Source organism: Nycticebus coucang, chromosome 16 (assembly GCF_027406575.1).
Source record: "Nycticebus coucang isolate mNycCou1 chromosome 16, mNycCou1.pri, whole genome shotgun sequence".
Classification (NCBI taxonomy): Eukaryota; Metazoa; Chordata; class Mammalia; order Primates; family Lorisidae; genus Nycticebus; species Nycticebus coucang.
In genome coordinates, this window is record NC_069795.1 from 43,417,030 (window position 1) to 43,489,118 (window position 72,089).

At 35.9% G+C, this 72,089-nt stretch overlaps 1 pseudogene; it reads left to right on the forward strand.

The window, feature by feature from the left end:
• The first annotated feature begins 24,162 nt into the window (after positions 1 to 24,162).
• On the forward strand, positions 24,163 to 25,071 carry LOC128567410 (60S acidic ribosomal protein P0-like; annotated as a pseudogene).
• Positions 25,072 to 72,089: the final 47,018 nt, after the last annotated feature.

The following is a 72,089-nucleotide window of genomic DNA, read 5'->3' on the forward strand; positions in this document are numbered from 1 at the left end:
GGCAATATGACCCCCACCAAGAATGCTTGAAATGGGGGGACTAGTGTGCCTAGTTCTTCCCAACTGATTTTATTCCCCAGTGCCAGTTTTGGAGATCTTGGTACCCTACTGCTCTCATCTGTTTACTCTTCCTTGATCTCAGCTGTTCTCATCTTGTATGGCTTTTTACTATAACTAACTGGCATTTGGAGTAGCTGTTCTGCATTTAGTAGGCTCAGAAGCCTCTGTGATAACAGAAAAGTGAAAAGTAATAGTGATTTACACAGGACAGGTTACTCTGGGAGAATGACTGCTCAATGTCGCCTTCAAGAACCCAGACTGCTGGGCAGCACCTGTGGCTCAAAGGAGTGGGACACTGACCCCATCCACTGGAAGTGGCGGGTTCAAACCCAGCCCCGGCCAAATAAAAAACAAATAAAAAACAAACCCAGACTGCTTCCAGTGGATTGCTTTGTCAGCTCTGGGAGGTGGCCCTTGTCCAAGGTGGCTTCTACAGCCTAGGTAGCAGGAGGAAGGAACATAGCAGGAAGGGAGTGATCATGTGACAGCGGCCTCTTAAGGGAGGTATCCAGAAAGCTGCCACACAGCAAGCTTCTCACAGCACACGGGCCAGGGCTTAGTCACATGCCCACACCTGGCTTCAAAGGTGAAATGTCATCTTTTTTCCTAATATAGTTCTTATCTATACATGATTTTTATATTGTTATAATTACTAGTCAGACACAATTGTTTCTTTTTCACTTAGTGTTATACATTGTTTTCTATGTTATTATGTAATCCTCACAATTTTAAGGGTTTCAGTATGTTATAATGTATATTTCCACATAAGTTAACTTTTCCTTGTTTACGATAGTTTACTTAATCTATACTCCAAAACTGGAATAATTGCATTAAAGGTATGATCATTATATATGTCTTGAAACATAATGAAAAATAATTTTTCCAGAATGAATCTTTCATTAATCTTTTACATGTATTAGGACGTATGCCTAATTATCACCTTTGTTTATATTATAGATTTTAAAAGATAATGTTAAAACTAGTAGAGTTGAATACATAGTTTTACCTCACTAACTTAATTTCAATTAGTTATCTGCTATTCTAAAATTTTAGTATTATTTTAATATAGTTTTCCTAAGCTTTCCCTATAATATAGATATGGTCTATATTATAGATTTTGCTGCAAATATTTGTCTGGAGCTATTTTCTTACTATTATAAAATCACCATTATTATTATCATCCTGCCAATCATTCTGCCCTTAAATTCTCTGTCAAAATGAATTCTTTTTTTTTTTTTAGATCAGATAATTTGAATATATTTTTTAAAGATTCTACATGTAAAATCACACACAGACACACAAAGTCAAGATTGTATATGAAGTAGATGAAGAGCATATTACAAATTAATTCCATTAATTTTTGCCACCCTTGGCTCAATTTAGAAATAAAATATTACAAATCTGAGAGCGAATTAGCAATTCCGAACACGTACTATTCCTAGTTGGAAAAGCAGGAAAAGCAGTCAATTTAATGCTTCACAGATTGATCACACCATTTTAGGATGATGTAAACATGTCCAAGATTTTCTTTTTTTTTTTTTTTTTATTGTTGGGGATTCATTGAGGGTACAATAAGCCAGGTTACACTGATTGCAATTGTTAGGTAAAGTCCCTCTTGCAATCATGTCTTGCCCCCATAAAGAGTGACACACACCAAGGCCCCGCCCACCTCCCTCCTTCCCTCTTTCTGTTTCCCCCCCCATAACCATAATTGTCATTAATTGTCCTCATATCAAAATTGAGTACATAGGATTCATGCTTCTCCATTCTTGTGATGCTTTACTAAGAATAATGTCTTCCACGTCCATCCAGGTTAATACGAAGGATGTAAAGTCTCCATTTTTTTTAATGGCTGAATAGTATTCCATGGTATACATATACCACAGCTTGTTAATCCATTCCTGGGTTGGTGGGCATTTAGGCTGTTTCCACATTTTGGCGATTGTAAATTGAGCTGCAATAAACAGTCTAGTACAAGTGTCCTTATGATAAAAGGATTTTTTTCCTTCTGGGTAGATGCCCAGTAATGGAATTGTAGGATCAAATGGGAGGTCTAGCTTGAGTGCTTTGAGGTTTCTCCATACTTCCTTCCAGAAAGGTTTGTACTAGTTTGCAGTCCCACCAGCAGTGTAAAAGTGTTCCCTTCTCTCCACATCCACGCCAGCATCTGCAGTTTTGAGATTTTGTGATGTGGGCCATTCTCACTGGGGTTAGATGATATCTCAGGGTTGTTTTGATTTGCATTTCTCTAATATATAGAGATGATGAACATTTTTTCATGTGTTTGTTAGCCATTCATCTGTCATCTTTAGAGAAAGTTCTATTCATGTCTCTTGCCCATTGATAAATGGGATTGTTGGCTTTTTTCATGTGGATTAATTTGAGTTCTCTATAGATCCTAGTTATCAAGCTTTCGTCTGATTGAAAATATGCAAATATCCTTTCCCATTGTGTAGGTTGTCTCTTTGCTTTGGTTATTGTCTCCTTAGCTGTACAGAAGTTTTTCAGTTTAATGAAGTCCCATTTGTTTATTTTTGTTGTTGTTGCAATTGCCATGGCAGTCTTCTTCAGGAAGTCTTTCCCCAGGCCAATATCTTCCAGTGTTTTTCCTATGCTTTCTTTGAGGATTTTTATTGTTTCATGCCTTAAATTTAAGTCCTTTATCCATCTTGAATCCATTTTTGTGAGTGGGGAAAGGTGTGTGTCCAGTTTCAGTCTTTTACATGTAGACATCCAGTTCTCCCAACACCATTTATTGAATGGGGACTCTTTCCCCCAAGGTATATTCTTGCTTGGTTTATCGAAGATTAGGTGGTTGTAAAATGTTAGTTTCATTTCTTGGTTTTCAATTTGATTCCAAGTGTCTATGTCTCTGTTTTTGTGCCAGTACCATGCTGTCTTGAGCACTATGGCTTTGTAGTACAGACTAAAATCTGGTATGCTGATGCCCCCAGCTTTATTTTTGTTACAGAGAACTGCCTTAGCTATACGGGTTTTTTTCCGGTTCCATACAAAACGTAGAATCATTTTTTCCAAATCTTGAAAGTACGATGTTGGTATTTTGATAGGAATGGCATTGAATAGGTAGATTGCTTTGGGATGTATAGACATTTTAACACTGTTGATTCTTCCCGTCCATGAGCATGGTATGTTCTTCCATTTGTTAATATCCTCTGCTATTTCCTTTCTGAGGATTTCATAGTTTTCTTTATAGAGGTCCTTCACCTCCTTCGTTAGGTATATTCCTAGGCATTTCATTTTCTTTGAAACTATGGTGAAGGGAGTTGTGTCCTTAATTAGCCTCTCATCTTGACTGTTATTGGTGTACACAAAGGCTACTGACTTGTGGACATTGATTTTATATCCTGAAACATTACTGTATTTTTTGATGACTTCTAGGAGTCTTGTGGTTGAGTCTTTGGGGTTCTCTAAGTATAAGATCATGTCATCAGCAAAGAGGGAGAGTTTGACCTCCTCTGCTCCCATTTGGATTCCCTTTATTTCCTTGTCTTGCCTAATTGTATTGGCTAGAACTTCCAGCACTACGTTGAATAGTAAAGGTGACAGAGGACAACCTTGTCTGGTTCCAGTTCTAAGAGGAAAAGCTTTCAGTTTTACTCCATTCAGTAAAATATTAGGTGTGGGTTTGTCATAGATAGCTTCAATCAGTTTTAGAAATGTGCCACCTATGCCTATACTCTTCAGTGTTCTAATTAGAAAAGGATGCTGGATTTTATCAAATGCTTTTTCTGCATCTATTGAGAGGATCATGTGATCTTTACTTTTGCCTCTGTTAATATGGTGGATAACATTTATGGACTTGCGTATGTTAAACCAGCCTTGCATCCCTGGGATGAAGCCTACTTGATCATGATGAATGACTTATTTGATGATAAGCTGTAATCTATTGGCTAGGATTTTGTTGAAAATTTTCGCATCTATATTCATGAGTGAGATTGGTCTGAAATTCTCCTTTTTGTTTGGGTCTTTTCCTGGTTTTGGTATCAGGGTGATGTTTGCTTCATAGAATGTGTTGGGGAAGATTCCTTCTTCCTCAATTTTTTGGAATAATTTCTGCAGTACAGCAATAAGCTCTTCCTTAAAGGTTTGATAGAATTCTGGAGTGAAGCCATCTGGATCAGGGCATTTTTTGGTTGGAAGATTTTTTATTGTTTCTTTGATCTCAGTGCTTGAAATTGGTCTGTTCAGGAGCTCTATTTCTTCCTGGGTGAGTCTAGGGAGAGGGTGTGATTCCAAATATTGATCCATTTCTTTCACATTGTCAAATTTCTGGGCATAGAGTTTCTTGTAGTATTTAGAGATGATCTCTTGTATCTCTGTGGGATCAGTTGTTATTTCCCCTTTATCATTTCTGATTGAGGTTACTAGAGATTTTACTTTTCTATTCCTCGTTAGTCTGGCCAATGGTTTATCTATTTTATTTATTTTTTCAAAAAACCAACTCCTTGTTTCATTAATTTTCTGAATGATTCTTTTGTTTTCAATTTCATTGATCTCTGATTAGATTTTGGATATTTCTTTTCTTCTACTGAGTTTAGGCTTAGATTGTTCTTCTTTTTCCAATTCCATAAGATCTCTTGTGAGATTGTTGATGTGCTCTCTTTCTGTTTTTTGAATGTAGGCATCTGAAGCGATGACTTTTCCTCTCAAAACTGCTTTTGCAGTATCCCACAGGTTTTGGTAGCTTGTGTCTTCATTGTTGTTATGCTCAAGGAAGTTAATGATTTCCTGTTTTATTTCTTCCTGCACCCATCTGTTATTCAACAGAAGATTGTTTAATTTCCATGCCTTTTGGTGGGGTCGAGCATTTTTGTTAGAGTTGAGTTCCACCTTTAGTGCCTTATGGTCTGAGAAGATACAAGGTAAAATTTCAATTCTTTTGATTCTGTTGATATTTGTTTTGTGTCCCAGGATATGATCAATTTTGGAGAATGTTCCATGGGGTGATGAGAAGAATGTATTTTCTTTATCTTTGGGATGGAGTGTTCTATATGCGTCTATCAAGCACAGTTGTTCTAGGGTCTCATTTAAATCTCTTATATCCTTATTTAATTTCTGTTTAGAGGATCTGTCCAGCTCTGTAAGAGGAGTGTTAAGGTCCCCTGTTATTATGGTATTATCAGATATCATATTGCTCAGACTGAGTAAGGTCTGTTTCAAGAATCTGGGAGCATTTAAATTGGGTGCATAAATATTTAGAATTGAAATGTGTTCTTGTTGTATTTTTCCCTTGACCAATATAAAGTGACCATCTTTGTCTTTTTTGACTTTAGTTGCTTTAAATCCACATGTATCTGAAAATAAGATTGCAACTCCTCTTTTCTTCTGAATTCCATTTGCCTGAAAAATTGTCTTCCAACCCTTGACTCGGAGCTTTAATTTGTTTTTTGAAGCCAGGTGTGTTTCTTGCAGACAGGAAATGGATGGCTTGTGTTTTTTAATCCAGTCAGCCAATCTATGTCTCTTCAGTGGGGAATTCAAGCCATTAACATTTATTGAGATAATTGATAAGTGTGGTAGTATTCTATTCGTCTTATTTGGTGAGAGTCCATTGCTCAGTTTTATCTTTTGCATCAGTGTGGAGGTTAGGTTCTGTCCTTTAATTTCTGAGTTCTTACTTTGCTGTTGATCCATTGTGGTGGTCAGTGTGCAGAACAGGTTGAAGTATTTCCTGTAGAGCTGGTCTTGTTGTGGTGAATTTCCTCAATGTTTGTATATCCATAAATGATTTGATTTCTCCGTCAATTTTGAAGCTTAGCTTAGCAGGGTACAGAATTCTGGGCTGGAAATTGTTCTGTTTAAGTAGATTAAAGGTAGATGACCATTGTCTTCTTGCTTGGAAAGTTTCATTAGAGAAGTCTGAGGTCACTCTGATGGATTTGCCCCTGTAGGTCAACTGGCGCTTACTCCTGGCAGCTTGCAGAATCTTTTCTTTTGTCTTGACTTTGGACAGGTTCATCACAATGTGTCTTGGAGAAGCTCGGTTAGAGTTGAGGTGACCTGGGGTCCGATAGCCCTCTGAAAGCAGTGTGTCAGAATCTTTGGTGATATTTGGGAAATTTTCTTTTATAATATTCTCTAGTATGGCTTCCATTCCTCTGGGGCATTCTTCTTCCCCTTCTGGAATTCCTATAACTCGTATGTTGGAACGCTTCATAAAGTCCCATAATTTTGACAGTGAACGTTCTGCTTTCTCTCTCTTCTTTTCTGCCTCTTTTACTTTCTGAGTTACCTCAAAAACTTTGTCTTCTACCTCTGAAATTCTTTCTTCTGCATGGTCTAACCTGTTGCTGATACTTTTCATTGCATCTTTAAGTTCCCTAATTGACCGTTTCGGTTCCTTCACCTCTGCTATATCCTTTTTATATTCTTCATATCGTTCATCTCTTACTTGATTCTGTTTTTGAATTTCCTTTTGGTTATTTTCCACTTTATTAGCAGTTTCCTTCATTGTTTCCATCATTTCTTTAATTGTTTTCAACATGTGTATTCTAAATTCCCTTTCTGTCATTCTTAACATTTCTTTATAGGTGGAATCCTCTGCAGTAGCTACCTCATGGTCCCTTGGTGGGGTTGTTCTGGACTGGTTCTTCATGTTGCCTGGAGTTTTCTGCTGATTCTTCCTCATGAGTGATTTCTTTTATCTGTTTCCTTGCCCTAATTTTCCTTTCACTTCCTCTTGCTCTTTAAGTTCTGTGCCTGAAAAGCACTTGTCAGGGAAGCTGCAGAGAGGATGGCTGCTTTGGGTGACCTCTAATATCTCTTCCAACTCCTCCTCTCTCTCTTCCAGCGTGGGACCCTCCGCAGGCTCCGTACTCTGGCTTTCTTGCGCTTCTTTCAATATGTTGCAGCTGCAAAGTTGTGCTGGTAAAATTTTCCACTCCAGTCACGCCGCCGCCCCTGATGGTGAAGGGTCCACGGGAGCCGGGAACGCAGCGATGGGCTGCGCTTGGCTTGGGCACCAGCCCCGCGCTGAGACTGAGACCCGGGCAGCGGTTCTTCTGCGCGCGGGGCCGCCGATGCGTGCAGCCCGGCAGGCCCGAGACTGGCTTCCGCAGTCGGCCACTCGGTCCGCTGCAGCTCGCTCTGCCTGTCTCTCTGGACCGCAGACGCGGAGTCGGCGGCGACACTGTCCCCGTCGACCCCGCCCCTCTTCTCTCAAAATGAATTCTTAAGGAAAATAAAAATTTAAAAGCATAGTCAAAATACAATTGTCAAGTGTCAATGAAGAGCAATATTATAGCAGACATGGTTTACCTGAGGAAACATTGCTTTTAGTAAATTCCCCTCTCCAATTAGTTTTCTCTTGGACTCCATAAAAATAAATATGATAACACACATATCAATCTTCAGGGTTTTCTAACTATTTGCTGTGATTGTGTGATTCAGTTCATAATGAAACTAGCAGAATATAGCGCTGCCCACACTCCACGGGGTGAATGTCAATTTCACAGTTTAGTTCCCAGCACCGCTTTGCAGGGCTGCTATGGTCACATGTTCCTGGCTCTGGACATGCAGATAGGAACTCTTTTTTTTTTTAAATTAAATCATAGCTGTGTACATTAATGTGATCACCGGGCACCATACACTGGTTTTATAGACCATTTGACATATTTTCATCACACTGGTTAACATAGCCTTCCTGGTATTTTCTTAGTTATTGTATTAAGACATTTATATTCTACATTTACTAAGTTTCACCTGTACCTTTGTAAGATGCACCATAGGTGTGATCCCACCGTTCCCCCCTCCCCTCCCTCTCCCCCTTCCCCATATTCTTAGGTTATAACTGGGTTATAGCTTTCATATGAAAGCCATAAATCAGTTTCATAGTAGGGCTGAGTACATTGGATACTTTTTCTTCCATTCTTGAGATACTTTACTAAGAAGAATATGTTCCAGCTCCATCCATGTAAACATGAAAGAGGTAAAGTCTCCATCTCCCTTTAAAGCTGCATAATAATCTATGATGTTGATGTACCACAATTTATTAATCCATTTGTGGATAGATGGGCACTTTGGCTTTTTCCAGGACTTAGCAATTATGAATTGGGCTGCAATAAACATTCTGGTACAAATATCTTTGTTATAATGTGATTTTTGGTCTTCTGGGTATATACTTAGTAGAGGAATTATAGGATTGAATGGCAGGTCTATTTTTAGATCTCTTAAGTGTTCTCCAAACATCCTTCCAAAAGGAATGTATTAATTTGCATTCCCACCAGCAGTGTAGAAGTGTTCCCTTTTCTCCACATCCACGCCAGCATCTCTGGTCTTGGAATTTTGTGATATGGGCTAATCTTACTGGAGTTAGATGATCTCTCAAAGTAGTTTTGATTTGCATTTTTCTGATGATTAAGGATGATGAGCATTTTTTCATATGTCTGTAGGCTGTGTGCCTGTCTTCTTCAGAGAAGTTTCTCTTCAAGTCCCTTGCCCAGCCTGGGATCCCAGATGGGATCACTTGTTCCTTTCTTGCTTATACGTTTGAGTTCTCTATGGATTCTGGTTATTAAACCTTTGTGGGAGACATAACCTGCAAATATCTTCTCCCATTCTGAGGGCTGTCTGCTTGTTTTACTTACTGTGTTCCTGCCTGTGCAGAAGCTTTTTAGTTTGATCAGGTCCCAGTGGTGTATTTTTGAAGCTGTTTCAATTCTCCAGGGGGTCCTTCTCAAAAAATATTCGCCCCGGCTAATTCCTTCAAGAGTTTTGCCTGTGCTTTCTTCTTGTTCTTTATAGTTTCATGTCTTAAGTTTAAATCTTTAATCCAGTGAGAGTCTATCTTAGTTAATGGTGAAAGGTGTGAGTCTAGTTTCAGTCTTCTACAGGTCGCCAGCCAATTCACCCAGCACCATTTGTTAAATATGGAATCTTTTCCCCATTGAAAGTTTTTATTGGCTTGTCAAAAAGCAAATAACGTAAGTAGCTGGGTTCATCTCTTGGTTCTCTATTCTGTTCCATACATCTACCTCTCTGTTTTTGTGCCAGTACCATGCTGTTTTGATCACTATTGATTTATAGTATAGTTGGAGGTCTGGTAGCGTGATTCCTCCTGCTTTTTTTTTTTTTTTTATTTCTGAGTAATGTCTTGGCTATTCGAGGTTTTTTCTGATTCCATGTAAAACAAAGTATTATTTTTTCAAGATCTTTAAAGTATGACAGTGGAGTTTTAATAGAGATTGCATTAAAATTGTATATTGCTTTGGGTAATACGGACATTTTAACAATGTTGATTCTTCCCAGCCATGAGCATGGTATGTTTTTCCATTTGTTAATATTTTCAGCTATTTCTTTTCTTAGAGTTTCATAGTTCTCTTTATAAAGATCTTTCACGTCCTTCATTAGATAAACTCCCAAATATTTTATCTTCTTTGGCACTACTGTGAATGGAATAGAGTCCTTGACTGTTTTTTCAGCTTGACTATTGTTGGTATATGTAAAGTCTACTGATTTATGGATGTTGATTTTGTAACCTGAGACACTGCTGTATTCCTTGATCACTTCTAAGAGCTTTGTAGTAGAATCCCTGGTGTTTTTCAGATATACAATCATATAATTTGCGAAGAGTGAAAGTTTGAGCTCTTCTGACCCTATATGGATACCCTTGATTGCCTTTTCTTCCTAATTACAATGGCTAAAACTTCTATTACAATGTTAAAGAGAAGTGGAGACAATGGGCAACCTTGCCTGGTTCCTGATTTGAGTGGAAAGGATTTCAATTTAACTCCATTCAATATGATATTGGCTGTGGGTTTGCTGTAGATGGCCTCTATCAGTTTAAGAAATGTCCCTTCTGTACCAATTTTCTTAAGTGTTCTGATCATGAAGGGATGCTGGATATTATCAAAAGCTTTTTCTGCATCAATTGAGAGAAACATATGGTCTTTTTTTTATTTTTTGGTTTTATATTTTAAAATATAAAATATTTATGTGTTTATATTTTAAACACATATTTTCATTAATCATTGACTTATAAAAACAACCGGAATAAAGACATTACAATATGTTGTAGACTACAATTATTTTCTTTTATGATAATAACACAATATATTATAGATTATGTTAGTTGGTTTTCTTTTCTTTTCTTTTTTTTTAAACCATAGCTGTGTACAATAGTGCAATCATGAGGTACAATGTGCTGATTCCATATACAGTCTGAAATATTTTCACCAAACTGGTTAACATAGCCTTCATGGCATTTTCTTAATTATTGTGTTCAAACCCTTATACTTATATTTAGTAAACTTCACCTGCACCCTTCCAAAATGCACCCTAGGTGTGGACCCACCAATCACCCTCCCTCCACTCTTCCTCCCTCTCCCCCCTTCCCCTTCTCGCCCCCTTCCCCATATTCTTGTACTGAGATTGGGTTATAGCCTTCCTATGAAAGCTATAAATTAGTTTAATATTAGGGCTGAGTACATTGGGTACTTTTTCTTCCATTCTTTGTATACCTTGTTAAGAAGAATATTTTCTAGCTCCATCCATGTAAACATGAAGGAGGTATAGTCTTCATCTTTCTTTGTGGCTGCATAATATTCCATGGTGTACAAACAAAGACCACAATTTATTAATCCATTCATGAGTCAATGGGCACTTGGGTTTTTTCCATGACTTAGCAATTATGAATTGGGCTGCAATAAACATTCTGGCACAAATATCTTTGTTATAGTGTGATTTTTTTGGTCTTCTGGATATATACCTAGTAGAGGAATTATAGAATCGAATAGCAGATCTATTTTTAGATCTCTAAGTATTCTCCAAACATCTTTCCAAAAGGACCATATTAGTTTGCATTCCCACCAGCAGTGCAGAAGTGTTCCCTTTTATCCAAATACACGCCAACATCTCTGGTTTTGGGATTTTGTGATGCGGGCTAATCTTACTGGAGTTAGATGATATCTCAAAGTAGTTTTGCTTTGCATTTTTCTGATGGTTAAGGATGATGAGCATTTTTTCATATATCTGTGGGCCGTGTGCCTGTCTTCTTCAGAGAAGTTTCTCTTCAAGTCCCTTGCCCAGCCTGAGATAGGATCACTTGTTCTTTTCTTGCTAACACATTTGAGTTCACTGTGGATTCTGGTTATTAAACCTTTGTCAGAGACATATCCGGTAAATATCTTCTTCCATTCTGAGGGCTGTCTGCTTGCTCTACTTACTATGTTCTTGGCTGTGCAGAAACTTTTGAGTTTCACCAGGTCTGAGTAGTGTATTTCTGATGCAGTTTAATTGCCAGGGGGGGGTCCTCCTCAAAAAATATTTGCCCAGGCCAATTCCTTCAACAGTTTTGCCTGTGCTTTCTTCTTGTATTTTTATAGTTTCATGTCTTAAGTTTAAATCTTTAATCCAGTGAGAGTCTATCTTAGTTAAGGTGAAAAGTGTGGGTCTAGTTTCAGTCTTCTACAGGTTGCCAGCCAGTTCACCCAGCACCATTTGTTAAATAGGGAATCTTTTCCCATTGAGTGTTTTTAATTGGCTTGTCAAATATCAAATAAGTAAGTAGCTGGGTTTATTTCTTGGTTCTCTATTCTGTTCCATATATCTACCTCTCTGTTTTTGTGCCAGTACCATGCTGTTTGGATCACTATTGATTTATAGTATAGTCAGAGGTCTGGTAGCATAATTCCGCCTGCTTTGTTTTTATTTCTGAGTAATGTCTTGGCTATTCAAGGTTTTTTCTGATTCCATATAAAACGATGTATTATTTTTTTCAAAATCTTTAAAGTATGACAGTGGAGCTTTAATAGGGATTGCATTAAAATTGTATACTGCTTTGGATAGTATGGACATTTTGACAATGTTGATTTTTCCCAACCATGAGCATGGTATGTTTTTCCATTTGTTAACATCTTTAGCTATTTCTTTTCTTAGAGTTTCATAGTTTCTTTATAGAGATCTTTCACATTCTTTGTCAGATAAACTCCCAAATATTTCATTTTCTTTGGCACTACTGTAAATGGAATAGAGTCCTTGAATGTTTTTTTTCATCTTGGCTATTGTTGGTATATATAAAGGCTGCTGATTTATGGGTGTTGATTTTGTATCCTGAGACTTGCTGTATTTCTTGATCACTTCTAAGAGTTTTGTAGTAGAATCCCTGATGTTTTCCAGATATACAATCATGTAATTTGCGAAGAGTGAAATTTTGAGCCCTTGTGACCCTATATGGATTCCCTTGATTGCCTTTTCTTCCCTAATTGCGATGGTTAAAACTTTCATTACAATGTTAAAGAGCAGTGGAGTTAATGGGCAACCTTATCTGATTCGTGAACTGAGTAGAAGCTAAAACATAGGAAGCAACCTGGGAGACTAAGCCATTGTGCTTTACTTATTTGGTACATTATTTAGCTAGTGTCTTTTTTCCTTTTCTTTTTTTCAAATAGAAGAAATAATCAACTCCAGGAATTTAATCAGCACTGGAATTTCAGATGGAAAAATTTTTTAAAGTAATTTTTTAATCTGTTACTAAGAAAGACTATAGAAATAAACCAGTTTAAAAGACATAATCTCATCATGTACAGGACATTAGGGCATATTTTATTTATGTTTTGTGACAGTTTTTTAAAAAACAAGGTCACTGAGCAACCAGAAATGTCTAATGTTTTTTTATCAAGTGCTACTCAAGTTCTCTGGAGACATAGGACATCAGACTTTGCTGCCATTGCTTCCTACAGGAAACAATGTGATATATGAGAAAATGCACTGGCTTTGAAGTCATCTAAATGTGGAAAAACATTGCAGCTTCTTCGCTTTCTTCTTCCATGTTCCTTGGTAAGTTTATTAGCCTTTCTGTCTGTCTCTATTAAACGATTTTTTTTTTAAAGGATACGAATATCTACCTTGCAAAGTCATTGTGAAGATCTGTGGTAATGTACATAGAGTATCCACCACAACGGTTACAACAAAATGGGAATTCAGTAACTGATCATTATTATTATTCTCCCTTGTCTATTCTTTCTTCCTGCCCTCTCCCCCCAACTCAGTCATGGGTGGCAAATATTTCTTAGTTCTACTTGTGTTTATGTCCCCATTCTCTTTCCACACTCACAGAAGACGCTGTTAATTATGGCACTGTATTCTACTGTGTTTGGACAGTCTTTGAATCTAATTACCTTATAAATTTGCTAAGGAAAATGTTATGTTATGTACCTTTTTTCTTTTTTTTGGAAGGTGTTATGGTTTCCAGTGCACATTGCATGAAAAGCAAAACACATTGAGTGATTTCTCCATTTTAGCATTTGAATTTTACTACAGTTTAATTTTGTATAATATTAGAAGAATAAAATAAGTGGAAATTAATTTGCACCATCTATGTTTTGAATTTTCTTTTGAGTGCAATTACTGTATAGGATAAAGTTCTATTATGAAGGGATTTAGAACTCTAACCAATGAAGTTAACTCTCATTTGTTTAGTCCCCACTAGTCTGGGAAAGAGATCCAGGACCCAAAGGCAATCAGTCCCCAGTATTTTGTTGGCCCTTGCCTGTGATAGTGTGGAGTGCTCTGAGAAAGTCCAGAACAAAGTGTGCTTAGAAAAACTATACAAATTAGGGAGTGAGGAGGGAGCTGCCTTACACATAAGCCCTATGCTGCTCAAATGTGGGATAGCAATTGGTGTCAGCCAAAAGCAAAAGTTCTCAAGGGAGTTGCAACAGGGAGCACTATTATTTGAATGTACCCCTCCAAAAGCATGTGGCAGAAGATTAATCCTCAATACAACAGTGTTGAGATGGGGTCTTATGGGGGATGTTTAGGTCATGGGGTTCCACTCTCATGAATAAATTAATGCTGATTATAAAAGGGCTTGAGGCTGAACTCTCTCTTGACCTTTGCCTTCTGCCATGGAATTATGCAGCAAGATGGTCCTCATCAGATGAAGCTGCTTGATTTTAAAGTTCCCCATCTCTATTAGGGTATCCAACCTGTGGCCACCAGTTGCATGTGGATTATATGAGGACTGTTCAGCTTATCTGTGGTGTTGGATATTGCAAAAAGTACACACAGACTGTTTTTTTGTTTAGCTTCCATTACTATTTATGTATTTAATGTGTGGCCCAAGGCAACTCTTCTTCTTCCAACATGCAGCAGAAAAGAAAAAATATTGAACACCCTTGTATGACAAGCTAAATAAATTTCTTATCTTTATAAATTACTCAGTCTCCGGTATTCTGTTACAGCAACACAAAATAGACTAAGACAGAGGTACCAGATATAACAATTGCCTTCATTTTCCTGTTATTATTTGAGATGAGAATCCACATATCAAGTGAATAGTGAACAAATCTCCCTTGGGGAATGAAAAAAATTTAAATTCAGGGAAATATCCTTCTTGGTATAGTAGGCAGAATTCTGAAATGGCGCTTAATAGTCCCTAACAGCTAGAGACATAACCTGTATCATTCCCTCCCCTTGGATGTGAATAGAATGGATGGCACTTCTGTGATTAGGTTGCATTATATGACAAAGGTGAAGGAATCTTGCTGGTGGAATTAAGGTGGAAATCAGGTGGCTTTGATTAATGGACAGTTATCCTGGGTAGGGTTGGTCTAATCAGGGGAGCCGCTGAAAGAGACCCAGCACTTCCTGATGTAGGAGAGATCTGAAGCAGCAAATGACCTTGAGGAAGCAAATTGTCATTGTGTGGAAGGGGAAAAATAGAAAATAGCAGTTGGCAGATGGCTTCTGGAAGCTAGAACACCCTGGCTGATAGCCAGCGATAATGCAGGGGCTTCAGTTTCACAGCTGCAAGGAACTGAATTCTGCCAACAACCAGTGAGCTTGAAAGAGGCTCCTGTGCCACAGATGAGAACATGTAGCCCCAGCAGTGCCTTGATTTCACTCAGTCAGTCCCCTGGAACATAAATAACTGGTATCCAGACTCATGAAAATTATGAGATATTACATTTTTTAGTTGTTATTCTTTAAATTTGTAGTGAATTGTTATGCACCAGTAGAAAACAAATGATAATATATTTGACTAATCACAAATTTGGATCCCTCATTTTCTTCTTACCATGAAGAGAAAGAAATACTTCTGCTTCAAGTCAGTGTCCCTTTATATTTTGTACGTAATATCCTCAAAGCCCATCACTCTTTCCAATGCAGTCACTCTGTTTGTTTCTCTGTATTGAACTTGGAGTAATCTTTATAATGCACACATCTGACTCACTTTCCTTCTTACAAATTCATTGATTAAAACAATTCAGTGACTTCGTTTATTCTGGGTAAAATTAGACATTATATGGCAGGGCCCTCAGACCTTTCATCACCTGGCATTTCTCCAACATCCTCTCTCCTTACCTTCTCAGCCCATCCTTCCCCACTCTCCATGGCTCTTTCTGCACTACAGGTACAGTTAACCACAACACTTGCCTCCATGTCTTCTTACTTGTTGCCCTCTCTACTCGGGAAATACTTTCATTTCTGACTCATTTATTTTAGTTGCTAAAGTTATTCCTAACTGTTAGGTTAAAGACACCTTCTCTGATGAATGAAAACTGGCTCAGATACTCTTCTTTCCTCCATCACACCACTGTGTCCTGAGTTCTCACACTGTTGTAGTTGAATGGTATTCCTACTTTTTTTAGACAACATCTTCCTTTAAGGGGTGCCTGCTTTCTTTTCACTGTTGACAACTCTAATCCTAGTGCTGTAGACTCTGCATAAATATTTCAGGAAAAAAATTATTGACCACCCAAAGTATGGGTAACTTTTGTCATATCATTAAAATGTATGAGTAATTGTACAATTTTACTTATCTAGATGTATTGCTTGTTTTGATGACAAGGGTCTCATATGTAAAGATATATTATAGATTTTTTTTACATTTCTAGTAATTCCTAAGAAGTAAAATTATATAACCAAATTTAGTTTGAAAGATTTGGGGGTTAAATATTTATTTTTTACACTTTCTTCTTGTATGTCAACTCAGTTAGTAAGGTTTTTGTCTTATATGTTAAAGTAAGGGTGATGAAGCAAATCCAATATCATGCATATTTCTTTATTTTATTTGCATATCTATCATATAAAGTACAGATCAATGATTTTAATAGATTTTAATCCATTAGTTAGAAACAGGTTTTGCCTTAATATTGCTTTATTTTCAGTTCATGTATTTGCTTCACACTGTGATGCACCCATATTATATTATCTTATGAAGACTATGTGTATGCTAGCTTAAGAAAGTGGATGATTAAAACAATTATTTAGATAATTAAAGCAAAGCAAGTGGTTATCTGAGGCAAAAGCTTTGTTTTTTGCAGTTTTTGGCTGGCACTGGATTTGAACTCACCACCTCCGGTATATGGGCCGGTGCCCTACTTCTTGGAGCCACTGGCACCACCCAAGGCAAAAGCTTTTTTTTTTTTTTTTTTTTCGTAGAGACAGAGTCTCACTGTACTGCCCACTGGTAGAGTGCCGTGGCGTCACACGGCTCACAGCAACCTCTACTCTTGTGCTTATGCGATTCTCTTGCCTCAGCCTCCCGACCAGCTGGGACTACAGGTGCCCGCCACAACGCCCGGCTGGCAAAAGCTTTTTAATAGAATTTAAATATAAGAAAATTTTATTTGTGCATTTTGCTTTTCTATTTTACATTTATTTTTAGAAAAAAATTTTACTGTCTTAGTCAATTAAATTTGAAACCCTAGAGCCAGTTTTGAGTTCTTTCTCCTACATCTCCTTCTTTCCCCCCTATTAAACTTTTCATCTAATCCATTACCAAGTTCTGTAGTTGCTGTCTGCTCAGTATCTATCCAGGGAATTCCTCTCTGGCGTTCTCTTCTTCTTTTCAGACAGTCCTTCACAGCAACAGCCTACCAAGTCTTCTCTTCATTCAAATCCTTCATATGTAAACATAAATTATGCTATTTACTCTAATACATTGAAAGATTTTTTCATTATTGAATCAGGAGAAAGGCCCTCTGCTTGCTGGGTGCCTCCACAATATGGCTCCCTTCTACACCATTAGTGACATCTGACTATTTATATGAACCCAAAAGGAAGCTGAACCCACAGTACAGCCAAACACATCCTGTTTTCCAGCCTTTGTGTTTTTGTTGTAGTATACGCTAGATCTTCTTAATTTTCTAAGTCATCATTCCAAAATCTTATACAAGCGTCAGGGTCCTATCCATAAGGCATCTACTTCAGAAAGAAGACCTTGAGTTTCTCAATTTGATGAAGTTGCTCCTTGGAACCACATTAACACTCTCTACATTTTTATATCACTTACATCCTTTTTAGTAATATAAAAAGTTTTAGAATCATCTTAACGATGCTCTCCCACTCTCCAGGCACCAGTTGAGAAGCATCTCAAGAGTACATTTTTTACTCATAATTTCATCCTCCACATTGCCTGATTTTGCATTTTACAGTTGCATTCACTGTTGTTTTTAGTATATGTGGAAGTAGAACTGGATTTTTATTTATTGTCATATAATAAAAGAAAGCGTTCCAATTTATACAATGAAGTAGAGAGTTGAAATAAGTGGTAGAAATTAAAGATGTTTTTAATTAGGATCAAATATATTAAGAAAATTTGCTATTCAACTTTTTAATTTACTGGAGTTCTATTTTACATTTATTTTTCTCTTTTAAACGTTTTCTACCTTTTTCTCCTCTCATTTTTACCATTTAAGTCTTTGTAATGAAATACCAATGACTATTTCTCTTCTCTGATGTCAAAGAATTTTTCCCTATTTGATTTTCCTCAGGGTTAGGCAGAATGATTTAAAATACACTAGATTTAACTTGAATCTTTACTCACTTTTACAAATGTAAAAATTTAAATTGCACACCTCTATACAGAGTTTATGAAATCTTAACTTACTCTCAGATTCTGCTTTGAGCAACAAAACACACCATGCTTAAAACTGAGCTCATCTGAAGTACACAAAGTGTAGACTGAAAGAAATATTCAGAATATCACTTCCTTAGAAACATCTCAATATATTCAACATACCTATCTGCAAAGCAGTGAACATTTAAGCCAACCACATGAATGATGTTGATATTAATCGGTGACTTACCTTTGGGAAGAAGGGTAGCGGTGTGAATGGAGAGGAGATGTTGTATGAGGTCTACCTGTATGTATTTGTGGAGCATTTTCAGCAGCTTCTCTTTTAGCAAGTCATTTCATTTATGACTTTATTTTTTGGAGAGTTTTTTTCATGAGATAACCTGGATCATTTAATCTTAACATTTTCAGGAGAAAGCTACTCAATTTGGAATATGTTCCCTTCTGTTGGAATGTTGCTGTTGAAAGCTACATGTAGATCTTTTGAGAGGCCACATGCTTGAGACTCTATTTTTAAATTTTCATGACAGCTTTTACACTTTCCTGAGCATGCTGGATCTAAGTTTCCACTGAAGTATGTAATTACTGGCAACGACTTAGTACCCACCATGTGGTGCCAAGTAATGGCAAATGGAAGCAATGTCAAAAAGGGAAGATTGGCAAGCTGGAGAGAGTCAAATGAGATAATTCAGAGATTCACATGCTCTGGGAAACAGTCTCACTATTGCTAATAGCGCAAGAGAATTTTATTTACAAGAGATGCTTATGCAACTTCCAAGGTGCCTTACATCAGAGAAAATTCAAGGGCTACTGTTTCTTTGGCATGAAGACATTGACTTCATTGATGTTTTGAATGTCCTCCTTTTCTAAAATTTTTTTCTCACCTCACTTGTCATTTTATTGGCTACCTCCACTATTTGGATGCTACTTGGATTAGGGTATTATCTACATAAGGCAACTCTCAAAACACATAGCTATGAGAAGCAAGACCTATGAAGGCGGTTGAACATGACCCTGTAACTTAGCCGTTGGCATGTATAGGAACCACTTATAGAGATTATTAAAATTGCAGGTCCCTGAGCTCACCCTTCAGAGATTCAGATTTAGTAGGTCTGGAACTAAGCCCAGCAATCTTCATTATTCTGAAGCACTCTGTCCTTGGACTTGAACTAGACTGAAAAGATAATGCTGTAACTTGCAAAAGGTATCTTTAGCATCTTATTACTTCTTGACCCATCCCACTTACTGAGTCAAAATCTGTATTTTGACAAGATCACCAGGCAATTCATAAACACATTAGAGTGTGAGAAGCATGGCTTTAACAAACACATAGCATTTCATTACAGCTGTGTGGGTAATTAGATTAGCTATCACCCTGAAGATAGTAGGGAAGATGCTGGTGGAAAGCTTGAGGCAGTTTGATGGAGACAAGATAGGGACAGAACTGACAATTAGGGCAAAAGACCAGATTTCACACCAATTCCAGGAGCCCTTCAGCCCAATATTAAAAGGTACATCTCCTTCATTTGAAAGTATTCTACTTAAAGTTCTAGTATTCCATAGTACAGTAGGAAGACTATAGTTAACAATAATTTATTTGATAGTTCAAAGTAACTAGAAGAGAAAAATTAGAACGTTTCCAACACAAAGGAAAGATAAATGTTTGAGGTTGATGGATCTTCCAATTACTCTTATTTAATCATGACATATTGTATACAGGTCTTAAATAATCATATTTATCCTCCCAAATATGTATAACTATTATATATCAACTAAAAAGCCTATAAAATATTCTATTTATTTAATTAATTTAGACTTTGAATTTGGTATGAAACAGTTTTGATAAATTATCATTGTGGTCTTTTCACCGTGTTTTAATGTTTTACCATTACAACAGATAGACACTTTCTGAGCCTTCCTTGTTTTAAAAATGTTTACAGAACAACACAGTCATAGTTGTTGAATAATTCAAGGAGGAAATATCTGATATTCCTCAGGCAGACATGATCTTTAAGGCTGGCTATAGATGCAGTTTGCCTGAGCCAAATGATCTCAATTAAGATTAAAGTTTCAAGCAAAACACAGGACCTATAGTTTCTAAATGAATTCTAAATCTGCTGAAATAAGTTCAACTATTTTGAGTCTCTACTAAGCAGAATAAATAATAATTTAAATCACATAACCTAATGAATATATTTATTGTCAGTTAGATAACAATTTTGACCTAAATACTAAAAGCTGTGTATTTAATTGATAAAAGTACATTTATTTCACTAGAATTACAAAGTTACCCGGTAATGTGACTATTACATGGAGTTTTGTCTCATTAATTCCAACTTTCTGTACAAGTTTTATGGTAATTTTGAAAAATTAAAATTCTTAGTGTTTTAATTTGGATTTTATAATCTTTTTTTTCAAATAGTTATTTAACTTCACAAGTGCTAGCTTTGTAACAATTAAATTGGTATTCAATTATCTTGTAACCAATAAGATTATAATCTCTCTATAAAGTTTTATTTCATTTAAAATAATTGCTCATTTTAATTAAAATTTTTTAGGGTAGTATCAGTGGGAGGTTTTACATGGGATAGTGAACTTGGTCATTCTTTCTAACTGAGCGAGCAGGTAATCACCTTAAGACTTACGTGGAAGTCTTATTTTTTAAAAGAACATAAATCCAAGTCACTACTTTATTTCCTCAGCACTCTAAAAATAATAATTATTTGATTTATGACATTACAATTAATGAGAAAAAGATAGAAATAATTAAAAACTTAGAGTTGTCAGTCTGGTTTCAATGCAGTGATTTAGGCAGCATTCTTGTTCCTAAGAATGTAGAGAGTAGAGTTTGCTTCATATCAAATTCAAAGTCTAAATGAATTAAATAAATAGAATATTTTATGGGCTTTTTAGTTGATATATAATAGTTATACATATTCGGGGGATACATTTTATTATTTAAGACCTGTATACAATATGTCATGGTGAAATAAGAGTAATTGGAAGATCCATAAACCTCAAACATTTATCTTTCCTTTGTGTTGGAAACATTCTAATTTTTCCCTTTTAGTTATTTTGAACTATCAAATAAATTATTGTTAACTATACTCTCCCTACTTTCCAAGAAAAGTAGAAAGAATCATGCATATTTATTTATGTAAAGAGTATCACTCTTTACTAAATTTTCATTAAGAAAAATCAGATGGGCAGTGTCCATAGTCCACTGGTAGGGCACTGCCAACCCTACACCCAGGGCTGGCAGTTTCGAATCCAGCCCTGGCCAGTTAAAACAACAAAGACAACTGCAACAACAACAAAAATAGCTGGGTGTTGTGGTGGGCACCTATAGTCCCAGCTATTTGGGAGGCTGAGGCAAGAGAATCGCTTAAGTCCAAGAATTTGAGGTTGCTATGAGCTGGGACTCTACTCTACTGAGGGTGACATAGTGAAACTCTGTCTCAAAATAAATAAATAAAAATAAATAAATCACATGTTAGAAAGACTATTTCTTAGGCTGTCTCTAGAAATGCTGATTTATTGGGATTAGAGAGAGACTTGGCATATATATATACACACACACACATAAGTAATATTTAATAATATTACTTATAATTTTTTTGGTATTTATATCAAGAGCCTAAATAATTTAAATTATTAGGCAAAGCTAAGAAACACTGTTCTTATATTAAGATCCAGAAAAGGGAAATTCAGAGTCACTTGTACCCAAATAAGAGTATATACTTCAGTGCTCTAGATCTTGATTGTACATTAGACATCTTCTTTCGGGCCAGATACCTCAATGGCCAAGGCATGCCCAGACCAATTAAATCATAATCTCTAAGATGGGATCCAAGTATCAAAATAAGTAACTGGGAAACTACCTCAGAGAAGGGTGTAATAGCCAAACAGGTGGTTTCAGAGAAATTTGAACAGATTTTAAGGTGAAAGACCAGGAAGATAAATATAAGAGAAAAAAAAATACAGAATATTCAAGATGATAAAATTACTGTAGGCAGAGCTGTTACTTTTTCACTGAGAGAACATAGTCAAGAAACTTACTGAATTAGGAATCTAAGGCAGTGGAGTTAAAACTTGAGCATGGATCAGAATTACATGGAGGGCTGGTGAAAACAGATTGGTTCATCCCACCCCCAGAGTTTTAGATCAGTAGGTTCCAGGTGGAGCTGATGCTGCTGGCTCAAAGGACACACCTTGAGAATGAAAATTCAAAGCAGAGCTATGCAGGAAGTACAGTACAGATGAGATATGTGGAATGGGATCTTGATGGGACCACATTGGATTGAGCCAAGAAATTGGCAAAACATTCGTCTGATTGAACACTTCCTGTCTGGGATTACAAGAAATGTAGCTAACCCCTACAGAGTGCTTACCACATGCCAGGTCTCATTCCAAGCTTTTATATTAAGTCATTTGGTCCTTCCAATAATCCTCCATGACAGACATGCTATTGTTTCTACTTTATAGGTACAGAAATTGTGGCACAGGGAGTCTTAAGTACCTTACTGGAGTGACGCTGTTAGTAAATTGTAGAGATGAAGTTGGAATCCAGGTGGTCTGCCTCCAGGGTTCACACACTTAACCACTTACTTGCTCAAACAATAAATGTTTGTAGCATACACAGAACATACTTTCTTTATTTCTTTCACAATCTTCACAAGGGAAATCTAGAGATACGTGTTAAGGAATTAAATAAATCTGGACCAGAAGATTCAGGAACAATCCATATATATTAGAGGAAGAAGAGGACCAATTAAGGAGTCTAAAATGTTGTAGTTTAGCCATGCCTTGTTGAAAGAGTGTGGAAATAGCACAGGTACATAAACCACTAGAGACATATCCCATAACTGTAGAAAAAGGTGTAGTGTAATGTTCTCATCATGAATGGGAGCTAAAATAGTTGCTCCCATGAAGGTAGAGAGTAGGATGATGTTTACCAAGGAGTGCAAGAATAAGAGGGAGAGGAGGATAGGAGAGGTTGGCTAATGGCTGCAAAAATACAGTTAGAGAGGAATAAGTTTTATTTTTTGATAGAGTAGGGTGACAAGAGTTAACTATAATTTATTGTGTATTTCAAAATGTCTGAAACAGAAGATATGAAATGTTCCCACCACAAAGGTGAATATCATAATTACCATGATTGATACATTAAATACTGCATGCATGCTTCACAATATCACATGTACCTTATAAATGAGTACAATCATTATGTATCAATACAAAATTTAAAAAAAATTAGTAAAAAGAAATGCTATTCAAGGGCTGAAACATGCATGCATTGAAAAAAAAAAACAACCCACATTTGAAGAGGTATTGGCTATTAGTAGGCCGGTGGAAGCATAGGTTTGGCAACATTTACTGAAGTTTCAATTCATCACACTGTAGTGGTGACTTTTTGTTAGAAAAAATTCTCACGTGTATTATTTTCTGTATTTGACTATCAAATATTTGTCTACTCATGTGAGACATTAGGCACTCAAAATTTGACAGTGAACACACAGAAGACTTTTTTGTTGGGATGGTGAGGGGAATGATGGTAAACAAAATAAATGTAATAAGTTGGATATTGATAAAATATTTTAGAGGAAAGAAAATAAGGCAGATGATGGGGATAGAGCATAATGAGAATGGCAGTGATATGTGAAAAGGCGGATGCAAATAACATTTGCTCATATAAAATAGGGAAGACTTTTCTGATAAACGGATAATTTTACAAAAATTTTAAGGAAATGAAATGTAAGGAAAAAGAATAATATGGTGATTTACAGTCCTAGAACAAGGCACCTGTTTGCATAAATGAAACATAGGTGACCATGTCATATATGGATGGGTCCAATGACAATATAGTCCCCTTGCACCTGAAGAGTCCAGTGTAAATGTAGAGAAATCACCCGGACATGGTTGCATGCAGAATTTACTGAGGACAAGATCCCCTTTCCTATATGTGGTAAATAGACTACAAGGATTTCTTGTCAATGTAGTTCCTATGGGCCATGAATGGGAGTTAACTGGCATTGGTATATATGTATTTTATTCCAGGGTTTGCTTATCTTATAAGAGAAGAAACTATAGAGCATAAAATTAAAAATTTTGAGCACAAAATGTTTATCAATTTGACCCACCAAGATATATTTCTTTGAATCAACAAGCACATTTTATGCTAGTTATGTTTAAGAAAAAAGCAAGAAATATAACATTATGTGTTATGTATCATATGTATAACGACTCTCTGAGCTGTGTATCAATCCTGATGCACTGCCGTGATGCCCAGGGAAGACAGGGAGACCTGGAAGTCCAACTCCTTCCTTAAGATTATCCAACTTTTTGATGATTATTCAAAATGCTTTTTGTGGGAACAGACAGGGTGGGCTCCAACCAGGTGCAGCAGATCTGAATGTCCCTTGGAGGGAAGACTGTGGTGCTGATGGGCAAGAGCACCATGATGCACAAGGCCATCCAAGGGCATCTGGAAAACAATCCAGCTCTGCAGAGACCATGCCCAGGGAGACTGTGGGCTTTGTGTTCACCAGAGAGGACCTCACCGAGATCAGGGACATGCTGCTGGCCACTAGGGTGCCAGCTGCCACCTGTTCCATTGCCCCAGGTGAAGTCACTGTGCCAGCTCAGAACTCTGGTCTGAGGGCAGGGGAGACCTCCTTCTTCCAGACTTAGGCATCACCACTAACATCTCCAGTGGCACCATTGAAATCCTGAGTGATGTGCAGCTGATTAAGACTAGAGACAAAGTGGGAGCCAGCGAAGCCACACTGGTGAACATGCTGAACATCTCCCACTTCTCCTTTGACAGCAGGTGTTTGACAATGGTAGCATCTACAGCCCTGAAGTGCTTGATGTTACAGAGGGAACTGCATTCTGGCTTCCTGGATGGGGTCTGCAGTGTTGCCAGTGTTCGTCTGCAGATTGGTTACCCAACTGTTGCTTCAGTACCCCATTCTATCATAAGTGGATACAAAAGAGTCCTGGATTTTTCTGTGGAGACTGATTACACCTTCCCACTTGCTGAAAAGGTCAAGGCCTTCTTGCCCAATCCACCTGGCTTTGTGGCTGCCTCCCTTGTGGATGACACCACCACAGCTACTCCTGGTGCCACTGCAGCCCCAGCCAAGGTTAAAGCCAAAGAAGAGTCAGAGGAGTCAGATGGGGATATGTAGTTTGTCTCTTTGACTAATCACCAAAAAAGAGCCAAACTCAGCTAGCTTATTTTCAGAACAAGGAAATAAAGGCTTACTTTACCGCTCTTAAAAAAAATAAAAAGAAAAGAAAAGAAAATTGGGATGGGAAATTACAATATTTCTTATGAAAATAGGTATGGAGAGAAAAGTTTAGAAAGACTGTTTTAGTCAATTAAGTATACTGAATATGAGAGTAAGTGAGGAATATACTTACTTTCTTTTGTTTTGTCTGATCTGTTTGTCCTGGGTCAGGATCAAATTTGCACGTGCCAGTAGAGGAAGCACATGCCAGTCCTTAACTTACATGTTTCTAAAGCTACTCTAGGGCTAAGTGTAAATGCAGCCCCTTGAGTAAACGGTAAAGATAGTCTGTGATCCTTTACCTGAAAAATTCTATGATACCTTCCTGGAAATGGAGAATAGGAGGACATTGGCAAGTCTGCTGTCGTTGTTTGTATTATGGATAATTACAAAATTCAAGCCAAAGAAACATGGAATGGATGGCTGAAAACAAGTACTCAATGGAAAGGAGAAGACGCTTCTCCATTAGCAGGTGGGAAAGGCACCCAGGAAGGGATGTAATTATACCAATCCCCCTGAGAGATTCAAATACTCTTAATTCCTCTCAGATCTCATGATGACTAATGGCTGAGGTTTGGAAAAGCTGCTTGTACTGTTTTATGCAGTGTAGGAAAACAGATGCTTGCTGAGTTAAGAGCTCTTCTTAAAAACTCTACATTATCATTTGCATAAAAAAAGATACAATTCTCTCTGTTGAATCAACTGCAAGAAGCTAGCTGGAGCTATGGTTTGGCCCATATTTTGTAGCCTTTATTTACCATTTTGCTTTTTATTTTTATGTTTCTAGAGAGAAATACTACAAGGAATTGTAAAAGGAGAAAGCTACTCAAGTCAAAATGTATTTCCAATGGATAAAATCATACAGATTAAATTCTCTGACCAGAATAGAATTAAGGTACAGTTGAATAAAAATAAAATAGCTAGGAATCCCCCAAATACTTGGAGATTGCCCAACATCAACAACATGTGTGATGGATTAATCACCATTGGCACCCAAGTGACAGGAGTTTTAAGGGATTTTAGGAGCATTTGGTAACTAGGACAGGCTGGAATATGAAGGCCCATCATTTTAATTAAAACAACCTGCTAACTTCTATTTCTGGCTGCGTTTGAATAACTGTACCACAATTGCCTCCCACCATAAACAACTAGAAAACCAGACAAAATATGTAAAATAGGTGTTTTCAGACATTGGACAGAAGGCAGCACAGTACAGTTATCTAAAAATAGAAGGAAAGTAAGCAAGATGTACTCAATGATCTCCCTGTCTTACTGCCTGAAGCACTTTCTGGAAACTTCCCACTGTGTGTGTGTGTGTGTGACCCCAGCAGAATATATTGTGCTTGGTGAGTAGAGAGGACAGAGAGAGTTCAGATGCCTGAGCTGACTTTTGTGAGGCTGAGCAGGGAGAGGAAGGGGCTATGTGGAGAAGATATTCCTCTAATCTGTGGTAGAATGATAATCTGGACATGCCTAAGGGAAGCTCTGTGAGGCCAAGTACAAACTATTGGGAACTTACCACTGAGTAATTCCCCAAGTTTACACAGGACTGATAGCTGTTCTAGTTCTGATCAGCCAGGTTGAAGATGCTTAAGTGAACATCTGCAGTCTTCAGCAAAGACCCTAGAAAGGGCAAAGCCTCGTTGGTAGGGACAAAACCTGAAAGAAAAGATTCATTTTACTTGTTTTGACAGAGCTTAGAAAAAAGCCTCAGAAGGATAAAGGTGAACCAACCACGATTTACTTGATTGTCTATCTACAAAGTTCCCCACTTTCAAAATCAAAATAGCAACATCCATAATAAAAATAAGAATTACCACCTTCTCATCCGAGGCAGTGTTTGCCAGAAAGCAGGAGAATAACATTTGAAAAGTCCTGGGGGGTGGAGGAAAGTAGAACAACAAAACACTATCATTCTGGAAACTATATCCAGTGAAAACATCCTTAATCAATGAAAGCAAAATAAAAATATTTCCAGAAAAGTGAACGGTTAGAGATTTTCTTGCCAGAAGACCTGCACATCAAGAAATGTTAAAGGAGATTTCTCAGGGGGAAGCAAAATAATGCCAGATGGACACTCAGATCTGTACACAAAACTAAAAAGGGCTAAAAATTTTTATATGTAAACATATAAAATATATTTTTCTACTTTGAAATAATGCTTTAAAATATAGCCCACTATTTAATAAAATAATAGCATTAGCAGTGACTAAAGACAAGTTATAGTTGGAGAAAAAAACTTGCTATATATATATATCTAATAAAAGAAATTCTGGGAATTTTTTAAAGAAGTTTTTAATTTTTTTTTGACACTACACTTTGAACTATAATTTCAAATTATCATAAATAATAGGTATAATAGAGAGGGGTTTGTAATCGTTGTGGGGATCTCTATGTTACTGGTATTTTTATTACTTGCCTATAGGTATTTGTTCAACCAGGATTAAACTGCCCATGGTTTGGTGATTTTTTTTGTTGTTTTTATAATGGGCCAGATGGTAGCAGTATTTTAGGCTTTGAGAACCACACATTCTTGTTTATGCCTACTGAAATCTGTCATTTTAATGAAGTTATATATGATATGTAAATAAATGGGGCTGTAGTTTGCCAATCCCTGAATCTAATTACGTATATAGTGATGAATTTTATTAGGCAACAGAGTTGGGCTTAATGGTGCTGAGAAATTAAAGAGGGGATTTAATTTCTTTAAAGATTTCGTAGGTTGTTAATTTATATTCTACATCTTACAATAATGATTTCTGAAGTCACTAGAGGAATCAAAAGCTGTTTTTTATTGTTTTATCTTACTTTTATTCATAGTGGCTTCTTTCCTTAGGTATTTGGTAAGTTCTGATTTTGAGCTCTACTGAATATGAGATATTTGGAGTCTAGATTGAAGGTACATTTCCAATGAGGATTTGCATTTGTTTCTGCTGGCCACTAGATTGTATAAACAATCTGGGACTATTTAATTGTTTCAGGTTGAGTTTTTCTCAACTGTAGTATTGGTGAACCCCAGGATGAGAATAAGTTTATGACCAACACACAGAGGATATTTTACCATTAGCATTTTTACTGTTCTCATCTTCATCATCATTATCATTATAGATCTTTTCCATCTAGACCTCTAGAAAACATTGATATGTTATTGATACAGTTTGAATACATGCCCCCTTCAAACATCATGTTGAAATTTAATCCCCAATGTTGAGGTGGGAGGGGTTTGGGTCATGGGGATGGGGCCCTCACAAATGCCTTGGTGCTGTCCCATTGTAATGAGTAGTTCTGTGTTGATTCACGTGAGAGCTGTTGGAGGGTGTTTGGCACCTTTCTTCCTCTGCCTTGCTCCTCTGTCACCATATGATGCACCTGCTCCCCCTTTACCTTCTGCTTTGCCTGGGAGCTCCCTGCAGCCCTCAGCAGATGCTGGTGCATGATTCTTGGACAGCCTACAGCAGTGTGCACCAAATAAACCTCTTTTCTTTACAAATCATGCAGCCTCAGGTATTCCTTTATGGCAGTGCAAAATCAACTGACGTAATTATCTATCTCTTCTCTTTACTGCAGAAGAATTTTCTCCCATCTACTTTTTCACTAAGTCAAATCAAGTTCTAGGACTCACGTTTTTTTACAGTCTCATAGTCTGGTCTTCTGATCCTGGTGTCACTCCTAATCTCTGCATTCTCCACACAACCTTGTCCATCATAATTTGGAAGTATCTGTTTACCCCTCTTGTCTGTCTCTCAGTTGCTTCTGAACATAGCAGTAGAATATTGATGGGTTTTATTAGGTTTCCTAAAACTGCAATACTACTAAGATGATGAAACTTCTCACAAATAGTATTCATATGTCTTATACATACAGTTGCATGTCTTATACATACAGTTGCATAAAATCACAGATAAAGATTTTCTGAAGACAATGTCTAGTCTCCTTAGAATTGTATTTGAGTACATAGTCATATGTTAAGTGTTTATTTTAATTATTAAGAGAATTCAAAGTTCAAGTGAGCAGTTTTGCTTAAAATAAGATTGAAAATTAAATTTCAGTACAATAATTATAATTTCTGAGTATTGTTGCATTCAAGGCTATATTAGTTTGTTAAAGTATAAATGGAATTTTGTGGCTATGTTAGGATGGGAGAAATATGAATAGTAATTAAAGATTTTTCCACTTACAATTGGAAGGATCATAACTACCAATAAACAAAATATATATATTTTGCTCTGCTAATTATGTGGTGTTATTTCCTGTTCTAGAAAAGATGGTTCAAAAGAACAGCGATCAAGGGAAAGTTTATGCAATGTGCTCCCTTTCCTTTATCCATTTTTCATCTATTGATGTCTTTGTGCATTTTTGCTTTAATATTGAGTACTAGGGATTATATAGAATTGAACGGTTAACAGAAGCATTCTAAGTCCAAAGGGAAATATTTCAACTGAATCAAAATAGATCCAATAAAATATTTAGAATTGTGTATCATATGCCTGGATCGAATTTCTGATCTTGTACCTGGTCTTTGTTATTCATTCTAAATCTTCCCAAACAAATTTATGTGTGGCAGATACTGGGACCCAAGTGCTCATCACGTAAAACCCACAATTCCTAGAAATGCTATTGTTTAAAACCTACAGGTCAGTATGAGCAACATGTTTTCCTTCATGGATTGAACTGACTAGTGAAAACTGAAGTTTAAAATGCTAATTACCCCTGTCAATACCATATTTTCTTCAGTAACAAGGTATCATTTATTATCTGTGCAGGAACATATAATAAGGCTTAATAAAACTCAATAATTAAAATTAAATGAGATTAAATATTTAAATAAGCATTTCAAAAATCTTTGAAAAAACTGTAACTCTCATGCCATTATGTAGCCACTTGGTGGAAAAGGAAGGCTCTGTTGGCTGCTTATAGAGAATATATGTTAATACTCTAGAACCATCAAAAATGTATTGTTTATAGAAAATTGTTACTAAATTATTCTGACTAGTGTTTTAAATCAATTTCATTTAACTAAAAGTCCCACTCCACTGACTGCAATCATATCAATGATCATTGAAGGAAGCGTGGTAAACTAGATCATCAGCATCAATGCCAGGAAGGCCAAGAGCCCAACCTTGGATTAATAGGAAGAGGCCTTCATAACTTAAGAGACTCAAGAAAACACGCAAGTAGCCTGACGGTCCTAACTGTGATGAAAATCATCTACTGAGGTGGGTATTATTGTAAATCTTTGTGTGCATGACAGATTTACATCTTTTTACTTCCATAAAATTCACCGTTAATGGCACAACACCTATTAAGCTGAGATATTTCTAGGTGTAATACGTCATGGTATTTTCCTGTACAGTTTACATTATTCTTGGCATTTCCCTGCCTGTCTCATGAGATGGCCAAGAAGGAAAATATAGTAACTTGCACTCACTTCTCAAGGACAAAATGCCACATCTCACCAGAGGAAACATTCAGAATGTGAAAAGAAAATATTGAGAATCATAACATTGAAAAATGTGGCGTATGAAAAATCTGGAGGCTTAAGGGAAAAACATTTTGTTTCCTGGAATACAATTTTAATGCATTACCAACTTCTCAGTTTTCAGGGTTTCTCAAAAAGGGACAAATAAACATTTACAAAATGAGAACTGGATGTGTACAGGAGAGACAATGTGATCTTTGACACAACCCCAACCTTAAAGCTTGAGCTTCCACTGGTGTTTGCACAGGGAAACCCTGGGGCCTCAAGAACGTTTAGGTAGCACTCTCTGAAAACAAAAGCTGAGCAGGCTTTGTGTAACAAAGGCAATTAAAATGTCCAGGCAATCCCTGGAGATATGTCAGCACGCTGAGAACCTGGAATACTGAATAACTTCATTCTTATTCATAAAAAGCCAGAGAGAAAAATAATTTCAGCTCTTCCCAAACACTTTATTTTCTCTCTTAAGAGAAAAAAGTCAACAATTGTAAACATGTATTAAACTCTCAGACTCATTGTTATGTAGTTTTTGGCCACTTTGTAGGGCAGAAAATTCTACAAGCTCATGCTACTGCATTTTATGCAGGTGAAAAATGCATTTTAAAAACTAGATTGTGACATTACATGACATGCTTATCACTCAAAGTTCTGATTTTATTATATATAAGAGAGAACTGCCAAATGACTAACCCAAATTCATATTTTTAGCTAATGGTAGAACCAGGACTAAGGAAACAGATGTTCCTTTTGTGTTCCGAGAACCTTCCCCTGAGCCCAGGCAAGGTACAATCATGTTTTCTTCTGGCGGAGCTGGCTTCAGGTATTGTTATGTAGCACAAAACATTGCCCCTTAGCCTTTGCTCTTTTTCACTTTGCCAAAGGAGAGGCAGAAAACATGAATTATTGAAGTTGTGGGCGAATTTTTAGAGAAAAGTTATGCTTCTTTTGTGTGTAAGGTATATTGCTGTTTGATCCATTTTTTACTTAGAGCAACATCCCTTTCATTTTATATTAGCAATAAAGGGCTCTGTGGGAAAGCCTCAAGTGCAAAAATAGGGTCATTACCCAACGCCTGTATGTATGGTGTTTACTGGTGCTGCAAACTATTAGAAATAGCCATATAGGTCTTGTGGAAGAGCCCTCTTAGAATGGCTTGTAATGGTTTCACATAACAGAGGCTCAGGAAATATTTGCTATTTGATTTGCTACTTATGTAGGTAGTTTTTGTAAAACTTACATCTAGGATAATCCAGTCAGGAACATGAATGGTCTGAAAAAATTAATAAGCTGAAATGCTCAGCACACATCATTTGTTTATAGATCTTTAAAAGGGTTTTCTTAAGGCAGTGCTGCATTTTACCATCACTACAGTGCATAAAAGAAATGTTCCACCCAGAGATTTTACTCCTCTTCACCATATAAGGACATGGAAGGTAAACGTATATAAACCAGAGAAGCCCCTCCACCAGAAACTTCTGGACCTTGATCTTGGATTTCCCAGTCTTCAGAACTGTGAAAAAATAAATTTATGTCGGGGCGGTGCCTGTGGCTCAGTGGATAGGGAGCTGGCCCCATATACCGAGGGTGGTGGGTTCAAAACCCGGCCCCGGCTGAACTGCAACCAAAAAAAAAAAGAAAATAGCCAGGCGTTGTGGCGGGCGCCTGTAGTCCCAGCTACTCGGGAGGCTGAGGCAAGAGAATCGCTGAAGCCCAGGAGTTGGAGGTTGCTGTGAGCTGTGTGATGCCACGGCACTCTGCCGAGGGCTAGAAAGTGAGACTCAGTCTCTACAAAAAAAAAAAAATAAATAAAATAAATAAATAAATTTATGTCATTTGAGGCAAACAAGAAGTATCTACAGTATTTTATTATGGCATCCAGCGCTAATACAATTACCATTTAAAACAAAGGCATGGTTGATCAATGAACTAATAACTTTTGACAAAAATTATATGCTTAAAACTTAAAAAAAGTACTGTCAATTTTTCTTTTTTCCCTCAATCTCTTATTAAAATGTCTTAACTTATCCATTTCCTAAATCATTAATAGATGAAAATATTCTTGAGATGTTAAAAAAATACACAGAACCATAAAAATAAATATATGGTGATCTTTCCACCAGCCCCATTCTTCTGTAGGCCAACTGGGAAAGAAATCTGAAGTGTAAACAGAGTTCAGTTATTTTAGGATCTACCGTGTCACGTACATCCTCTATTATCCTAACTCAGATTTGTTTTAGTTTTGCCCTTTGGACCAAGCATATCATTGCAAAAGGCTTCACACACAGCTGCCATATCAGCCATTCAGAGTCAGAAATGTTAAGTTTCTCCAAGATGTGAAATTATGTTTTCATAGCAGAAAACACTAATTTAAGTTGGAAATATGTTGGAAAATGTCATTTCCTTTGCAAACCAAACAAATTAAGGGGAAGGGAAATATCTCTTAGTAGAATTCAGAGCTTGTTGTGAAATTTTGAGAATTCTCAAAATTTGGCAAAACCTAAAGTATTGCTTGGCATTTATACCCTGAGATGAATATTTTAAGAGTCCAAATTAAACTTGTTGATAGATATATACTGAGAATGTGTTAACATGGTGATGTTTCTGTTACTTGCTATAAATACAGTGCTGTGAACTAAGGATTTGTCTCACGTATAACCTATTCAAGTTACTGTACCATGCAGATGAATGATTTATATTTAACACATATTTTAAAATCATCACTAGATGCCCATGGGATGGAGCATCCTCAAGTGTATATAAAACTAAATGCAGAAAACAAAAATTTACTTGTGTGACAAATTTCGAGGTTACCACTATCTTGTCTAGCATGTATTAATTAAAGAGAAATGACAGGTATCATGGAAATTAAAGTGCAAGGAGGCTGGTAAAAAGCTCTTCTTTTTCATTCTGTGGATGATATGGGTGTTTCGATGTTGTATGTTGTTGCCTGGAGCTACTATTATATTTAGTTATACATTTCTATTTTATACAACTTGGCCCATCGTGTTGTGCTAGTATCTCAATTGTTACATGATGTTGGACAAATCAAGTTACAGCTCAGGCAAGATGGAATACAAAGATGTGTGACAAGGTTGGGTAGAAATGTTTTGAAGGTAAAAATTATTATTGTTCAGATGCTCTATGCCTATTCTTTGAAGCTGAAGTTTTAATTTTAAAACTTTTTTTATTAATGACATTTTGAATTCTAAGCCTTTTGGAATAATTTTAAACCTGAAGATGTTTTCCCTCATACTCTTGCTAACTAAAATAGTGTATGGATAACATCTAGTCCTTGTAAAACATGTCATTTTCTTTGCTGTCTCCTTAACAGAGAACTGGGAGCTGGGGAAGGCAACCCCTCCACCCTCTCTGGCTGCAGTGTGGAGATCACCCAGCTCTCAAATTTGGCGCTCATCAAGATGGGAAACACTGGAAAGAAGGTAGGCTGGTTCTAGTGCCTCAGATGTAAGAGCAACTGCATCTGATTTCAGAATCTTCTGAAGAAAAACTCTGTAATCTCTACTTAATTTTTAAATTAAAAAAACAGAGCAGTTTAACTATTCTATCAGATATCAGATACTCTAAAGTCATATCTGATAAAGATGCTCACCCTTATTGTATCAAGAGTATCAAAACTAGTATTTAAGGATGAATTAAAAAGTTGATATTGTTTGATATAATTTTTTCCTTTTCTTTTCTTTCTTTCTTCTTTCCTTTCTTTTTTTTTTTTTTTTTTTTTTTTTTGTTGTTGCAGTTTTTGGGCAGGGCCAGGTTTGAACTCGCCAACTCTGGTATATGGGGCTGGCAAACTCCTTGAACCACAGGTGCCACCCAATAATATAATTTTTTGGATACATTGAGAAGAAATGGCAATGTTGGTGCATATCTGATTGAACTTTAGTATTTTCTTCTAAATATGCTTTGTTGGATTTTAATTTTACCTATGAATCTTGCAGACAAAGTAGCAGGCATGTAGTTGTTACCTATGGGATAAAAAAGAAGTTTCTCTTTCTTCAACATTATAATATATTTAAATGCTTTTCTTTCTTGTTTTGCTCCTTCCTCTTTTCCTTTTTCCCTTACTCTTACCTTGCTGATCACCATTTTTCCCCATTGCTCACATAACTTCCCATTAAGAATCTAAAGTGCATATATTTCCCTGGATTCTTGCCAAATCATTTGCTTTCAAAGAGTTCCCCTTTGTCTCTTTTTCTTGCATGCACGTACAAAGGAATACGTAGAAACAGCTAGGAAGCATTAGTAATTATGTTTATGCCATTTCAAGCAAATTTTAAATAATGGAACATTGCCATTTAGCACTCAGTAACATGTGATTTGATTTTCTTCTCTCTTTGTGAGTGGGGATACGATGTTAGCTGAATGTGAAGTTTTACAGCTCCCGGATATGCATAAATCTTCTCATTTGTACTTAGTATAACTTCTTCCTCACTCCCACCTATTGATTAATCACTGAGCTATGGTCCTTTTTGCAAGACTGTCTGAATTATAGTTTTAGAAATAGAAAAGGGCATTACTTGGATATGTAAATATTTGAGACCAGAGACAAGTTTCTGTCACTTCCCTTCTCCTTTCATTGTTAGTTTAGTGGTTTCTCAGGAGGTTAAATGAAAACATACTAGCAGGTGGTTTTAGAAGAGATACTGCACTTTACTATTTTATTTTATTATTGCATTTTTACTGTGCTTAGGCTACTCTGGAAGTAGTGGTTGGTTTGAACCATGATATTATTTTTACCTCTGTGAACTTTGTTCTGTGATTTTAGTTCTAGTGATAAGAGGACGGTGGGTAAAGCTTCAGAGGTCGTAGAAAATTAAAATTTGTGGAGCATGTGACGTGGCAGCATCCAGAATAAATGACTATAGTCTGATTTCCTGTAACTGCTCTGCTATTTCTGCTTGGTGATGCTTGAAGGTACGATATAGTCCCATCAGAATTAAAGAACATGGAAAATTCGAAAAACTGACTTCAATACTGTTCTGTTAGCATTCTGTGGAAAGCCATACCCATCAGATGGTGTAATCATCAAGATTCTTTGCTTATGAAGGAAATAACTCTAATTTAAGGAAAGAAAAGATTGGTTGGAAGAAAACCAATGTAACTCATGCAACAAGGGAAAGGCTACTTCGAAGCTCTCAGACTCTCAGAACTGGAGACTCAATGTTGGAAGATTCTTTCTTTTAGACTCTTGTATCTACCTTTCTCTGTGAAGGTTCCAGTTTTTCAGATTCTTCCATATGTAAACATTTCTTCAGATCAGAGATCACTGAGGAGAGGGGGATTTTCACCCGAATCTCCATTTAGTAATATACTGAGGAAAGTCTCTTTGTGGACTAGTTCAGCCATGTGCCCGTCCCTGGAATAATCTCTGGGCCAGAAGAATGAGGTACGGTGATCAGCCATATGTAGACAATGTGTTCACATGTGTGAATGAGAAGGTAGGCCACTGGAGTCGGGAGTTCCAACAGAAACACAAAGTTCCGGTTAATAAGGGTGGGCAGAAGAAGATAAGGTCATAGGTAGCAAAAATGGTGAATGTCCACAAGGGTCCAGTCTGCAGATGTGTAGTTACCTCCATTTCTTTGCCCACACATATAATTTTAGTTTTTGTGCAGTTCCACAGAAACTTTATTTCCTTTATTTTTATTAATACTATTTTGATATTTTATTAATATTATTTTATCTAAAAATTGTAATTTTTACATATGAGGTACAAATGTGATGTTTTGATACACATATATGCAATGTGGAATGATTAAATCAAGCTATTATATCCAACACCTTGCTTACCTATCATTTTTTTTTTATGGTGAGACATTTGAAATTTACATTTTGTTATTTTGAAATATTCCACCTGTCTATCTGAAACCTTATACACTTTAATCAGCAACTCTCCATTCTCTCTCCCTGCCCAGCTCTTCAGCCTCTGGTATAATCATTTTACTCTATTACTTCCAGGAGTTCAAACTTTTTGGATTTACATGCGATTTTATGGTATTCGTCTTTCTGTGACTGGTTTATTTTACTTAGCATAATGTTCCCCATATTCATTGTTTTCTCTGGGCTGCTGAATTTCAGAGGAGTGACATGTTCACTCTCTCAAGGCCACTAGCACCTAGTGTCATCTGAAACTTAACTGCCCACACCTGGTGACTGTTGAATGGCTACCTGTTTATTCAAAGCCCAAGGACTCTATAGTCAGCAGGTGATGAATCTTGCCAGGACTGGGTCTTCCAAGATGATGTGTCTCCTTCTGGGCTGTGTAGGGTACAGAAATGCTGTTTAGGAACCAAAGCCTAGACTCAGGGTCTCCAGGAGTCTGTTTGGTACCTTATTTTACTATGCCTGTGGCACGCAAGTTGCAAAACAAAGTCCTGGGAGCACCCTTTCCTTTCTCCAAGTAGAAGACTGTCCCTGAGGTACTACCTATAGTTGGAGGAGGGGGAACATGGGCACTGGCTTGGCTATAACTGCTGGTGTCTCACTGAGTCATGTCCACTCCAAGTTCATGCATTCTGAACGAGCTTAGCTGCAGAAATTGCCAAGAACTATATAGCCTTTGTGACCTGATTGCCTTATGAAATTAGTTCAAGACACAGGTTGCTTTTTGACAGCTGGTAGTGAGGACAACCAGAACTTATTTCAGGAAGGAGGACTTCCCTCTGGCTGGGTGGGTCTAAATGCTCCCTCTCTTGGCACCAGCAGTATTCTACCTGTGCTGTACTGCTGGTACAGCTGTGCTGTGTTCTACCTGTGCTGTGTTCCCTGTGCCAGGACATCCCCAAGTTTCAGGGAAAAGCCATAGAATCACTTCATTCCACCTCTCCAGGGCACACGAAATTTCTCTTCACTTAGCCTGCTGGTACTGCATTGCCAGGGATGGGGATGGAATGGTCTTTTCTTTCCTCTCCAGAGCTTTGTTTTTCCATATGATGTTAAACCCAGGTGGTATGATTCATCATCTGATTTTTGGTTCTTCTGAAGGTACTTTTTTGCATGCATAGTTGTTGAATTTGGTGTTTCTGTGGATGGACAATCACTGGAGGTTTGTATTTGCCCATCTTACTCCATCTCCTTCTTAAATTTGCTAATTGTTTTGTGGCCTAATGAGGGAACTGTGCTGGAGAATGTTCTACATGTACTTGCGAAGAATATGAACATTGCTACTGTTGGATGGAATATTATGTGTATGACTGTTAGGTTCATTTTTTCTAAAGTGTAATTCAAGTTGAATGCTTCTTATTTATTTTCTGTCTAGTTGAAGATTTGTTCATTGTTAAAGTGGAGTATTGAGGTGCCCTCCTATTATACATAGTGTTGCAGTCTCTCTCTCCTTAAGAATATTTAACAATTCATAAATTTATTTGTTTCAATGTTGAGTCCATGTGTATTTACAATTGCTATGTCTTCCTGGTGAATTAACCCCTTTATCAATATATAATAACTTTCTTTGTCTCTTTTTACAATTTTTGACTTAAAGTCTACTTTTTCTGATACAAGTATAGCCTTCTCTACTATCTTTTCATTTCCATTTTTTGTGTATTATTTTTTTCTATCCCTTCACATTTAGTCTATGTGTATCTTTATTGTAAGGAGAGTCTCTTGTAGACAGCATATAGCAGGATCTGTTTTTTTTTTCTATCCATTCATCCACATGGGTGACTTTTTATTGGAGATTTTAATCCATTACATTCAAGGTAGTTATTGGTAGGTAAGGACTTGCTACTGCAATTTTAAAATTTGTTTCTGATTATTTTGTATGTCTTCCCCCCTGCCTTCCTGTCTTTCTTTGTGGTTTGATGGTTTTCTGTAATAGTGTGCTTTTAATCCTTTCTTTCTATGTTTTGTGTCATTACTATAGGGTTTTTTCTTTGTGGTAATTATGTTTGCATAAATCATCTTATTTTTATAACATGCTACTTTAAGGTGATTAGAATTTAATTCAAATTATATACAAAAACTATACATTATCACTCCCTTTTCCCCAATTTAATGATTTTGACATCAAAATTAACATTTCTTTTATAATTTGTATCCCTTAGAAACTTACTGTAACTATTTATTTTTAGATTGTTTTGTCACTTAAACCTTATGGTAGGGATAAAAATTGCTTTACATACCCCTTTTACATTGTTAGAGAATTCTGAGCATGACTATATATTACTTATGAGTATACAATTGAGTTTCATTTTTACATTCATACTTTTTTTCTGCTATTAATTGGCAGCCTTTTGTTTTGGCTTAAAGACCTCTCTTCAGAAATTCCTGTGTAACAAACCTAGTGGTGATGAAATTCTGTAGCTTTTGTCTGTCTGGAAAAGTTTTTATTCTTTCTCATTTTTGAAGGTCAGCTTGTTAGGTAAAATATTCTTTTTTGGCAGTTATTTTCCTTCTGCACTTTGAATTTATTATTCTATTTTCTTCTGGCCTGTAGGCTTTCTGCTGAGAAATCCACTAACAGCTGTATTGGAGCACCTTTGAATGTGAATGTTTCTCATCTCTTGCTGCTTCCAGTATTCTTTCATTGTCTTTGATTTTTGATAATTTGATTATGATGTGTCTTAGTGAACAACTCTTTCGGTTGAATTTGATCGATGTTATCTCAGCTTTTTGTCTTTCCCTAGATTTGAAAAATTTCCATCTATTATTTCTTTAAATATGCTTTTTAGACCTTTTATTCTCTCTTCTATTATGTGAAGGCTAATTCACTTGATGGTGTCTCATAATTCCTGTAAACTTTCTTCATTCTTTTTTCTTTCTTCTTTTTGTACTTCTGATCACATAATTTAAAATGGCCTTATATTCAAACTCACTGAATCAAGCCTTAATCAAATCTGCTGTTAAAGTTTCTGCTCAAATTTTGATTTCATATATTATATTCCTTATTTTTAGGATGTATGTTTTTAGTATTATTTATATTTGTTTGTCAAACTTGTAATTTTGTTTACAAACTGTTTTCCAAGTTTCACTTAATTTTCTGTCTGCATTTTCTTTAAGAGAATTATTCTGAAATTATTCTTTGCTAGGATTTTCATAGATCTCCATGTCTCTGGGTCCATATTGGATCTTTATTAGTCTCTTTTGATGATGTCATATTTCTCTGATTTTTCATAATCTTTTTGTATTTATATTGATAACTTGTGAACTTAAGGATATGACCACCTCCTTTGATCATTGTAGGTGCCCTTTGGTAGGATGGAGACTTACTATTTAGCCTGGGATTCTAATAAGTCAGCTGGACAGGCGGAACTTGGTGTCTGGTTCTCTAGTTGGGTTGGGCCTCTTGTGTTCTGAGGTTGAATGGTATTGCTGGCTGTGTTCCATTGTCTGGTGACAGCACTCTGCCATTAGATAGAACTCTGATTATCTGGTCAAAGAGGGTCAAAAGTTGTTTTTCCTCCTAGGTGTTCAAGTTGTTTGGAATCTGTAGTTGGGCAGGGCCATGTGTTGGGCTGAGAGGCTGGATGAGGTCTCTGGAGATGCTGCTTAACCACACCAAAGGCTATTCTCCACAGATGTGTGGATTTGGGCTTGCCTCTCAGCCTATGGTAGGCTCAATCTGACCACCAAGGTGTGCTGGAGATGCTGCTCAGTGTCTGAGATTGGGTGGGCCAGATGCTCCCTCTGTGGGTAATCTCTGACCTGCAGTTGCTTCTTGACCTGTGGAAGACTCAGAACAGCTCCAATACGTAGTTGGATCACCTCTTTGCTATAGGAGTTGGGCAGAGCTCACTCACAGGGAAGCTGCACACCTGCTTCCAATGCACATTTCTCACTGTAGAAACTGTGAGTTCAGAGGAGTTCTCAGTGTGCAGCACTCTGTTAGATAGAAGTAAGGGAAACACTCCTTTTACCCTTCAAATGTATGGCTTTTCTAAATTCTGCAGTTCAGGTAGTGTCTTAACCCCAATTCCAAATTCTAGAATTATTCATGAAGGCATTCTTGGCTGTGATTAATTGCTAGTTATTTTTTCTGTGGGCGGGGGAAGTGGAGCTAGAGAACTCCATCTTGCTGATATCCCTTTCCACATACATAATTTTAAAAGGACTTCTGTGTTATATCCAATTGTTTCATGTAAAGTCACAAACTTTCCTACCCTTTCACATATGGGTAATAAGCAAAACTACTGAACCAAGCTCCAAATCTAGTCTCCAGGCAATATGATATCTTCTCGTTCAGTCCAGATAGTTAGCTATGTGTGGACTTGTGTAACAGGGTATGTGAAGATACAAAACGGTTTCCATCCAGGCAAGGCAGGACTTCTCACAGTGACCTTTTGGATTGGATAATTCCCTTCTGTTCAGGATTTCCCTGTGTATTGTAGGATGTTTTGTTGCATCCCTGGCTACTACCTACTAGATTTCAGTACCAACATCCCACCTTGTAACAATGAAAAATATCTACAAATTTTGCCAAAGTGTCTTCTGAGAGGAAAAATCTCCCACAGTTAAGAACCACTGCAATAGGAGGAACGTGGGAAGCCATGTAGAGCTGTCAGGGCTCCAAAGCCACTACATACTCATTAAAGTCATTACAGTTGCTGGCCCTGGAGTCAAATTCTTTGGGGGTTTACATCTTTACCATATCACTTGTAAGATTTCTAACTATGGGCAATGTATGAACCTGCCTGTTTTCTTTTCTGGAAAGCAATGTAGTGATAGAAACTATGTTATGATGTTATGAGGATTAAATGAGTCCTTAGTACAGTACCTGCACATACAAAGTAAATTTTCCATTTGTGTTGGTAGTTGTCATTTCCGCATTAGGCTGAAACGTTAAGTAGCATTCACATGTTGACTCACCTTCCTGGCAGTGGTGTTAGTTCCTTGTTTAAACATTTTGGTGTTCTGGTTCTGCTCAAGTGAAATTAGAGAAAAAATTTATTTCTAAGATTTTTAACTGCAGGGGTGTTAATGAGGCTTCCCAACTTCAAGATATTCTACGTCTGGAGTAAAATTCTATCATGACCTTGCAGATCACCACTGGAATTATGATTGTGCACTATTGTTTATCTTGTTCACCAAGCCTGGCGTTTCTCTTTTAAGAAATGTTTCCTTCCTTCCTTTCTCCTCTCCTTTCTTCTCTCCCCCTTCCTTCCTTTCTCCCTCCCTTCTTCCTCCTCCTCCTCCTCCTCCTCTCTCTCTCTCTCTCTAAATATATATATATATATATATATATATGTGCCTTTAAATTTCACTCGATGTGAATCTTTTAGGATTAACTAATTAGAAATTGTGAGGTGAGGATCTTTGTATGTGGACCTCTCCTTTGTAGTTTCTATTTCTTAGCAATGGTTCTGACACTTCCTCAATCTGTCAGGCCTCAGTTTAATGCCTTTGGTTTAAGCTACCACCCAAATCAGGTTAAAACACTAGGCTGGAATGGTAAGGTGGAGCTTCCCCAGGGCTGGGAGCCTACAGTCTGCATTTCCTTTGATGATTTAGGGAAAAGTTAATACCTTTCTTGGGTGGGAAGTTTGGAACAAAAAATATTTTAAAGCAGCCAGATAAAATCAGCCTCCCCATTGTACTGGTTTTTTTTTTCTGGGTTCCAGTCTTAGCTGCTACATTGTTTCTTTCTTCCTAATCTTTGCAAATATAAACTTTGATGTAAGGCAGAGAATTCAACTTTTGCTATTCTATGGTGTGCATTATAATATGTGAGTTTTAGAAGTCCCAGCTTAATGGCCATTTGTAGAAAATGTATCTCTTTTAAAAACCATTATGCTTGCAGTGGCCTTTCTTTTTTCAGATGGAGAAGCTTGGATTAAAGCCTTTGTCTCTCACATATGACCTTACTGAATCCTGGGAGAGGAAGCCAGCATTCCAATACTCTAATTTCTGCCATTGAAGATTAAGTTTAGCCAGACATACTACTTATGTTTAGAGACAAAAAATTGCTTAATAAGTTTCTTCCCTGGCTTTGAATAACTATCTTTCCCAACACTGGATGGAGGTCTCTTAACCATCCCCTTGTCCAATTTGAACTAGCTACTTTTACAATTTTGGGCTTATTACTTTTCACTATCCTCCTTTGATCTATTTTTTATATTTATTAAAATGATTTCTTTGCAAGTGACAAAAGCCTTATTCAAACTAGCTTTGGCAAAAATAGATTTAGATTTTTTTCAGGGATGACTGCTGAGGTAGTTACAGGAAGCAGGGAAATGTCGGCTCTTAGAAACTGCAATCAGAGACTTGATTCATGCATTTAAAACAACTTATATTGAAAATTTATTATAGTCTGTACAAAACTCTGAGATCAAAATGGAGCCAAAAAGGCCCTTTGTGATTTCCTATAACTTCAATAAGATTATCTGTTTTAAAATTTTGCTACAACCTATTTATTGAATCTTGGATTAATTTTCTCATATTTCTTCATATGGAAGCAGACACATTCCTAGTATTTGTTGGGTTACATCTTTTCAATTTACCAACTTGAAAAAAGGGTAGTGTTTTTTTGATAACTCTATCAATCAGGAAGACCTCGGAGGGACCTACTCCTGGAACAGTCATGTTGGGGTATAGGAATAGTATACTGTCAGTGATCAGTTTGGGGTTTCTTTATAAAAATCCCTCTATGGAATAAAACTCCTGTTCTTTCCTGGGGTTGGGAGGAGTTATAGCCTGTTTTTATCTCTTTCTGCAGTTCCACTTTCAAAGGTAACTAGTGCATTCAATATCTAAGTTTTGACCTCCCATTGTAGGTTTACACTTCAGATCTCTTAGAATTGTTTTTGATCTCCCAAAATATTGTTGCTGTTTTTTTCATTCTTTTTGACCTTGAGCATTTATACTTTTTATTTGATTTTTAAAAAACTGTTTTCTTTCATTTTATTGCATAGAGACACCATGTGTAAATTGACATGCGATCTGTAAGTTTCATACTTTATATGAAGCCCTTTGTGATTTCAAACTTTATATGAAGCCTCATTTATTATTGGTCTCCTAAATACCTACATTTGATATAGTCCCCATCTCAAGTTTATGCAATTACTTTGATTAAATCCCATTAGATTAGATTTTTCACTTTATCAATGTTGTTCTGTAGATCAAAAGCTGTATATTTAATATTTAGATAAACTGATATAATGGCAAAATTCACAAAAAAGCATTCATTTACTTCTAAGTTCTTGACTTTCTTGAGAAGTCTGTTGATAATTTCACATTGTCATCACTCTATAATGAAATGAATACTCTGACTACTGATTTATAAGATTCTACAGATTCTGTAGAATTATACAGATTCTTCTCCACATTTTTTCTTTATTTGTGTGGGTGTGTCGTTAACTTTGGAGGTAGGGAATTATCTTTCTGAAAGAACCATATTGGATTACACAATAAAAATGTTACATTTTTTAATATTGAAGAATACGTAAAAGTTTTTGACAATGCTAACAAAGGTTTTAGTGAGAAGAAAGAGAAGATTATTTCTAATTTATGTTGCTATGCAGCAACCAAAATCCTAACCCAGGAGTTTGTACTGTGGCAAATATTGATATATACTGACAGAGCTTGCCTTATATTTTCTGAATATGATACACTTAATAACTATACTAATAAATAATAAAGAAATAATATTAAGAATATCAGGGGGTGACCTTAATGGCTATCTAGCTCCTATTTTGCCTTCATTCTTGATACTGGTTGCTTAGCTTTTAATTATGCCTATATTGAATATCTCCATGTTTCATACTGGTATTGCCTGTGGGCTCTTAAAAAATATTAAGGCACTTACCCCAACCAAGAACTATTAAATCTAAACTTCTGGGCATGGCCATTGGACAGAAGTACTTTGTTAAGCTCTACAGGTAGTTATAATGTGCAGGCAGGATTGAAAACTACTAATCATTGTTTTATGTCACGTAGGAACATGAAAATGAATGTATATTTCTTCTCCTTTGATGGAATATTTGGCTTTGACTCCTGCTATAACTTGACCTTAGGATGTAAGGGAGTCCTAGTTTCTGAATATCAATCAGTATTTTGTTTAGAAACCAAATGCCACCAAGTGCCAACATTTAAGCATATGGAGTTCTAAAATATGAAGATAATTTAAAAGAATGTTGCTGTTGTGCCATACTTAAAACTCAAAATCTGTGTTGGGCTGCTCTGTCACCAAGCCAGAAGACTCATGAAGGCTTAGATACTTAAAGCTGGGTTATTTTGAATTAAATTATGGTGATTCTTTTATTTAACAAATAAATGCTTTATAAAATTACATATCATATCTTGTACTTTTTTTCTCCACTACACTGGCTTTGAGCTTTCCAGATTAAAAAACTATTTTTTCTTATCTAATGTGTGCAGTAGGTTGCTGGTCATTGTCAGGAATTAAAAATGCTCTTGCAGATACTAAGTCATAAAAAGTTGGAGGTTTTAAGATCTAGATTAATTTTGGGGAGTACTGAATGTCATGGGGTGTCAAAAGTGATAAAGATCTCTAAATGAGGGACTTTCTTGCTAAAAGTTATTTATATGGAATGTTGTTTATTATGATGATAGAGGAAACAGAAGTTCAATATTTATTTAAAAATCTAGTTGAGCCTACTATGTGACATAAAATGTGTTAAACATTTTAAATGGGGGGACAGATGAGTGTGGAAGTATATACACATTAAACTCTTTAAACAGTGCTTAGGAAGAGATTAGGCTCTATCTCTTGTGATATTTCCTTTTGAGATGACTAAAAAATTTCTCTAGGCTATTTTAAGTCACAATGGTTTTCTTTCTTTTTTTTTTAATTAAATCATAGCTGTGTACATTAATGCGATCATGGGGTACAATGTGCTGGTTTTATATACCATTTGAAGTGTTTTCATCAAACTGGTTAACATAGCCTTCACTGCATTTTCTTAGTTATTGTGTTCAGACATTTCTACTCTACACTTAGTAAATTTAACATGTACCCTTGTAAAATGCACGGTAGGTGTGGTCCCACCAATTACCCTCTTTCCACCTATCCTCCCCTCTCCCCCCCTCCTCTCGTCTTTCCCCTTCTTCTGGGCTATAGGTGGGTTATAGCTTTCATAGGGCTGAGTACATTGGATACTTTTCTTCCATTCTTGAGATACTTTGCTAAGAAGGATATGTTCCAACTCCATCCATGTAAACATGAAAGAGGTAAAATCTCCATCTTTTTTTTTGGCCGGGGCTGGGTTTGAACCCGCCACCTCCGGCATATGGGACCGGCGCCCTACTCCTTGAGCCACAGGCACCGCCCGTCTCCATCTTTCTTTAAGGGTGCATAATATTCGGTGGTGTACATGTACCACAATTTATTAATCCATTCATAGGTCGATGGGCACTTGGGCTTCTTCCATGACTTAGCAATTATGAATTAGGCTGCAATAAATATTCTGGTACAAATATCTTTGTTCTAAAGTGATTTTTGGTCTTCTGGATGGTTTCTTTCTATCTTTTTTATGTGTTTATCTAAGTCCACAACAACAAACAATTGGTAGAGAAAGCATGGCCCTCGTACTTACTTAGTCTTTGACTCCTTGAGAATTACTGCTCTGTCAGCTTTGGCTTTTGAATCCTCTCCTTACCTCCACTTTTTTTTTTTTTAGAGATGGGGCATCACTCTGTTGCCCAGGATGAGTGCAGTGGTCCAATTGTAGCTCGTTGATCCTGGGCTCAAGCAATACTCCTGCCTCAGCCTCCTAAATTGTTGGGATTCCAAGTATGAGTCACCACATCTGGCAACTTTTTAATTGCCCCTAAATCCTAAACTTAGTTTTTGTTTATTCTTTTTTGAGATTGTGTTTCTTTCACTATTTTTCTCCACATTTATTATGATTCCAACTATTGTTTTGGGTGGAGATCAGAAGTTGAAGACCAGAAGTAATATTTGTATATGATACAGTCAATTTTGGAATTGCTATGAATTTATTTTTATCTCTATTGACCCCATGATTCTTATAAGTCTGAAACTGATTCACTAAATTATACAGACTTTGAAGATACTAAATATTTTTACTTTAGAAGCTGCTTGCCTGTTATTTTTACAATGATTAATACATTTTGAAAAAGTAACAGGGGCGGCACCTGTGGCTGAAAGGAGTAGGGTGCTGGCCCCATATGCCAGAGGTGGCAGGTTCAAACTCGGCCCCGGCCAAAAAAAAAAAAAAGAAAAGTAACAGAAATTTAATTGTTACATAAAGTTATTAAGCTACAGATGGATATTAAAATAATTTCTTAAGGTAATGGTTCTCAGCCAGGGGAAATTTTGCCTTCCGGGGAATGCTTAACAATGTCTGGAGATGTTGTTTTTGATTGTCACTATGAGGAAGTGCTACTGCTTTGAGGGGGTGGAATGAGGGATGATGGTAAACAATTTACAAGGCATAGGAGAACCCCCAACCCCAAGCATTATCCAACCCCAAATATCAATGGTGCTGTAGTTCAAAAAGCATGTCTTAAAATTATTCCAAGAAAAAAACCATATTGTTGAATTTTTAATGTGCATTTGAAAGCCATGGTATTATAATTTTTATCTAGGGAAAAGATAATTTAAAAGCATTTGTGCTTTGGGCCTTCTTTCCTTTATACATTAATGTATTCCTTCTAAAGCTCTAAATCGAGTAGGTTAAGTGATTTCCCTTCTCAAATGTTCAACTACCTATAACCATGAGTGCTGCTCTTCAGTGCAAGTGCAAGCTGTCTTCTCAGCAAGTTATGCCAGATTCAGTTATTAAGAAAATGAATACCCCCTGGATAAAATATGTTCCCATTTCAAAATAAATTACACATTTAAAGGATGCTGCAGCAATTTGAAATATGTTTCTTCTGCACAAATCAAGATTTTATTTCTGTGTTCACCACGTGGTTTTGCTACTAATACCTAAACTTGATTTCTAGATTTGGAAGGGAATGTCAGTGAATGTCGGTACGCATGCTCTGTAAGGTGCTGAATGTCTGAGTTGATATGTACGTGTCTATGTATTTGTGCAACATTTACACACAAATGATTTCTAGAGTATACTAGTATCTAATATTATGCCTTTCAAAGAATATTGTGATATTGTGAAAGGTATTTAGCCTTATCTGTATTTGTGTAAAAATATTTTTCTTGTTGAAAAAAATATATATATTATGTTTATGTGTCATATAGCATTAATTTTTGTTTATGAAATTAATGAAAGGACTGTTTGGACTCTTCTGCTCTGGGGTACATCCATGGTACCCATGTGTGCCACTATTGATTGAGTCCTAGATTGTTTCAAAATGTCCTTTAGGTGCTATCTCCCGCAGGTGACTGTGAATTTTTTCTTTTTATTATGGATCCGTCACATTGCCTGGCATAAAGTTAAACATCAATGTTTGTTGACCTATAATACAGTGCGATAGCTTCTAAAACAACGTAAACTCTGTGTTAACAGCAAGCCCTGTTTGTTGTGTTATTTATCTTTTAAAAGTCAGTCTTGTTCCAGAGATACGTGAGTATTTCTTTTTTTTTTCTTTTTTTTTTTTTTTTATTGTTGGGGATTCATTGAGGGTACAATAAGCCAGTTACACTGATTACAATTGTTAGGTAAAGTCCCTCTAGTATTTCATCAAATGTGTTAGAGATGTACATTTGCATATTTTATACTCAATCTGTCCTTCTGCAATCCTAAGAGAATCGCATTTTGTTCAATAGCTATGCGTCCCCCTACAACTCATAGGACTTGAGTGAAATGGCCAAGTCTGTAGCTACAGGACCTGTGCAGTCCTACAGGTTAAGGTTGGGAAATTCATCCTCCTTTCCTGACAATGGTTCAGGAATCCATCATTAACCTCCAAGCACTCAGGATTCTGGGGGGATAATTATTCCTTGTTGGATAATCTCCTCTGTTGTGTGGAGATAAGATGTTCTTTTTCTCTTCTTTGCTGTAAATGAACAAGAAGTATGCTGCCTCAGTTGCTGTAGGCCAGTGTTTAAACCTCTTTTATCTCACGGCACACTCAAACCTATGGTGAAACTTCTGTGGCACATTTAGGTTACGTTGATTAAAAAAAAAAAAAGAGTGGAAAAAAAGAAAAAAGAGAATATACTTACTGTGCTTTGAACTTCTTTAGAAAATAATTTAATGAATGATCTTTAAAACTTTTTTGTGGAGCACCCAAGATTCTCACAGCACAGCAGTGTGCCTGGCACACAGGTTGCAAATCACTGGTCTAGGCAGTGTTCTTGCTGCTGTGCAGAAAGCCGTTCTAATACTAGAACTGACGAGAAGAGGCAAGAAGTGAGGGGTACTAACAGAGATCCAGGGCTGGCACTGCGACTGCACCACACCTGGAGCTTATCCTGCCTTTTGATTTATAATAGATTACATGAGAAAGTATTTTTCTGTATTTTTTAAGCCTGTTGGAGTAACGTTTTCTATGACTTGTAGCTTAAGAAACAGAATGTTAGAAATTCCCACTACCTTCCTTCTAAAAAAAAAAAAAAAAAATATATATATATATATATATATATTCATGGCTTTTGACTCTTTTCTATAATTCAGACTCTAATCCCCCATCACAGATTCAGTATTGTTTTCTTTTCTCTACGCTCTCTGGGTACATCTCAAGATTGCTGTTCATACGTTTCCTCTTTAGCTTGAGGCTGCTGACAACTGTCTTTAGAGTCTCAACTCCCCCCAAGGGATTTAGTGAGACTTTTTAGAAAACAAATAAATGCCTTCTCTAAGAGAAATTCTACTGCTAGCTGTTAAGACATTACAATTTTTCACATTTTGTTCCAATCTTTTCCTTCATCACTGAGGATGTGAGAGACTGTAGAATACCTGTTGCAGTATGACAGATGATTAGCTGTGCCTATCCGGAGTTAATCTGACTTCAGATGTTAACTTCACTCCTTAATGACCTTGGGTCTAGGACCCGGGTAGGCAAACAATGGCCTACAGGCAAAATCTAGCCCACTATCTGTTTTTCGTTTCTTTGTTTTCTTGAAAAACAAATTTTATTGGAATACGACCACAATCACTTGGCTATGTATTGTATGTGACACTTTTGTGCCACAACACCAGCTGAGTAGGTATGGCAGAGACTGTAAGGTTGGAAAAACCTATAAAATTTATTGTTTGGCTCTTACCAAAATAGGTTTGCTAACCCCTGCTCTAGAAAGTTGGCTAAATAAAGGCTCATTGGATTGGTGTGAGGCTTAAATTAGATGATGCCTATAGATTGTTATCAGGACAACTGGCATCTGCAAACCTGCCATAGACACCAGCTGTCATAATTATTCCAGTGGCAATGTTCAGGCAACATTCAAAAAATACTAAGATTCAAGAAAAGGTTGATGTCTGTAGGTCAAAAGCCATTTAAACCAATAACGTCACCACTTTTTTTGGTTGAGGGAAATGACTGCCATCGGGGCCACACTATGTAGTTCCACTGCACAATATTTATTAGCGGGGGGAGGAAGACAGTATTTATATCTGAAGTCAGTTCCCCAGGTGAGCTATAAATATAATTACAAGGCTGACTAAATATATTTATACTACCCCAGTGAGACTGTGATACTTAATAAGTCTTATTTTTCATCCAGAGGAAATAAATGTTATTTTAAAAATCATAATTCATTGCTATTGTTAATTCAATAATAACAATTGTGTATGGTACTGCATTAGAGAAGAGTATATCACTGGTGTTTGGCCAGACCGTGGAACAATTAATAGGATCCCCATTTTCCCTAAGAGGTTTATTTGTCATGTCAAAGTGACTCTGGTCTGGTGCAACCCAGATGGTGTTGTGACAGCACAAAATGATGAGTGCCACATTGTTCTTTCTAATGCTTTTCTGCTCAGTTCATCTTATTCTGCAGCCTTGGATCTCTGCCGCATGCCTGATTTGAAAATAGGAGGCACCCAGTAGAAAAAGGCAAAGAAGATGCTACATCTTTTACTATTTTTCAGACTGTGATGTGGGTCCAGAAAGTACTAAAACATAGTATGGATAAGTGTTTGAACAAAATAAATCATCAGCTTTGTCACATCAATCAAAAAAAGAAAACTTTTCTCAAAAACAGTAGAAAGCATTATAGTGTTATATCCAGTAAATTCTGTTAAACTAGTTTAATTATCTCTATGACATAGTGCTAGTAATGATAATAACAGAAAGCTGTCGTAAACATTTAGAATGAACATTGTTAAATTGCAATTCTCTTTCTTAATTCACTGTTGAAAGGATATAGAACTTGTAAGAAAGTAAATAAAAAGGATCAATAAAAATAGTGTCAATGTCGAGAGGGAAACTAGATAGTTCATGTAATGAGGGATCTTGATACAAAAGCTGACACTATGGTAATACAGTATGAAAATATATTTTGACTAAAACTGATGGAGATCAATTGAGTTGACAGTTTAGAAATAATATAGAATAATATTCAAATTTACTCTGTTCTGAAATTCACTCTATGACCTTCAACTTTTTTATGTGCTTTTGTAATTTTTACTTATTTAGATATTGAAATTTCCTTCATTCAGTAAATTTTCTGTGAACATTATCTTGGGAAGAATGGTAGTAAGATTTAGGGCAGTTTTTCTCAATTTTTAGAATCTATAGAATCTATAGAACCCTTAACATTTAGCAGAAGTGTAAACAATAACATTTAGAATAAATATGTTAAAAATTTTGAAATAGTATTTTAAATTGGCAATTATACCAACTTCTTATTTATGAGGATTATGAGGGTGTTGTTTGCAATCTTTCACCATAACATCAATATTGAACTTGGTGAGTTACCTTGTGTCTTCACTAGAATCCTTATCCAGCCACGTTTGTATTCTGTTTTTTTTTTTCTTTTTCTTTTTTTAATTGTATGAGTTGAAGTCTTACTTTATTGCCCAGGCTGGTCTTGAACTCCTGTCAAGTGATCCTCCCACTTCAGCCTCCTGAGTAACTGTGATTATAGGAACGCACCATCATGTCCAGCTCTTTTGTTTTTAAAGGAAAGTAGGAAATCTTAAGTCACAATAACGCTGTGTAAGTGGCTTCAATTGTTGTATCATTTTTGATATTTGAATAAAACTTCTAAGCCAATGAGGCATATTCATTTAGATTCTAAACGCATTAATTCCTAATTCACTTTTTGTTTTCTTGCAACTCTGAAAATATTCAGTTGTAGTGTTTGGATGTTATTTGTAAAATGGTGCCCAATGACATTAAAAAATATATTTCTTTATCTAGTCAATGAAAAAAATAATGCAAGGAAAGAATGAAAGTCTCAATTAATTTTACAGAAATATTGTTTTACTTTTGTCTTCAACTATAAGAATTGCAGTATTTTGAAATGATGGCTTTAGGTTCTTTAAGATACCAAACATACTCCTGAGATGTGCCACTAAAACAAGCTGCATGCAATAATTTAAATGACCTTCGCAGGCATTATGGGTGTCATGAAGTCATGTTTTTCTTCTCATACCCTGTTTGGGGAACATCTTCTTCTCCCTTGACTGCCAGGATACTTCAATGTGGAAAACTAGTCACCTACTTATTGCCAATTGTTGTGCAAACATGCTGAAACTTTTTTATCCTCATTAGATAAAATGTGATCATAATGAAAGACTTCTCTGTGTTTTTCAATACTGAGCCAATGATATAGAAGTATATTAAGGACCATCAACTGGACTCTGGATATGACAATGCACAAGGTCAGCATTCAGTTATAACCTGCTCTTATTTCTTTTACTTATTTGTTTTAATTGTAGAGTGGTGTTTTTCCTTGTTAGACATAGACTTTCTATTCTGTTAAAATGAATTTTAGTACATCATCTCTTCTAGTGTACAATATAAATGAAAAATATTAAAAACCCTCAAGCTCCCCAGAAAAGCAAAAAAAGGAAAATATCATCTCCTGTACTGCATTTTTTAGTAATAAATCATACAAAAAGACATCACACACTTTTCCCTTGCACTACACATAGCAAACGTTTATTCATGCTTTTTGCATCTACGTGGTCCTATCCAGCACAGATGAAACATGCTTCTTATGTTTTAGTAATTTCACTTCCATGTTATATGCCATGGATATGTGTGTACACCTTGTAGACTGTTCCTTAAAGGAAGGCACTCCCTTCTCTTTGGGCAAAGTTTAGAAAAAGAACAAACTCCTGGGACCTAGAAATAAAACGGTGTTCTGGATTATATGTTACTGGAAAATACAATTGTCGGTCAGTTGTATTTATTTGTATCATTACAGGCACATAGCTGTGTCTAATATATATAAACAAATGGCTTAAATTAAAAAAATACATTTACCCTCACTGGTACAATGTACACATTCTGGGTGAAGGGCACACTTACAACTTTGTCTTAAAGTATTTCAAAGCAAATTATGCAACCAAAAACATGTGTACCCTGTAATACTGAACATTTAGAAAACTATACTTATGGCAATGAATCTGGAAATATATATATAACTATAGTAATTAGAAAAATGGTTTAATATCTCAGAGCATCAGCTTTATAATCTGTAAAATATAGATGTCTACCTTACATGGTTATTGCAGGGCTTAGATGATAGGAAAAATGTGAAATGCTTTAGCAAAATTTCTAGAGCTGTGAATAAATAATACATTTTAACTGTTATCAATCATTAAATCTACCATTTTGGTGTTTTGGAATATTACAAAATCTTTAACTTATTACTTGTGTGAATAGAAATTATATTTAGTTCAAGAAAACTTTCCTGTTGTTTTACTTCACTAGATGCTGGAATACATTGGCCTTTTTTTCTAGACCCCGGTCTAATAGATACATCATGAACCAGGCAACTCATTCTTTAACTGACAATAAAGATTCCTTCATCTTTTTTCAGCTACTCACCTTGTCTGCATATATTTCATACATGAAAAGAAATGATTGTAAAGTGATATACTTTTGCCCCAAATAGCAATGTATCCTTTTTAAAGCTTTCCTTTTACTAATTATCTGAACAAACAAGGCACTTAGTTCAAAATGGTCAGTGCTGCTTTCAAATGCCAGGTTACCTTTTGCTTTTAACATGGTTAAAACTTAAGTGTCATAGATAAATACAACCGTGTCCACGATATGATGAAAATTCTCATGCTCAAATCTCTGCACGGGCTTCAGTACGCTGCACAGTTGAAGATCTATGCACTTTCACCTTGAACTCTTTTACTAAAATATTGTTTTTAAAAATTGGCCCATTTATCAATCTCCTCCAGCCTATAGCCTTGGCATTAACCCTGGATCACCAGTTCTGCCTCCCCTGTCCATATATTGAGTTTTCTTTCGGAGCTCTAGTTTCTTATCCCCATCAATAGCTCTTCTTGAAGCCATCTCAGTTCATTGGTACTTCTAAATTGGAAGTTAGTTAGAAATGTAATTTCTTTTCTTAAAAAAGTATTCTTGACTTGTCCATAAATTGTACCCACCTTTTCCTCACAAACCAAATCTGAATCAAGATGCCTCATTTGCAAGAGGCAGACTTTGTCAAGCCCCACTGGGATTGGTTTAGGCTTCATCTGGGGACAATTACAGTGCAAATAATCAACTGCTTAATATAGAGGCTAATTAGGCGTTTGAGAGTCAAGAAGATCATCTCTGAGATGATCTTGTGTTCAACTTCTGTATAACTAATTTACCAACTTTTCTGGTTCAAAAAGAATTTTTCAGGGCAGCGCCTGTGGCTCAAGGGGTGGATTGTGCCTGAGGTGGTGGGTTCAGACCCAGCCCCGGCCAGAAGATGCAAGAAGGAAAGAAAAAAAAAAGTATTTTTCAGTTTAACCAAAGCATTTTGAAGTATTTTATTGAGGAAGGACAGACGACATGCACAGTAAGAACCCAATATGGGAAAGGTTTGTAAAAATCATAAGACAAATATGTGCTGGAAAAATAGAGGATAAAATGGTTACGCTCTATACTTCCTGAACAAAAATTTGCAAAAGGCATTACCTCACTGGCAATTAATTGGGCTTTTGGAGCCAGTCTGGAATGTGACCATGGTGTATGTAAACATATTATTGAATTCCAAATCATTAATATACAAATAAATTTAGATCTCAGTCCCTTGGAAGGTGGGAGCTGTTTGTTTTTCTGCTACATTTTTGCCTCTGTCATATTTTGGTTTGGAAAATTTTAAAGTAAATTTAATAAATGTAAGAGAATTTAGCATTTTGAAGAAGACAAAAAAAATCTTTCAATGTGTAAGTCACTTGATTTTCTAGGAGTAAAAGTTTTACTTGATTTACAAACATGCATTTAAGATTTCATCTGTCAGGGAGGGTGCGGCATACCTGCTTTCTGCTAAAAATCAGAGCTAGCTGTAATGTATGCCACATACATACTGCTCTACGCCAGTACGCCATATTACTGCTGTGGTTCCCCCGCCTCTTTTCATTTAAGTATTAATGAAAGGAGTTTCTGATCCTGGATGGCTATTTATCAAGGATTGCATTTATTTCTCAGTGTCTTAGTTCTTATTATAGAGAACATTATTGGAAAGACATCATACTTTCATAGATGACTAATCTGTGATTAAGATAGATCACCCATTCCTTCATAAGTAACATCTGGCATCAAAGATAATTCCATTGACTTGAGATCTCATAAAATGTAACATCATTAGACTGAAGAAAAGACTGTCATTCTTTCTGGTTATAATGAAAGCTTCCTACCAGAAAGGCACATAAAGATACTTTATAATTCCCCCCAAAGATCTATAAAGTAGCAAACATTTTCTGGACCCATCCTAGAAGTTTGATGCTTCATAACAGAAGATCTGTGAATATCAAGGAAAAAGTATACTTCTGAGGCATAGAATATGCTTTATAGAGTGGCTTCAAACTTTCTAACACTTGTTTTGCTAATCTATAAACCACAGATACTAAAAGAAGAAGACAATTGATTTCTAATGAAAAATAAGTTTCCGTAGGCAATATGGCCCATAAACATAATTGCTTTTCCTCCAGATAATAAATTTAAATGAGAGAATTCTATACAGAATTACATCATTGATAGGTTTGAATTGATGAGAAAGCTTTACTGATTTCTGGGAATAAATCAAGAAGTCCTTTCCTCCCCAATCTATAATGATGTCAACTCGATTCTGGGAACTCTTTTGAGTTTGCTATAGGTAATTGTTGCTTTAACAACAACAAAAATAATTCACAGTAATTAAAACAATAATATGTTCTTAAATTGTTATAAAATAATGATAGAAACTTTGAGAATAATAAAATAAGGAAAAGTGCCTTTGAAGAAACTTTTATCTGGGGTTTTGATGCAGAAATAAATATTTTCAAGAATTTCATTTACTCTAATTCAGATTGCTTTCTTGTTTTTGAAAAGTTCTGTTTGTATTATCTTTTCCTATGGCACAACGAACAAATTCTGTTCACAGTATTTCTTTGGAAATAATGTTGTTCTAAATGAATTAACATAATATATACTTAAGGGGAATAAGTTAGTGTAACTTGGTTATCGTACACTTGTCATTTATAGTATATAAATTAATGAATCTATAATTTAACAATTTGTAGATGAGATGCAATACTAAAACAAACAGATACACGGTTTTTGAAAGCATCCTCTATTTTTAATTAAAATATTTTACCAGATGATTTATCCTCTTCTAGGAGATCAAAAAGCAGGAACTGGCTGAGTTCATGGCACAAAAAAAGTCATTTCTGTGAACAATATCTTGATTTCTCATTTTCTTACCACCAAGGATTTTTTTTTATTTATCTTTTTTATTTTATTTTTTTTCTCTATACATATACATGTGTTTATTTGGTTTCCAGTTTTTGCCTTCACAAACTTAAAGAGGCTTAAAATTTAATAGCAATAACAATATTTAAGATAAGGACTAGAAACAAAAAACTTGTAAGAATGAACGAAAATAAATACATTTGGAAAAGAAATCAGGTGATTGCTGCAATGAAATATTGAGCAATGATAATAATAATAATGCACAAAAAGTAACATTCACATTGTCAGATAAAAGTATGTTTATGATAGAATGCTTTCACTCTGAAGTTCAATATGAAGTCATCAGTTAACTTCTTTTTTTTCCCAAAGTCTTAAAAAATAGACAACTAATATATATAAATAAAAATAGAAGATAATTTCAAAAAACAGATCATACCAAATCTTATAGACCATAGAAAAAAAAGACTACTATTTCAAAATCATTCTACTTCATCTGGATATACCCGATATTAAAATTGGAAAAAATATATTATTATAAAGGGAAATTACAAACATATTTCACTTATAAATGAGGATTCAATATCCTAAACAACATATTTTCTGTATTTTTAAATAGAAAATTAGTTGCCATACTGCCTTTCAACTTTTAACAGTAACTTTTATTATTTACTTAAATATCTATTTAATATACATGTAAAGTTTTAAAAAATATCTACAGAAGCAGTATCTACTTACCACTTATAGATGGTTATGGGTAATCACTTTTATAATGCTTAGGCTTAGGCCTTCTGCTCATTCCAATTTATTTGTTTGTTTTTCCTTTGATTAATAATTGTCTAATTTTTTAATTTACTGCTTTATATTTACCTATGAGCAATATGCCCCCAATTTCCCCACATAATCTAGTAAATACCAATTATCATATTTCCAAATACCCCAACTTCCTAAATAGCCTTTTGGTTATATTTCATTTTCTTGGAAACCTTCTCTCGTAGACATCTACTCATTTACTTCCATTTGGAGAACTAATCTCTAGAACTGATGCACAAATATCACCTGGCATATTCCTTAATTTCTCTCCTCTGTTAGATATCCTATTTTCTTTATTTTATTTTATTTCATTTCTATTTTTTGGTTTACTTTTTCATTTTGCCAGAACACATTCTGGGAGCTTTTCAAAAAGAAGGTATTTTGAGGCCCTTTGAGCTAGGCCAGATTATAAGGTTCATGTAGGTTTAAGGTTGGAGAGAAAGACCACTTGGGTTTAGCTCAAATTACTTTTACTTTGATTTATAGTAAACCAGTAAACAATATTGGAAAAATTATGGTACTTATATATGAGATATAAATGAATGAGTGCTTACACTCCAAACTGTGCTCAAAGTTCTGTGGTCAGTGCAGCCCGCATGTGGTGTATAAACCTCAAGGTCATAAGGGCTGTGAACTTGGTGCTTGCTGCTTTTTAATTAGTCAGCTTGGTGGGAGGGTTCACATCAGCACTCAAAGGTCTATCGAATGCTTTCTTGTTTTAGTCATTTGGCCATGACTAAATACTCTTTGTTTTCATTTTCCCTGTATGGCTGATTGATGGTTTGGCTAGGAAGAATATTCTGAATTGAAAATAATATTTCCTCACAATTTTGGATGCTTCATCTAACTCCCTTTTAGCCTCCAATATTGCTCTGTAGTAATAATACAATGTCATTCTTGCTATTGTTCATTTCACTGTATCATTTTTTCCCACTCCCTTAAAAATGGAGTTACCTCATTCATAAAGTAACTCACCTCTGTCTATCTTCACTACGTTGATAGCATTGCAGTGATAGGGGAAAAAAAGGAACTTTCTCATTAGATAGATATTTATTACTTGTCAGGTACTTTAAAAAAATTATCTTATTTTTAACTGACAAATAATAATTATTTATATTTATGGGTTATGATAAAATGGCTCTAAGTTTCTCTTTCTCCCATTTTTTTTAACATCAGCAGGACTATAAATTTCAAGGTAGTTTTATATTGATTAAAAGAACATACCTGCATGCTCGCTAATGAGATCCAGAGATGACTTAAGTCAAGAAGAGTGTAGGGAAGATGCCTGATGATGAGCATCGAGCTCATTTAAATAGCACAACTTAAGCCAAGTAAATGTGAAAATTAGGGCTAAAGAACTAAACACAAATTTATTAACATTGAAAATGTGGAAATTATTGATAAAAATCAATAGGCTGTAAAAGGAAAGTTTAGAAATTCCAATTTAACCACTTTTTATCCTATGGAATAATGAATGGATAATGTCTCAGTCTAGTAACTAAAGAAAAAGTATTTAGAGCAGTGGTTTTCAACGTGTGGGTTGAGACCCCTTTGGGTGTCTCCTGAATATCACATATTTATATTATGATTCATAACAGTAGCAAAATTATAGTTATGAAGTAGCAATGAAAATAATTTTGTGTTTGGGGTTCAACACAATATGAGGAACTATATTAAATGGTCGCAGCATTAGGAAGGTTGAGAAGTACTGATTTAGAGTATATATCTTAAAATTACAAATAGACCCTACCTCAGAAATGATTTAATAATCAGGATTTATCCATTGTTAGAACTTTATTATAATTTGTTCTTGAGATGGGAAAGGTATCAAATCCTTAATGGTTGCTATCATATCTCCCTCTTTTTAATGAAGACTTTTTTTTTTGCCATATCTGCTACTGCAACTTCTTTGAATAAAGGATCCAGGTAATTGGTGAGAACAGAGGTTGCAGTTCAGAGTAGCCATTGCAGGTGCTCTGTATTATTTGATGTAGATTTGATACTGATAGAGAAAAAGGATCTGATGAAATTTTACCATTTATTAATTTACTTTCAGAGACCAGTAAAAATTCTAATTGCTTTTAAATTATTTTTAGTTTTTTCATTGATACTTCCTAGAATGAAGCTGTGTGGTGTGACTGGGCCACAAGAAAGCTTAACTTTATAAGGTCTGCATTTGGAAATTCTAGACTTTATATTTTATAAGATTATGCTTACATAGTTTACATGTATTCAGTGTCTTAAGAGAAAAAAATGGTAAATAACATGGTTTGTTGGCCTCTTAAATTGAAAAGTAAAACAGAAACAATAGGCAGAAGATATTTAACCATCATTCTTTCCTAGTTTTCCCACAAGCCACTCACAGGTCTTAATAACGACAATTCATCTGTGTTATAAATACTGTCATACTTATTTCCTGTACAATTGGAGGAGAGAATTAATAAAGTTTCAGACTTATTAGGGATCTAGAAGTTTAAACAATTTATCCAAGTTCCCTCAGACAGTTAATAACAGAGCAAAAATTAGAATTTGGGTTTTAGATTGATTTTCTTTGCACAATAGCATGCAGTGTCTTTAAAGCTTTGATTCTCAAATTTTGACATACAATATTCATGGGAAAGCACTACACAGTCAGAACTGGGGTCAAATGAAGAAATACACATTCTGAAGAAGTACTCCAGTTTTTATAGTTCTCCTCTGGGTATACATTGTTTTAAGGCTCTTTGGATTAAAGCTCTTAAGTGATCACTTGCTTTTGCAAAATATTTACATCAAATTGCTTTCAGGCCTGATTAATGCTAGCAGAGTAAATTTTGTTCTCAACCTTCTGAAAAGAAATCAGATTAAATCTGACCTCATTGTGTTTTACTGTAAACTTTTCAAAAGTTGAAAACTGGTATTATCAAAATAATTATATAAAGTAGTTATTTTACATCATGCTGGATTAATTTGATACCTGTGTAGATCCTTAGCAGTCACCATTTAGACTTCAGTCCTAGAAACCAATCTCCAGTTCCTTTCCTATAGGCAATAACAATTTGTAGACAAATGGAATTTCTGTTTATCCCATCTGCACCATTATTTCATGTTTTTTTTTCATCTGCATTATAAAACTTTACGAACCTGAGCTGTAATACAACAATGTAGTTTACAGGCCATTGGTGTTGCTGCAGTCAGTCTTTTGAGACGCCTGTGTGGCCCTGATTCTGCAGGTAATGGGCTGTTTCAGTTCTGCTTGAGTTTTCACTGCCGTCTCCACCCTAGCGACAATAAAGGTAAAAACACTGATCTTCAATATTCCTCCCTAACAAATAATTGGGGTAAGTCAAAGTGTTTTGTTTCTTTGAGAGACTTTGCAAAAATTCATGAGAATTTAGCACATTTTCATAATTATAAATGTATTTATAGATGGAACATTCTGCATGATGGTTCTGAATTACATTATAAAAGTTCCTTGTCAGTTTTTAGTAAGCCTTGTTTTTGGCAAATTAATTTTTTAAATGAAACTGGCATACATCCATTTCTAAGAAAATGCAGAATAATACAAATAAAGTCATGCAGCTTGGGTGAAGATACAGAATTATCTAATTCAGAGGTTGACAAACTATAATCTGTGTGTCAAATATGGTCCTCAGCTTGTTTTTATAGGTAATATATTCTTGGTATATAGTGACTATCATTCATTTAGGTGTTATCTATATATACATGAGTTTTAACAGTAGAGTTGTGTAATTGTGACACATATGACCTAAAATATTTGGTATTTGATCTTTTATAGAAGAAGTTTGCTGATTCTTCATCTTGCCAAATGGTTTTTATTTTTTATAGAATTCTTGTAGAGCTTCTTGAGAAAATATAGAAGTCTGGATCCCATATTTAAGTTAATTTCTGGTTGTCTGGGCAGGGGCTTACAGCTTCTTATATAATTTGAATTTGCACCAGCAGAGGTTAAAAACCACCATCTAACTTCAATAATAAATGTACATTGTTCATAAAGTACATTGCCTTTATTTACAGGGTGGGTGGCTAATCAGAGAGACTCAGGGTTGTCAGCTATGGCCTCAGATAAAAACAAATGCATAGACACACAACTAAGATGACTTCTGTCTTTTCTCCATTGACCAAAAACATTTTCATAAGTGACTTGACGTGACACAAACTTAGAGAAATTGAGCACCATGTATCTATTACGGTTCTGAGGAAGGAAAGGATATTTGAATGGATATTTCAGAGGAGAGACTGCAAATGAATGTTTTGAACTGTGCCTAAATGCTTCATCATGGGTTGGATTCAATGCTTCAGAAAGGACCAATGTAGAGATAATCTCTTCTCAATTATTATTTTCTTTTCTGTAAGTCTTCCCTAAAGGCTCAGTAATCAGAGTTTATCCATCTTGACTTGCCTCAACCATTCAATCCAATAAAATGTGTTGATAAGGGCAGTCAATTCTGTGAAGTGTTGAGCATAACACAGTTATCAAGACAGACGTGGATCATGTTCCATAGACTATTTCAGTACAGGGACAATACCGTATAATAAATATTCTGGTAAGAGTGTCAAGGTGTCTTCAGATTACATCATAGAGTTCTTTTACTCAGTCTTTCATGACCTGGAAAATCTTTTCAGACTAAATAAATAAATAAATTTTAAGTTGGGACATTTCGAAAGATTGGTATTGAGTGGGGGTGGAATGGGAGCTTGTCAAAGGGAGAAGAATGACAAGGATAAATTTGAGGAATGGCAGTAATTTTGGAATGACCAGCACAGAATGCAAGATAGGTGTTGTGGTAGATAAAGTTTGAAAAGTAAGGAGCATTCTGGTTTGAAGAGCTTTTTAAATACTATGTTGAGGAGTGTGGACTTTCTATAAAACAGTAGGAAATCCTAAAAGGGTTTTAAACTGTGATGTGACAGGATCAGAGGGCAGAAGTGTTATTGTGCTGTGATGTGGGGAAAAGTTTCAAGAAGGAGCATCTTGAGATAAGTTCAATTGCATGTCTGGTCTACACCTTTGCAAACCCAATGGCTGGTCCAATGAAGTAGAGAAGTGAAGGAGAGAAACAGATGAGTTTCAAAGACAATTTGGAGATGCGATAGATGCAGAACTTGGAGATTGCTCATACATTGGATGAAAGAGGGAATCGGGGATGACAGAGATCTGGCTCCATCTTTATGCAAGAAAAAGAATTTAGAATGCTTGATATTTCCCTACAGAATTTGTGACTTCAATTTTTATATCCCTCTTGCTTCCAATTCTGCTACTAAAATAGCCATAAGAAAACTCTGACTCTACTGAGACCACCAATACAAAGTTAATTTGCTTCATGACCCTTGAGGAGAGGCTGATTTGGAGGATTTCATTTTGTAACTGGCTGGGAGCTCACACAGAAATGAGCTGTGACATATTCACAACTATCTTAGTATTGCAAAATATAGGAGGCAAAGGATATTTGCATACCTTTGCTTGCCGACCTTGGACAAGAAACCCCTTTCACCTTAAAAATCCATTCATCCTTCCAAATGATCCCACTTAATGTATGACTCATATCCATTCAACTGCTGTACTTGGAACATTTAAAGGATCCATGGGCCGTTTACTTCTTTTAGAGATTGTTAGTAATAGTATCTTAGGGATTTATGCTTCCTTTACCATGTTACGTGAACTGTGAGGTGGGTTTTTGCTATTCATTTATCCTAATCCTGGAAAAGCAAAAGAAAGATAAAATAAAAATAGCGAGGGAGGCAATATTCGTATTTATTGTCTGTACATTGAACATTGGCAAAACAGTATTCTGCATTCAAATGATAAATATGCAGCAGGGGATATATCAGCTGTAGTATTAGCCGGTGGAAAAAAATAGGTTTTATTTGCATTCATATTGATTCCAGGTTAGTCTTACATCATCTTTATTGAAAATAGCACACGGCTTGCTATGAAAGCAATGTGTTCCTGCATTCCCTTGCTAACTTGCTGCAGTTGGATTCCATACATTGTAAAGTTTTCTTTCTCACTTTCCTAGCCAAACATTAGATGTAAGTAGGTGTGGAAATCGGAACTAGCAGAAATTAGCTATCCTATTTGAAAAATGGGAAAATAAAAAAAAAAAAAGCTTTTTTCCCCCTTGCTGTCTTTTCCTACTAAACTGTAATGCCTTCTGTAATATCATCCATAACTTCCTTTCCACTTACTAATTTTTTACCTAGTTTCCAACTGTAGTGGAAATTTAATTGGTACCTAAAAATTTTATTAAATTCCTACTTCAACTCAGTTTCACATTAAACTCTTTTAAAGACTCTGTTTTCTTTAAATGTCATGTGTTAACTGTGAACCATTTGTTCTTGCTCTTTGAGGTGTCACTCCTCTTACCTACCAGTCTGAAGTGTTTGCAGAGTTGTTACTCTTCAGGAAGGTTTGATCTATCTGAGCTTGAAGGGCTGCTACCATTAACACACCTGTCCTTGGCATTTTCAAAAGCAGTAAAAGATTTCAATATTTTTTGTTCAATAGTCCAGAAATAGAAAAACTTATCTGTTGAAAAAAGATAGGTGAAATTCTCTAATCAACATCTCTTTATTGGTCTCTGTAGAGAAACATACAAAAGAAACAATCCCTGTCTTAGAAAGCTCTTCAGAGAAAAAAAAAATCCAGGTAGGTTCTTTGTTAGTGGATAAATTAAATGCCAACCATGATGGTACTAATTATAGGCAATAGGTATTTGGAAAAGAAGATAATGCTAGGGGAGTCATAGGGAATGTTTAATATCGAAAATGGGGCTTAAGTAGGAAAATGAGGGATGGATAAATTTAGGATAGGCAAGGGAGTGTATGGGGCAGAGGTGGAGAGGAAGGGAAGGAAGACAGTTGCTACTTCGAATAGGGACACTGGCTGAAACAAGTAAGTCAGCTTCCAGTTATGGTGGGAACTCCACAAAGGCAGTCGGGCATGAGTCCCGCTCTCTGCTTTGCAGATTGGTATCTCCCCTTCTGGATTCAGGAATGGGTTTTGTTTTTACCTCTGTTCATCTGACTTTTATTTGTTAAACTATAGTTATAGTCTCTGTGTTCCTGATTTTAATTTCATTTGCTTTTCTAACTTCATTCATGATCTTGGGCTCTTGGTGCCAACCAGAGTTAGTTTTTGTTTTGTATCTCTCTTTAATTAAATTTGCGACTTGCTTTGGTTGATTTATAAATCTGTACCATTCTCTGATTATTAATAATGTAAAAAGTGTAAGATGAAAATCTTTATCTTAAATTACTAAAGAAATTTTGTAATTGATTATTTTCTTACATATATGTACATATATGTGTGTGTATTTATATATATTTATATACTTTTACATATGCATTTATTTCTGTTTGTTATAAATTTCCAAAAGAAATAAAATAGATAAAGAAAATATCTCTTCATCTTTAATTATCAGGGAAATGCAAATCAAAACCACTCCGAGATATCACCTAACCCCAGTAAGATTAGCCCACATCACAAAGTCCCCAAACCCCAGATGCTGGTGTGGACGTGGAGAGAAGGGAACACTTCTACACTGATTGTGGGATTGCAAACTAATACAGCCTTTCTGGAAAGAAGTATGTAGACCTCCCATTTGATCCCGCAATCCCATTACTGGGTATCTACCTAAAAGAACAAAAATAATTTTACCACAAAGACATTAGCACCAGAATGTTTATCATGCCTCAATTCATAATTGTCAAGTCATGGAAACAACCCAAATGCCCACCAACCCTGAATGGATCAACAAACTGTGGTATATGTATATGATGGTATACTATTCAGCCACTGGAAAAGATGGAAACTTTACATCTTTTATATTAACCAGGATGGAGGTGGAACACATTCTTCTTAGTAAAGCATCACAAGAATGGAGAAGCAAGAATCAAATGTACTCAATTCTAATGTGAAGGCAGTAGATGATCTAATACAAGGTGGGGAGTAAGGGAAAGGGGGATGGGGAGAGGGGAGGAGGGAGGGGGATTGGGAAGTCATGGTGACACCTCCTGGGGTGGGACACAATTACAAGAGGAACTTTATCTGACAACTGCAATCACTGTAACCTAATTCTTTGTACCCTCAATGAATCCCAGACAATAATAATAAAAAAAAAATAGATGGAGACTTTACATCATTTGCATTTACCTGCGTGGAGCTGAAACATATTCTTTATAGTAAAGTATCATAAGAATGAAAAAATAAATATCCAATGTATTCAATACTAATATGAAACCAATATATAAACAATTACACGCTCATACGAATAATGAAATACAAATATAGTCTAATACTGGGGTGGCGGAGAGGGAAGGGGGAAAGATGATTGGCAGAGGAGGGAGGGCATGTTGTGGGATCTCACCTAATGTGCACATTGCTAGGGTGTATAACATGCCCCCTGGGTGAGGGGCTCTTTTACAACTGGAACTTTACCTTGGAAGTAAGAATTATGTAATCTAAAAATTTGTACCCTAATATTAATTTGAAATAAAGGGGAAAAAAAAGAAAATGTGGTATATACATATGCAATCCAATTGAATACTATTTGGCCTTAAAAAACGAAAGAAATTTTGTCATTTTCAACAATATGGATGAACCTACAGATAGGTTAATGAAATAAGCCATGCACAAACAACAAATACCACATGATCTCACTTACATGTGGAATCTCATAGGGTTGAACTTACCAAAGTAGAGAATAGGATAGTAGTTACCAGAGGCTGAGGGAAGGAGTGGAAGGGATGTTGCTCAAATGATAGAAACTTTCATATAACAGCAATATGTTCGAGAGAGCTATTGCACAAAATGGTGATTATAGTTAACCGTGTATTCTGTTCTTGAAAATTGCTGAGAGGAGATTTTAGGTTCTAAGCACACAGAAAAACTGACAAATATTGAGATTAATAGTATGTCAATTAACTTGGTATAGCCATCCCACACTGTAAACATATTTCAGGACATCATATTGTATAACATAAATATGTACAAATTTTCTTTGTTAATTAAAACAAGAAAGAAGGAAAGAATGCTAATAAGAATTAGCATGGTTTGTTTTAAGACTTCTAGAAGCTTTAGTTACTAGAAGATAGCAAAGAAAGGGAAACCATCTTGCATATGATAACTTCAATATTCTGTTGGTCAGTTGATAACGTGTTATGCATTGTTTTAGGTCCTGGTCATATAGAAACAAGCACATAGATCCCTCAGGGAGCATGCGTGTTAGTGTCAGGAAGAAGAAAATAAACACTCAGAAATAACAGGATGATTTAAATTATAAGCTTATGAGTGTGCTTTGTTAGCTAAGATGTTCGGGAAAAGTACCCTGAGGTACTACCTTTGAAGATGGGCTATGACATTTCAGTGGAGATAGGACAGATAAAAGGAATCAGTCACACAAACAGTTGTGGGGGGCAAATACTAGCAGGTGCAATAAATGTAAAGGCTATTAAGTGGGAATGAGGTCCATGTGTACAAGGGACAGAATTAAGTGCATTATGCCTTGAATATGGTTGGAATGAAGATAAGAACAAAGCCTAAGGTTAGGGTTCATAGAGATAAAAATGAAAATATGCATATGTATGTATTTAAGATTTCTAAATAAGTAGGTATTTTTCTGACACAGCATTTATTATATTCTGATGTGTTGTGATATTCCTACCTAAAACTTTGTGCTCACATATGTAAGTTAATTTGAAGGGCAGATATTTGGAAAGAGTAACTCAAACAATTTCTAATCCTGTGGAAGGATTTTAGCTTGAAGCAAATTCCTCACTTATCAAAAATCAAAGTAAATTTTTCTTCTTTTTTAATACTTAAGATGCGATAAAACTTCTCTTTATTATTACATCTACCAGCAGGCTTAAAGTTTATGATGTTTTACGTAAGTAATGGTAAATGAAGGAAATGCTAATAAAATTCAACCAAGGTCCATTTTATGTGAATACAGAATAGATGTGAGCTTGGCATCTTCTTTCACTGTGGGGCTGATGAACTTTGTAGCTTTTATATGTGAGGTTGAATCCTATGTATTTTACTTTTTTTTTTTTTTGCAGTTTTTGGCTGGGGCTGGGTTTGAACCCGCCACCTCCGGCATATGGGGCTAGTGCCCTACTCCTTTGAGCCACAGGCGCCTCCCTATGTATTTTACTTTCTATCAGGGTTAACTTAAACAATTAACAAATCTCCTGGCCTCATTTTTCTCCTCTGTAAAGTGGAGGATAAATTCTTGAAATTATTATGAAGATTAATTGAGGAGATCAAGTGTGTGGAAGCACATAGCTTGGTACTTAGCACAGACTATATTGCTCAGGAAATAATTTGAGTTTGTGGATATAAATGTGGGTCCATACTCACCCCTTATAATTTTTAATGTTCTTTTTTTTTGTTTCCTAAAATTTAAGAACTCATTTGACCACAGAGTATTTCTGCTCTGCTCATTCATGGTGGTGAAGGACAACAAAAGGATAAAGATATTTGGATCAGAAAACTCTTTGGGGGCAAACCTCTTTCTGCAGGATTAAGTTTCACCTTTGGAGTCCTTTCCTACTCTTTTAGGAGGCTTAGCCAGAACTTCCTTGGATGAAGAGGCTTGGCTATTTGATAGAAGCAGAGATTGTTGTCCAGGGGACCTAACAGATCTCTTTGTAACCCACGGTTCACATTTGCAAACTCTTTCTGAAATGTATTTTTTTCCCTGTTCCTATCAACTCTAAAAAATACCCAAAGCCTTCATGGTGGAATCCCTGGCTGACATTCATTATCTTGGTGGTTTGGTGTTTCAGAATTTTCATTTAGCATTCATGTTTTGCTTTCTACCAGCTTGACCAGAACTTGACCTGTTTCTTGAACTGGCCATTGGGTTCTTGCTAAGTTCATTCCTTCCAGACAGGGCTTGTCTTCCAGTGACCTCTGCTCTTACTGCAGCTTCAATTCTGCTGATTGTTTTCAATTATATTTTACTTATGGATTTAGTGAGGTACCAGTGACTTCCTTTTTAACTGGCAAAATAAGTAGGAAATCTCATTGAAATTAAGGGGCAACTATTGAATAGACATGATATGATTCATTTTAAAAGTGCTGCTTTTAAAGCATTCGTTTTATTATAAATTCATCTTCCTAGGTCTATACTTTGAATTAAGTAATTTCAAATATGCTACAGTGTTTTGGGCTAAAGTATTTTTTAATCCTTTCTCTGTATTTCTTGCATTCAAAGCAAACAAAGAAAAGAGTGGGAAGTGTTTTGTTTTCTATCAGCATCATCAAAGTATTTATTAAACACTAGATCTCAAAGAGTGCCTTGCTTGCTTTTAACAAGTAATGTAAGTTGTCTCAGTTTTTAAATATTTATCATGAAAGCGAATTTCATGCTGTCTGGGGATGCTCCTGGTAATGTCCTTTTTCTCCTTCCCTTGCTTTAATTTTCCTTTTCTTTTGTGTTTCACTCTAAGTGCTTTAGGTGGGGGAAATGTGATATCATATTTAAAACAACAGAGATGGTAAAACAGGGTAAGAGCTTTGGTAGAGGCATGTGCAAAGTGCAGTGGGAATATAGGAGATGGAATAACTGTGCTTCTTCCCCCCAGAACTCAGGGAAAAATTGAGCCATACAGCATGTATAGGAATTTCCCAGGTGGACAGGGGAGGTGGGATGCTAAGAGGTAAAAGCGGATGATGACCAGAGAGTCTGGGAAATGTGCAATTGGAAAACTGTCAGTTGTTCATTGTAACTAAAGAACTTTGAAAATTTTATTCTTCGAATATATCTGTGATCTTTTTTGAAAATTCTCCCTAATCTTCAGATCTCTTGTTTATGTGGGGAGTTGCGATGGATGAGCGAGGCCTCCACCCTCTCTAAGTGACCTGACTCCTATCTTGTCTTTGCTTCCTGTCTCTTTGTCAGTCTGGTAGAATGAAGGGAGATCCAAAGTTGAATATGAATGTACCTAAGAATTTTTAAACTTTCCAGGATGATTGTAAAATGGAGAAGAAATACTTTCTCCTTCCAGAGTGGATGGAAACTGTATGTAGAAATACAGGTGGCCATAAAGTTCATGTGAAAAACAAAGCAGGAGGAATTATGCTACCAGACCTCAGACTATACTATAAATCAATAGTGATCAAAACGGCATGGTATTGGCACAAAAACAGAGAAGTAGATGTCTGGAACAGAATAGAGAACCAAGAGATGAATCCAGCTACTTACCATTATTTAATCTTTGACAAGCCAATTAAAAACATTCAGTGGGGAAAAGATTCTCTATTTAACAAATGGTGCTGGGTGAACTAGCTTACTTACAGTTTCTTACTGAAACTGGACCCACACCTTTCACCATTAACCAAGATAGACTCTCACTGGATTAAAGATTTAAACTTAAGACATGAAACTATAAAAATAATAGAGGAGAGTGTAGGGAAAACCCTTAAAGAAATCGATCTGAGTGAGTATTTCATGAGGAAGATCTCCCCTGGCAATTGAAGCGGCTTCAAAAATACACTACTGGGACTTGATCAAACTAAAAAGCTTCTGCACAGCCAAGAACACAGTAAGTAAAGCAAGCAAACAGCCCTCAGAATGGGAGAAGATATTTGCAGGTTATGTCTCCAAGAAAGGTTTAATAACTAGAATCCACAGAGAACTCAAACGCATTAGCAAGAATAGAACAAGGGATCGCATCGCAGGCTGGGCAAGGGATTTGAAGAGAAACTTCTCTGAAGAAGACAGGCACGTGGCCTTTAGACATATGAAAAAATGCTCATCATCTTTAATCATCAGAGAAATGCAAGTCAAAACTACTTTGAGATATCATCTAACTCCAGTAAGATTAGCCCTTATCACAAAATCCCAAGACCAGAGATGTTGGCGCGGATGTGAAGAAAAGGGAACACTTCTGCACTGCTGGTGGGAATGCAAATTAATACATTCCTTTTGGAAAGAGATGTGGAGAACACTTAGAGATCTAAAAATAGATCTGCTATTCAATTCTGTAATCCCTCTACTGGGCATATACCCGGAAGACCAAAAATCACATCATAACAAAGATATTTGTACCAGAATGTTTATTGCAGCCCAATTCATAATTGCTAAGTCATGGAAAAAGCCCAAGTGCCCATCGATCCATGAATGGATTAATAAATTGTGGTATATGTACACCATGGGATATTATGCAGCCTTAAATAAAGATGGAGACTTTACCTCTTTCATATTTACGTGGATGGAGCTGGAACATATTCTTCTAAGTATCTCAAGAATGGAAGAAAAAGTACCCAGTGTACTCAGCCCTACTATAAAACTAATTTAGGGTTTTCACATGAAAGCTATAACCCAGTTACAACCTAAGAATAGGGGGAAGTGGGAAAGGGAGGGGAGGGAGGAAGGTGGTGGGTAGAGGGAAAGGGATTGGTGGGATTACACCAGCGGTGCATCTTACAAGGGTATACGTGAAACTTGGTAAATGTGGAATGTAAGTGTCTTGGCACAGTAACTGAGAGAATGCCAGGAAGGCTATGTTAACTAGTGTGATGAAAGTGTGTCAAACGGTCTGTGAAGCTAATGAATGATGCCCCATGATCATATCAATGTACACAGCTATGATTTAATAAAAAAATAGAAAAGAAAAGAAATAAAGTAGTGTGTGATTGAAAACTGCACATGAACTTTATGGCCACCCTGTATATAATCTGAGTTTCTTACATTTTTCAGCATAACTCATCTTCTCCAGAGAAGAAAAAGGCATACAATTCTTCCCTCTAAGTGGAGGGAAGAGTCATCTACTTTAGTGTTTATCAACCTGAAACCTTCTAGTTGCCTGAAGTGCTTAGAAAACATTTAGATTATTCCTAGGGCTCAACCTAGGGTGACCTTTATCCCCCCTGAAAATTTACAAAAATGATTTGACTCCCTCTAGCCCCCCACCCCTTTAGAGATGATTCTATAGTCCTGTGATTCATTCCTCTCAAGTTCATAGATTGAATGATTTGCAGAGCCCATAATGACAGAAAATTACATTTATTATAGCAATTTCTATAATAATTGATAAAAAATAAAGTGAAAATAAGATAATACATCTTAACTATCTCTGAAGAACATTAGCAAAATCAGAAAGTTACAGTTCACTAGGACATCAAGGTAGAAAATTTGTCACTCAGACATACCAGATGTGGGTACTCTGGAAGGCAGTCAGCTCCCCTTTCCATATGTCCTTACTTTTCTTCCATCCTAGGTTCTCATATTAAGTGGAAGCACATGAGTTTCTACATCTTTGTGTGATGGAATTTGTGTTTATGACTCCTCCATAAACCAGGTAATCTTTGAAGTCCAAGCTTTCCAGCTGTATTGTAATTTGAAATAAAATGGACATATACAAATACAGTATAAATGAAAGACTAAATTGCTATCTTTCAGAATCACAGATGTGAACCATCATCCATTAATTACTCTTCATCTTTCTATTAGTGCCTTTTACTTTACTCACTAGCACCTTTCTTCTCTCCATTGTTCCTTCTCTAGTCCATCCGTGGCTCCATGTATCTGCCAAAACGTTTTCTTCTATCATCAAGGCACACGTTCCTTGTCTTCTGTTATCACGGTGCATTTAATTGTATTCCACACTAAATCAACTTTTAGAATGCAGAAAAAATAGCAATCCCTTTTACAATAGAAAGAAAATGCATAATAGAAAAAAAGTAAATAAATAATAAAAATAAAATAGAATAAAAGGTAACACTCTATGTTCCCAACATGTTAGATGAAACATTTTTGTGTAATTTATTTTATTGTTTAAATTTTAAAATGACAAATGACCATAGAAGTAAGTTCAGAGAGCTATAAAAAAAAAAGGGTATCTGAATACCCATTACTCATAACCTTGCCACCTTGAAATAAGTACTATGGTGTTTATATTTTTACCTAAAATATACATTTTTACCCTATGGATACATTAG